Here is a 72089-nt window from a genome sequence, read left to right on the forward strand (position 1 = left end):
ATATTGTGCAGCACTTACTTAGCAAATCATTGTGGCTCTGTTAGTTATTTAGGCCGACGCCTTAGGTTACCGTTACAAACCGAAGGTTTATATGAACCTTAGATTTTCATAATTCCACTTCCTCAAGTTTCCATTGTGCAAAGACAAACATTCAGATCTTAACACCATCCTTCCCTTTTTCATATCTCATTCAGGATTTGTTGTAATGGCGCCCTCCAGTTGTGCCACTTTCGTCTCTCAAACATATCATGACAAAACCTTGTGATTTGAGGTGGTTTGGTCACTTCACATATTAAACTTTACTTAAAGCTGTATCCATCAAGTTAAGGAAATTACCAAAACTCTTGTCTCTGGCACATTATTTGAAAAGAGGAAAGTTTGCTCTTATGTATTTAGTTTTGCGGAAAGTAATTAAAAGCATCCCTCGAGCATTAAGGTGGTGCACATTTACTGAAATATTTACCATTCTCTGCTACTTCATACTTCTGCACCACCACATTTCAGGGAGGATTTTAGAGTTACGCATCCCCAGTGGGGACTCAGTTGGCTTTTTTCGGTTACTTCATCCCGCAGACCCGAAGGGAATGCAGGTGAAATAAAAAAGAAATCCAATGTTTGCTTTTTCTTTGGGTTATTGTTCATCCACGCTGGAGCTTTCTCGTTATCATCGCCTACAGTGTGTACACGACAGGCGGACTCTTTTCCTCCCAGTTCATTCATCATGCGCCGTGTGCGCGCTACGTAACTGCGGCCGTGCCTTAAAAAGCGGCTCACTGCGGAGGAGCGCAGTCTTCAGCTGCACACATCACACAGCGCACATCTGCATCTGCCGGGCTGAGACACCATCAAAACCCCTTTTCCCCACAACACGGTTTGCAAAAAAAAAAAAAAAACCTTCGGACTCGATTGAAAGGATTATTTTGTCCCTGAGAATTAAACTCAAGAGATTCCACTTTTCTGGGTTCAGTTAATCGGTATTTCATTGGTTTGTGGTCTCCGGGCCACCAGCACAGAGCATTAGAGAGAATGTAAGTGGCATCTTCTTGTAATATTTCATTATTGTGTGTTAGATTTACAATTTATTTATTTTTTTCCACGATGCTCGTCCTCCTCTGGTTGAATCTGTGCCAAGTGAAGGCTTCGTGTCCGCGCAGCAGACGCGCAAACTTCAAACTCTTGAAGTCAAGATTTTAACTTGCTCTGAATGTTTCTTGAAATTAGATGGGCAAGATTTTAATGAGGATTGTGGGCTGGGATTAACTACAACAAGCAGGGATGAAGATTAGACTAATGAGCCGTTGAAGCAATGTGGGAGAAATGTGATTTTGCAGCCAAAAGTTTCAAGGTGATGCTGTGGTGATCTTATGAAGGTACTTTAATAGTAGGTGGAGGTAAAAAAAAAAAAAAGAAAAGAAAAAAAGAAGATCCTGCTGGTTTGTTTTAAGATGTGGCTCCTCGGATGTGACTTGAAGGTGTTCAGCCTGGTTCAGTGTTCAGTGTTGGGTGGGATTCACTTTGTTAGTTAGTGCTTATGGAGGAAAAGCTCTCCTACAAAGATGGAGGGGGCCCACATGGGAGTGTCTCTGGGGTTGTGAGGGTGACGACATGATGGAAATATGAGAATATTTTTTACTTTCCAGGGGGTTACTTCACTTTCAATGTACATTCCACGTGTTCTTCCAGAAGTGACACAGGTTAAGATATACAAAGACAAGTGCTGCTTTGGCTTTTTGTGGTCCTGTTGCAACGACATATCTCTGCTGCCTGTAACTTGTTTTAAAATAACGCTACAACACACTGGGAGGGAACATTTACATTTTTAGATTTGATCGTCTGATTCACATGCAGCACGTTGTATGGCGTCGATTCAAAACCCTGCTGCAGATAAAGGACACAGTGTAGTGACGACCGCCCCTCAGGTTATTCTTTGCTTCACTTGCTATACAAGAAACAGCTTGTTATATATTCTTCTGTTGCTAATGTAAAGATGCAGTTTAACCTCTAGGGTATCATACATTTCGATGTATTTTCGCCCATCTGTTTATATTTCTAAATCTGGAAGTGAGGCACTAAAAAAAGAAATACTTGGGGGTTTTATTTGGTGTGTTATTCTCACTCCTAATTCAATGACAATTGAATTTGTTGGGGGTTAAAAGCAGAACACATCATCCCATGTTTCAGTTTCTGGAATATCATTTTTAAGGTTATTGTTTGACACTCAGTGACTTGAAGGACCTCTCATTAGTCTTTGATGTATGTGATCTTGATCAAAACACTCCAACATGATATAAATACAATTCAATATTTAGCTTTCTATTTAGCTATTTGGGTCAGATAATTTTGCCCAAACTGATTGGCATCTGTGATCTTTGTCTTCACCCAGGATGAACAACAGAGATCGCTGGAAGGTCTACAAGAGGGTGAGTGTCATGTTTTTCTTGGCTGTGCTGGCGCTGACTGTTGTCCAGAGAGGGAACATCAACATGGGAGCTCCCTTCGAACTCGAGAGGCAGGCTCGCATGGACGCCTCCGACGGAGCTGAGCCCGGAGCAGCTCTGGATGTGAAGACTGGCTCTTACCTGGGGATAAAAGGTTTCTGGAAGACTGGCAAACACCACCCGGTGCCCAAAGCTCGGGCCACCACTCATGAGCCCAGAATCACTGAGGACGGCAGCCCCAGAACCTGGGATGTAACTAAGTCCAACTGCAGCGCCAACCTCAACCTCTCAAATCAGGAGTGGTTCAGGAGCCTGGAGCAAAACTTCAAGCAGTTCCTGCTTTATCGACACTGCCGTTACTTTCCCATGATTCTCAACCACCCTGAGAAGTGCACAGGGGACATATATTTGCTCATGGTAATAAAATCTGTGGCCACACAGCATGACCGCAGGGAGGTCATCAGAAAAACCTGGGGCAAAGAACAAGCGGTCGACGGCAAAAGGATAAAGACCCTCTTCCTTCTTGGTAAACCCTCCAATGAAGCAGAGAAAGCGAACCACCAGAAGCTAGTGGAGTACGAGAACTTCATCTACAGGGATATCCTACAGTGGGACTTCCATGACAGCTTCTTCAATCTCACACTTAAGGAGACGCACTTCCTCAAGTGGTTCCACACATACTGCCCCGGTGTACGCTACGTCTTCAAGGGGGACGATGACGTGTTTGTCAGCGTGGGGAACATCTTTGAGTTTCTGGAAAGCAGCAGTCATGCAAAGAACCTGTTTGTTGGGGATGTGATTTTCAAGGCTAAGCCCATTCGTAAAAAGGAAAACAAATACTACATCCCCCAGGCTCTGTATAATAAGACGCACTACCCTCCATATGCAGGCGGAGGGGGCTTTCTGATGGACGGGACCCTGGCGAGGAGGCTTCACTGGGTGGCAGACACCCTGGAGCTCTACCCCATCGATGATGTCTTCTTGGGCATGTGTCTGGAGGTGCTTCAGGTCACCCCCGTAAAACATAACGCCTTTAAGACGTTTGGCTTGGTGAAAAATAAGAACAGTAAGTTGAATAGAGAACCCTGTTTCTTTAAGAGCATGATTGTGGTGCACAAGCTGCTCCCGTCGGACCTCATGCACATGTGGAATCTGGTCAACAGTGACCTGGTCTGCTCACAGAAAGTGGAGATCCTATAGCTTGATGGGAACACCAGGTAAGGACTGCACCAACGAGCAGAGCTGCACCTCGGTGGATATTTCTAGAATGATGCATGAGACTAGAAGGCAAACTTCCCACTAAACTCTCCTTTATGTGGAGAGGAACCACGGACAATTTTGAATTTACTGTTTCTGTGCAGTAGTGCAATTTTTGGAGAATTTCCTCCAAAAGTAAAGTAAATTATGCAGAGTTTTTAAAAGTTGCCATAGAATTGTGTGATTAAATTGGCATTTTTTGAAGGACTCCGACTTTCTGAGATTCTGAGACGACAACCAAAGTTGAGATGCTGCATCAGTGGGCACACTAAGGAAGACAGTTAATCGCTCTACCATCACAGGCTTTTTATACTGTTGCATAATATTCTGCTGTGGAACCTGGTGCAAAGTGTTTGACGAGTCGCCACCCCATCACAGGTGAACCATGTGACAATGTGAACACACTTCTGAGATGTAATTGCGAGGACAACTGGTGAACAACGCCATGAATATGTTTCATATGCTTGTAGCATATTGTGCTTTCAGATCAGGTCGGAGGGAAATGATGTTGATCTTGAAAACAGAGGGGCACTTGGTATTAGCAGGTGCCCTGGAGGCTTGGGCTTGAGAGCCATTGCACACTATGTGTTATGCATTGCCTTCACTTATATGACCAATATGGCATATGGCATATGCAGTGGCTTCAAATAGCATTGAGTGTGAGAAAAAAAAACAACTCTCTCTACCTCAGAGATTCAAAAAAACGAATTCATCATCGATCGATCCTTTTCTGCTCTAAGTGTAACCATGATAACATTATCTTCACATGCAGTAACATGTCCCTAAAGTATGATTTTAATCAATTTTTGTATAGTAGAGGTCCTTGCACTCATTTGTTTGGAATGTGACAGACTTGATCTGGACGTCTACTACTCCTATACTACTGGAAACTTGGAAAAATGTCTAAACTTGTTACTTGTATGCTGTCTGTGGATTTGAATGTGCTGATATACTTGACATGACTTTGGTAGAGGGTTTACAATGACACTGTGAACTAAAACTATTGCTGGTACGAGTTTCTGACGTGCTAATTTAATCGCCCCCCCAATAAAAGGGGGCAAACGTGGGGTTCTTTTATTTAATTTAAAGCATCAGACGAGGATATTAATGGAATGTTGATGATTATAAAGCTGAATGTTGTGGGCGTAGTGGTGATGATTATGTCTAGGTGATGTAAATATATGTAAAAAAAAAAAATTAAAATGTATATAGAAAAGTCTTGTGTAAATAAACGTCTTTACAATACTGTAGTGTTTGAAAATCTGTCCTAGATTGGCTGCTTTTGTGTTCGGCCTTATCGGCATCGAACATCGATGTGAAAATCCATATCAAGTCACCCAACAATAGTGTCCAGTGTTGACATGTGGGTGTCAGTTACACACCTAAACAGTAAAGAAAACATGTGTGTTCCAGCAGCCATGTAAGGGATAATGGTGTGCTCTGAACAATATGTAAAGCTTTCACTTTGATGGGTATTAATTTTGAGCAATTAAACCCTAAGAATGTATTCTGTTTCCTCCACAACAGTATCTGCCGGTGATCACAAGTCAGAGACCTGTCTTTTGCGCAATGCATGTCCCATTTGGGTACAAGAAAAGAAGCTCAAAAGAAATATGACACAACTTTCTCCAGTAATCTCTTTATTATTTGGCAAAGAAAACGTTCCCACAGTCTATTCAGTCTATGTAATCGTTTTCAAAAAGCAGCAGCACATGCTCCCGGCTGCTGTGGTGGTGTGACATTTCACGCTGTTTATGTTAAGTGTCCCCGTCAAATATTATGTGACTTTTCAGTGAGCAAAACTGCTGAGACCGATACTGCCAGCTAACAGTAAGGATATTGTTTAGAGCCTTAAGTTCGCCCACAAAGACAAAGAAGGCACGGCAGAACAAAACAAATACCTTCCTGTTGTTCTTCGCAATCTCTTTCAGGACAATCACAAGAAGGCCGTACAGAAACTAGATCTTCTCTATATTGTGTTTCACGACGCGTACGCTCGCCTGTACAGAAGCATGGCTTAAGAGGATTTATCAACTTTCAACTGTCCTCTTTGTTAAACACAATGTACACGATATAGAGTGAACCTATAAACATAATGAGGTGAATTACCTCTTTTATTGTATATTCATCAGTGTGGTTAATTCACTATAACCTGACGATGTTGATAATTTGGATGATTTCTTCAATTTTTTAAGGGCTAACATTGCAGAGACTTAAAAAAAATAGAACATGGGAAAGAAGCAGTAGTAAGCTGTTATGTACTTACAGCTCTAAGCTCATTGATTAAATGCTCTGTATTGTTTGGGTCCCTGGTTTGCTGATTTTGGCAAAATGGGGGTGTGAATCAGGGGCGACAAGCAACTTATTGCCGAAAATGAATTCTCATCCTACAGCTCGAAAGAAATACAAGCTACACGAGGTTGTTACTGTGTGACACTCACAGCTGTAAGGAAGTACAGTCTACTCCAACTTGACCTAAACTGATCTCTTCACAGGGCTTTATTTCACTTTTAAGTTTTAATTCTTACCAAATGTCTGCGCCCTACCTAATATTACCAGTTCAGCCTGTTGGACTCAAAAGTTACATTCATGGATCAGTTCAAATTGCTAAATTCAAAGCAGATAAGTTGAATCTTCTAAACTATTATTAAAATATTCAGAATAAACAAGGGCACATTAAAAAACTTTTACCATCTATTTGAGCATAAATAATATTACCTCGGAGAGATTGCTGTAAAACCAATTCACCAATCATTATCAAATCACCGTTTTGAGATGTCTTTGCAGTGAAAATAAACGTCAAAATGTGCACTGTACTTGAGTAAGTACATTAGGATGCACTAGGTCTACTGCGGTGGTGTATTGTGTGAGACACAAAAGGGGGGTTAACAGAGAGAGAAAAAGATGATTCATTTCTCACCCACTTCCTCAACGCCCTGGCTGCAACAGTTAGTGGAGAGAAACCTCAAACTCACAACCGAAACATGTGCTAGTAAAAGCATGTGCCTTCACTGGTGCATCATGTAGCTGTGCTTCACTTTCAAGTAAACTGGGAATTTTTCCCGGTCATAAAGAGACTGACAACAAACTGACTTATCAACCACCAGGCAAAATTTACTGCCATTCAGTCTGAATCTTACACTTCGGTGATGATAGTTGACTGTATGCGAATACACACCCTGCTTTCCAGCCCGTCTGCAGACCTGGAGCTGCCTATTTGTTGACACTAATTGGAGGAAGCTTTTGATGTCAGCGTGGTCAATGGGTCTGCTGGGGGGGGGGGTGGGCTTTCACACTAGTCCTCTATTTTCTTCAAAGGCCTCTGGAGAACCATCATTGGCATGGCCGAAGATGGGAATGTTGTTGCTGAGGCTAAAATTAAAAGGAACATTCCTTAACCTACAGGCCGCTGACTGTAACCTCTTAATCAGCTCAGGCATCACAGGGCATCTCATGCAACCTGCCAGTGCCAGCTAATACGAATCATGTTCACCGCAGATTACATTACTGCTGATCACTCGAGTGTCACCAGATCACCAGATTTTAAATCTAATAGTTTAGTGTAGATTATGCAAGGATTCAATGATATGCAAAATGTAACATAGTGCTTAACCATTACCACCCCCATTCTACATTCTCATATAAAGCACATAAGTGACTTGCAATTAATTAACAGCTGCTGTTATTGCTGTGCTCAATTATTACTGCACTCAACAAAAAACAGGAATGGAGAAAAACGTTATAAATCTCCAGAAGCAGGAACACCGAACAGTAAGATAAAAAAGAAGTCACTGAAAGGTTTAGAGAACAAGATCAAATGATGAAATAATAAAAGAGAAGATTCAAGATTCAAGATTCAAGATGTTTATTTGTCATGTGCACAGTAAGAACACGATGGTGACACTGAGCAATGAAATTCTTACTTTGTTCGTTTCCCTCCACATAGAAGACGTAGTAAACATGTTCGCCACGCAGGGCGCCATGTTGGAAAGCTTTTGCTAAAGCAGTGAAACAGACTAGAAAACATATATGAACAGAGAAATAGATAAATAAGGTTTAATTAAAAGCCAGACTAATAAGGTGGGTCTTGAGTTCGCTTTTGAAAATGTCTGCTGCCCTCAGGTCTTCAGGAAGGCTGTTCCAGGGATGTGAACCATGGTCATAAAAGGTTGTTTTCAGCGTGGGCTTCTGTTCTGACTTTGGGGATAATTAAAAGGCCACTACCAGAAGACCTCAGAGTTCTACGGGTTCATGGGCAAAAAGCAAACCAGAAAATGAAGCAGGACCAAGGCCATTACAAGCTTTATAAATCAATTAAAGAAAATTTCAAGCATTTCAAAGTTGACCTTTGTTCCGTACGACAACCTAATGATGACAAACAACAGAATCCATCTGTATTGCACACCTGAAGCTCACTGATTATCTGTGTTAAAAAAAGATAAAAGATATGACATGTTCACCCACACATGTAAATTTGTGTTACTCAGACCGACGCTATCCATGAACGGATTACATCTCTCGACACGCAAACAACATGAATATCATCGTACGTCCAACTCATTCCAGGCTTATAAAACCGGGAACGACTGGCGTGTTTGTATAAGGCTGTAAGAGCAATAGATTCAATACACGCGTTGCACTGATGAAGCCGAGCACAGTGCGTTCTCCTCTGTTACAAACTTCCAAGAAATGTAAGGAACGTAAATTCTTATTCATAAGACCACACATTAGCATAAAGACAGTGACTTCCTGTGTCACGCTGAAAAACAGGCCAACGGCAATGCCACTTCATAGTACATCTGTGCTATAGGACACCATGTACTTGACAAAGATCCATTGTGAGGAGGACTGAGCAGTATACTCCCATTTAAAGAGGGCCCTATTTAGACCAGCTCTAAACAAATGAGATAAAGTATCTCTGTCCTCTCTCCTCTTAACAATGCCCTATTGCCTCGTGCTTCAAAGCGGTTTCATACTTACATTTTGGCATTTATTAGTCAAAAATATGAAATTAGAGGGTGGAATCCCAGCACCCTCACTTCCCTGTACTATACTCCTATTACTTTTCATAAACCATCTTCCTTACATGATCAGACTGAGATAACAAAGTATAGCTAGGCAGCTTTTGACTTGATCAGCTAGATACTGAAGCTCATGTATCCGTGAGGACGACTGTGTTGAAAAAGGAAAAAAAAAAAAAACAGCAGGACAGCCCTCAAAGGTGAACTCAGAAACAGAAAAGAAAGCACACTTGTCATTCTAGACGGCTGACATAACGCCACAGAGAAAAGCTAGCATGACCTCTGTCACTGATCAAGGCGGGGGGCAACAAATCTCTAAATGGAGGTATTCAGTGGTGCCATCATCAGTGCCTCCCGCCCAGGCACCTCCAGGAACAAAGATCCCTGTTCAGCCACAGGGGCCTTGGGATGACAGCATACTGCTGTCCCCTGTCTGGTGCTGTCACTGTCAGGAGAGACCTGTGCTGCAGCTCAGGGTCACATGAAGTCCTGTTGCTAGCGAGAGCTCAGGGGCAATATTACCATTCTGAGTGTCCCCCTGTCTGCACATTTCACAGTTTGGCCTGTATATTCTGTGTAAATGTAGCTTTTGTTTTTTCCATCTACTTGCTTGTGCATCATTGCTACGTGTGTACTGAGCTTTGTTGTCTTTGTTTGAGCTGCTCGTGTCTTCCTGTACACTTGCCCTCGGCACTGTGCAAGTACGTCGACAACAACTGGAAACACCTGATCAATAACGCTGATTAAGAGGCTGACATTTTAAAGCGCCGATAGGATTGTTTGTCAGTACGAAGAACCTTAAAGACCTTATCAGCATGTGGTGAGATTTGCCTTTTAAGTCTGTATTGTTGCAAGACAAGAAAGCATCACTTACTGGAGATAGATCACAGACAACAGCACAAGAATTATACAGTCGAGCTTCTAAAGCAGGGGTGTCAAACTCATTTTAGTTCAGGGACCAGTATAATCATCAGCATAACCTATAAATAACAAATGTTTCCCTTTGTTTTAGTGCAAAAAAGTACAAGTACATTCTGAAAATGTTCACCTTTAATGAACTGTCTTTTTACAAAACATTAATAACAATCTGAAATGTGTTTTCTCTGTTATTTCTACACTTTACAAAGTCATCCCGCCGTTTGACACCCCTGTTCTAAAGTCTCTCCATTTCCATCAAGGAGGTTCACATCCCCATAATCTCTTCACCTTTGCAGTGGGCACTTACAAGGTACAAACCAACTGAATTTGCAGGAACAATATATGAAGAGCTTTTAATGTCTGTGGGAGCCCCTTGCATGTTTGCTGATTCTGGAGCGACTTCGACTCTGAGGGGAAATGCAGGTTCACATCACCAGAAGTACTCCGCATGCGGATCCTTACGTAAAGAAGACTGCCTATTACCCGAGGCACCATGACACCAAAAGACTACCTGGCTGAGACTGCCACCTGGTGGAAAAAGCGGTTTGCCACCCATCAGTTATTTTCAGCTGTCTTAACAGTAATAAGGCATTTGTAAGGGTGCAACAAAGGTTACATAATGTTTAATCCAAGATGTGAATGTTTGGGTTGGACAACACTTTTTAGCTTGAGCTTACAATTTTGACCATCTTCCATCCAACTCCAGAGTTTATTATTTGCCCATTCCCTTTAATGTCAGCTGGGTTAGACACCATTCTAAACACATTTCACCATAACGTGGTAAAATTCAACAGCGCCACAAATCACAGCCTCCGTAATTACTGGAGAGAAAAATTAACTGACAGTTTGAAAAGAATTTAATAAGCTCTACAACAGGGAGAAGTCATTGCAGGGCTCTTGTAACGCATTCGATGCAGTTTGCGGCATTAAACAAATGAGCAAATCTGTAAGTGTGCCATACTTGGCAGCTGTGTTCAACAGGGACCAGCAGTTCCATATTCAGGAATGATACTTATTCAGCATTTCAGACAGACATGTGTGCAAAGAGGACAGTTTTAAAAATCACCACCTACAAGATTTTATTTAATCGTGTGAAAATCTTGAGATTCTCAGATGGGAAAAAATTAGTCAATGCACTACAAATATTTTATGTTACATAGATAAGAGGTCACTCATCCTCTGTGACTCTCGACACACACTGTGCCCCTCCAAACAAACATGACACAACATCTTTGCCATATTCTTAACACCCACCTCTGACCGCACTGACCGAAATCTTCTATCAAAATATGCTTTGCACATTACAGTAAAACTTGGCACCTAAAGCAAACTAAATGACAAATAAAATAAAAACAAAACATATGGATACAAGTGTATTTGTTTTTACAAAAGGTAAAATTAAATCATACAAACTGTTTAAATTTACACGATGTATCTGACAAAAGACGAGCATATTTTTCACAGCAAACTTGTTTGCCAGACCCATTCCATTTTACTCCTTCGGAAAAGCAAGTAAGCTAATGAGGGCAAGAGGTGCAGGTTTGCATTAGGGACATTCAGTGCTATCATGTAGCACTTTATCTGAGAAGGTCGAAAGTACCAGTCTGGCACAGAAGGGCGGGAAAAGGTTTGAGGGGTCTAAATAAAGGGCTAAAATGCCCGTTAACAGTTAAATATATATCAATGACGCTTTCTGGAATGTCCAAAAGCTCTGAAAAGTGATGAAACCAGAGTCCATTCAAAAAGTAAAACAGACTAAAGGATTTAGTCATCAAACTTGATTTTCTTCCCCTGGGGTTTGGCTCCAAATCCACCGCCACCTCTTCCGCCTAAAAAGGAGAACAAGAGCAATTTAAGTTCACTGGCCGGTTCCACTTCAACTCAGCCCCCCCCCCCATTTAGGCCAAACAAATGTGCATGTCTTTTACCTCCAAAGCCACCACGTCCGCGTCCACCTCCGCGAGGGCCTCCCCTTCCGCCCCCTCTGCCGCCACCGCCGCGGCCGCCGAAGCCTCCAAAACCGCCGCGGCCTCCTCTACCGCCGCCGCGGCCGCCAAATCCTCCACCGAATCCTCCGCCACCGCGACCTCCACGGAAGCCGCCCTCCCCTTTGGGCTTGGCGTAGTCCAGGGTCACCTTGCTGCCATCGATTTCGCCATCATCCATGGCCTCCTTTGCTGCCTTGCAGTCCTCCTCGCTGTCGAAGTCCACAAAGCCAAAGCTGAGGGGGAAAGCAGACAGAGGAGCTTAGTTTTACATCCCTGAAAAGCAACTTGGAAACACTGAGGTGTTGGTTGAAATAATCTAAATCAAATTAGAAAAGTGTTTTAGCATTTAACCTATGAAAGTATGGCTGCATTTCACAATACTGTATGTTCCATCCACCCGAATTGTGTTGAAGGTAGCTGCCTGTTTAACTGCAAGTTTGCTTTACTTCTCATGCGAATCCGCTCACTGTCACTACTGGACAGAGTGGTGCTCACGAGAAGAGTAGAGAATAGCCAGAGAGAATAGTTAATATTCAAAACGTACCCTTTTGATGAGCCTGTGTCTCTGTCTGTGACTATCCTGGCTGCTGCGGCGCCCTCGAATGCATCCTTGAGGGTCTGATCTGTTGTGTCCTCTGAAAGACCCTTGACGAAGAGGGTTTTGGTCGGACCTTGTAGCAGAGAGATGTCATTATTAAAACCTTGAGATTTTGAGACCAGGAATAACAGATACTTCAGGCACGATGCACAGACTAGATCAGGACTTGACTATCTTGGATTCCTCACAGAGTTTCAGGAGATCAAGTTTTCATCACATCTGGCCTTGCTGACAAACTGAGGGCATTTCGTTAAGTCTGAAGACCTACCCGAGTTTCCTCTGCCGCCATCTCTGCCGCCGCTGTTCTGGCTGTACTCCAGTCGGATCGACCGGCCTTCGATGTCTGTGTTGTTGAGGTTTTCCAGGGCGTCTTTAGCGTCGTCCGTGCTCTCAAACTCAACAAAGGCAAAACTATGGAAAGAAGCATAACATTAGTAAAGGGGGAAAAAAAAAAATAGATAGAAAGACATGGGTAAACCTTTTCTACATTTCTACTTGTTGCACAACAGACATAAGCAACACCCATATGAAAGAAGAGTGAGCCTGTTCTAACTGTGCATTGGCTCTGCTTCTCGTGCGAATCCATGCAGAATCAAGGGTAAGATTAAGAGGAGCTCATGAGAAGGTGGAGCAGTTTGAGCTAAACGCTAGAGTTTTGGGGTTTAGAAAAATCCTCCTAGACCCATCAATGTAGTTATCCTGTGCCACACACACACACTTACCCTTTAGGTCTGCCATCTCTCTGTGGAATCCTTATGGAGACGGCCTTCTCAAATGTGGATTGCAGGACTTCCTCTGTTGCACTGAAGGCCAGATTATTCACTACCAGTGTTTTACAGGCTGCTGCCGTGCCTACAGGAGAGAAGAGGAAAGGAGACAGGTGAGATATAAACATTTTTGCTACAATCAAGAAGAAATTATTTCACACCTGCTAAAGTCACATCATAGCTTTACAAAATGCTCAAAAGAGGTGCTTTACCTGCCACCTTGGCCCCTTTCTGGCTCTTTTCTCCCACATAGTCGACCATGATGGACCTCCCCTGTACGTCGGCGCCCTGGGCCTCCTCCAGCATCTTCTCTGCTTCAGCCTCAGTTTTGAACTCGATGTAAGCAATGCTGTCAAAAGGGAAAAGGGATTGGTGATCTATGTCATCCGGACGAAAAATAAGAAGTTACTTCACGATTAAGTGCTGGCTGGTCCTTACCCTCTGTTTGAACCATTCTGGCCTTGAGGTAACCTCACGTCAACTGCGTCTTCAAAGACTTCCTTCAGGTCATCAGCCGTTGCAGAGAAGGGAAGGTTTTTTACAAACAGAGTCCGTGCATCCCGCTCTGTGGGAAAAATGTCAAGATCAGTATGGGTATCAGGACTGTTTTTCAGTCTCAACCTGTCAAAGTTTACTGCCTGGCAATGTCCCTGTAGCTCCCCTCTTCTTCATAGATGAACACATTGAGAAAATCTGTCAAGGCAAAACCTCAGACTCCACCAAATCCATAAAATGCAAGAATGTCACAGCGATTGAGGATAGAACCGGCAGACAACAATACACACCGGTACCGAAGACATAGCACTGCATTTAGTTTTCCTCCGTACATTACACACATGAGTACTAAACAACATCATGTATGCCAAGAAATGGAGGGTGTGTGTTTTTTTTTTGTTTTTTTTAAACTTTCCTAGACATGCACCCTGATGGAGGCATCCGTTACCTTTCTTGCCCTCCTGTGAGCTGTCTTTGCTTCGGGCCTTGTCCAACTTCAGCTCCTGACCCATGACCTTCTTGCCATTGAGCTCCAGTGCCTTCTGCATGTCCTCCTCAGATGCAAAGTCCACATACCCAAATTTCCTGTGGAGGCGAGTTGTGCAAGAACCATTAGACATTCCTATAAGTTTTTAGTTTTTATAATCTAAAAACCCCCATGTTCAGGTATTGGAAATTGTACATTTAAAAAAATGGTACATTACAGAGTAGTGACTGTCAGTATATACAGGTGAGTGAAGTAAGGTTGCTTACTTGGATCCTCCTAACCGGACATCTGCAACTTCAAGGCTGTTCTTGGAGAAGAATTTCCGCAAGGCTGCTTTGATTTCTTCAAAGTCTTTGTTTGCGTTCAAGTTTCCAACAAACAGGCAGAATCCTGGTAAATGGGATAGTAAATTTCCATTGAGTTTTTTTGGGGGGGTAAAAACATGAATCCTATCAGTTATACCAGACCATTCAGAATAATAGAAGGTGACATCACACATCAGTATTAAGTCCCTTGTTGATCATCATAACAATGTTAAAATGTGATTGATGACTCAGTGCATTTGCTCCTACCATCGCCTTCTGACTTTGCTTTCTTGGCAGGAGGTGCGTCCTTGCTCTCTGCCTTCCTTTTTGCAGGAGTCACGGGGGCTTCTGTTGAGACAGGAGTGTTGCATCATCTTTAAGTCAGACATCAGTTCAGCCATGACAGACAAAAAGTAGTCTAGAACAGGCAGATTAACTAAATGCATAGTATACTGAATCTGCATTCATTAAAAGGGCTTTAATAGACAATATCTAAAACCATTAATTTACCAGTGCTTGGCCAAATGTATTTAACAACCATGAAACTGACACCCTCAATTACCGCCACAAATAAAACCTTCAACTATAAGAACTGACCGACCCAGTCCCATTTTACAATGGATTATGAGAATGTCCATATTGAAATGTAACAGTTTTTTATTGACCCATTCATTTGAATCAGGTGTGTTGGAGCAGGGAAGCATCTAAAACATGCAGGGCAGAGGCCTGGACTGAGAAACACAGCTCTCTGCAAATGTATTTTATGTAGAGGAAATGGTGGCACGGCATTATGCTGACTGCATATAGCAGGCAAGTAAACAGGCATGGCGGTAAGAACAAAATTGGCCAGTGCACCGATGTAATGAATCGACAACAATTTTGCGTGTGCCAAGTTACATTTCTATGGACATTAGTGAATAGTCCAATTAGTTATAATCATTCAAGTCGGCCATTTTAACGTGCCCTTTGACAGGTGGTTGGAAAAAAGTACACACTGACACGGAGGAGTGACATGCATCCTTGAACATGTGTAATAAATTAGCTTGATTGAATATGTTTTGGTAGATGAACCATACATTATCCCCCATCAATAAAACTCACCCTCTTCGTCATCATCATCATCCTCGTCGTCATCATCCTCTTCGTCGTCGTCGTCATCCTCCTCCTCTGACTCTTCCTTGGCCTTGACCATGCCTGCTTTCTTTGCTTTTGCGGCAACTGGAGCAGGAGTGGTGTCCATCTCCTCTTCAGAGTCTGGGGAGCCACAAACATTGTTTAGTTATCAGCGTCATGGTGACCAAATTCAAACCACTGATTGTCTGCTATTGACCTGCATCAGATTCATACAAAGGTGACATCATACGGAATCAGTATTAAGTCCCTTGTTGATCATCATATACTCTTATCTTTGGTGATAAGTCTGTGTGTAGTCACCGACTTGGGGGCTACAGTCACAGAACACACAGTCTAAAAAAAATAAACGCAATGAAAGATTGTAGCTAACCATCTTCATCGTCGTCATCCTCATCCTCAGACTCCTCTTTGGCAACCTTGGCCTTAGCAGCTGTTTTGGCAGCTGGTTTGGCAGGAGTAGCCTTCTTGGGAGGGGGGGCCTCTTCTTCTGATTCGTCGTCGTCCTCTTCAGAGGACTCCTTTGCAGGTGGAGCCTTCACTGGGGGCTTAGCAGCAGGCTTGGCTGCTTTCTTGGGTGGTGGAGTCTCCTCTTCAGATTCATCTAGACAATGCAAAGATAATCATCATTACTTTTGCTAGTAATCTGAGGTAATCTGCAAAACCCTCGGCAGACTCTGCCAAAAAGGCATGAAATGCGAGAATGTCACAGTGATTGAGGATAGAACCGGCAGACAACAATACACACCGGTACCGAAGACATAGCACTGCATTTAGTTTTCCTCCGTACATTACACACATGAGTACTAAACAACATCATGTATGCCAAGAAATGGAGGGTGAGTTGAAACTCTTTAACCAATTGTTATGACTTTAAGGCTAGCACAAGTACAATCTTGCAAGCCTTTAAAGGTAATCAAGTTTCAAATTAAACATGGATTCTATCCTCTGCGATGCCAAGCTGTGTCTTACCATCATCCTCATCGTCATCATCCTCCGACTCCTCAGCCTTTGCAGGGGCTGCCTTGGGTTTAGCCGGTGTTGCTTTGGCAGGGGTCTTTTTTGGTGGGGGGGCCTCCTCCTCAGACTCCTCCTCTATAGGTTGAGTGACAAAGTACAAAATTTCATCACACAATATTTGAAGGTGGTGTAGGATGCAGCCATGTTTACAGTAAATGATTATCAACCTGTTACCCGGCCTGCCTTTATATACCTACAAAGTCTCCACGTTTCTGTAGGATTTACGATATTGCACTGCTACAATTAAGGATTCAAAGAAAATTCACTTTGTATCCGGTCATGTCTGACCAATGCTTAATTCATTTAAAGGCCAGGATCAGTGCGTCACCATTTCCTTGCATTTTTTTTTTTTAATATATATTTCGGTCTTTACAGACTGGGAAACTGCAATCTTCAACACAAGCTACCTCATGAATGCAATGTCAGACACTCACAGATGTGGTAGTATTGAGCACAAATCCTATTGGTTCAGTTCCATGATATGAAACTCATGAGTCACGTGACATGTTAAATTTCCACAGATGTTAGTGATGCATTTCATTGCAGTCTGATCTAATCTATACCAAATCTAAAGGCAGAAGCAGGTCGGTTTCCTTTTTAATCCAACTCACAGGTAGGCTATATTTCATTGCTTACCAGAATCATCATCATCGTCGTCGTCATCCTCCTCACTCTCTGCTTTTTTAGCAACAGTGCCATTTTTCACTTTGGCTGGTGTGGCTTTAGCCGGTGTGGCTTTCTTCACCACTTTAGGTGGAGGAGTCTTAAAAGAAAAAACACACAACTTAAAATCTACATATTTAGATTACTTTTAATTTGCAGAAATACCCTATAATACTTAAAAACTAGGGCAAACTCAAATATACTGTACCGCTTCCTCCTCATCGCTGCTGTCCTCTTCACTAGATTCCTCCTCCACTTCTTTGGGGGGTGGAGGGGCTTTCTTTTTCTGGGTTGTTTGCTTGTTTGCTGCCTGAGAGGAAAAGAACACAAAGCAAATTTAGAATTGATTTAAAAAAAATATATGTTTGCTGGGACTAGTTAAAGCGCATGTTTAGCTGCAGAATCAGATCTAAAAGGGTATGGTGCTCCGTGTTAGCCGAGATGGGGGTTTACACCATGCGGTGCTCCAAAGGCAAAAACACAAGAACCCTTATCTACCAAAACTGGTGATTTAATCAATATAACAGTGGTCTAGGTGGGTTAAACTTGAGTCGGGTCTAATTATAGCCGTGTCTGAGCGGTAATCTGGTCTGCCTTTTCACCTCGTGTGTCACTCAGAGCAGGCGCACAACCCACGTGGAGCTCAGGAGGTCGGGCTGCTAGCATGTTGGCTAATTTTGCCGTTTGCACACAAGCATTTAAACCCACCACGAAGGACGACCAATGAAGGAGGCGCAATCTGTTGTACATCAAACTGGTATCGCCAGTTAGAAGGGAAACACTGAATAATTACAATGCAAACACTTAGAAGGAACGATCTGTATTTAAACTGGCTAACGCTAACAATTACCCAAATACACGACAGCTAAGGAAGAACACACATTTCACCTCTTATTATATCTTAATTGCTCGTATTATTCGTCAAGCTTGTGTGATATGCAATTTGAACCCATCTGCTCTTCCGTGCACATATAAACTCAATGCTTAAGTCGAGAACGCGCACGAATGCCATTTTGAGTTAGCTGTTAGCATTAGCTTTTAGCAGGCCAGGCCACAAACCCAACAGTAAGGAACAAACATGGCCGATCTAACCCGAGAATAACGTCTCGAACAAGGGCAACGATACTATGATTTTTTCGACCAAGCGGGCTCTTCCGTAAACGGTGTAATTAATGGACACAACGCATCAACCGTGAGGCACCACCAGGCATTTCCCGTTTCGTTTTTCTCACAAACGCAGCAACTTCTTCCTACAGGCCTCGTGCGTAAACACAGCGTTCAGCCGCAAACGCTTTAACAAACCCCCCCAAAAAATAAACGAACGTAACTTAATCTTACCTTTGCTAACTTCACCATGGTTGGTTGTAGTGTGTTTCTAACGAAACACAAAGACCTGGACGTTTGAAGACAAGTGACTAAAGCGCTAATGCGTACACACGTGGCTCAGCCTGCTCGGTGGGACATTGGACAGAAAAGACAGATGAGAGGAAGCCGCGCTCGGTACTCTCCTGCTCTGCGCGTTCACGTCCCCCAGCCCACGTGACTGTTTTCCACCAATCACGAGTTGGAACATTTGCCTCGTGCCCGCGCCTCGCCTACACATACAGGCCATGAGAAACGTATTAGTCTGCAGAAACAAGAGGGTTTTTTTTTTTTTTGTCGAAAGTGCTTATAAATAAACATATGTAGTGAATATGAATATACAGTTAGGTGTGTGGTAGTGTTATTCTCACAGCTTCTATTAAATAATGCTTTAGCGGTTAAAGTTTTTGTTCATATTGTGTTTAGTCATTTAATTGTACATGTTTAGAGAAATATATGTCAAATAATTACTAGACTTGAATTAGTTCTTTGGCCACACGGCACAAAGCATCTTTATGTCCCCTGCACGTGCAGGCTGTATGGACCCACGCAGCTGTTTATATTAAACACGTGGTTTGGGCCAGTTGCCATTACCCATCAGCCACATGCCGCTCACCACGCGGAACACAACCAACTGTGCAAGGAAGCAGCGCGCAACTGCGTTTACTGAGGTACTTTATGGCTTTGATTTACTGCTTGTCTTTACTGCCTTCAGTTTACGCTGCTGCGTACCGACTGTCCACAATATTTAAGAGGAAATAATCTCTTTACTCCAACTGGTAACAATTACTTTGCAGATTAAGGTTTCACATATCCTCTTATGACCGAATAAAGCTACTTAACAGTCGATGAAATGGTTCCCTGTCAGCCACCTACAACAATAAAACCCACGTCAACACAAATGCATCAGTAATAGAAACATTGTGGTATAAGAGCACAATGCTGTCACTGGCCCTTTGTACTTTTACTTTGGGTAATTTAAAGGCAGGGTCTGCAACTTATCCTGGAGGCAGTTTGTGTTATGTTGGCTGAACTGCTCACAACAGCCTGACGGCAATCACTAAACGAAAAAAAATTGATAAAAAGAAAAAAAATTCCGGTGTCTGTGGCCGTCTCTGGAGCGTAATAACCAAATCGGTCGTCCGATCATTGCATTTGGACCCATTTTTAATGGCTGGGCGGCCGATCCGCCTGTCTTCCTGTGTGCCTTCCTACCTGCGCACACACTGCAAGTGCACAGACTTCACATGACTAGAGTCTTCCACAAAGCTTAAGCTTGTGAGAGATAGTCGCACGAGAGTGGCAGACAAAGTGCGGCAAAATTGTCACGAGCGGAAGAACGAGCGAGAGCTGCTGCAGGCTGCGACAGACTGTCGTTTAGTGAGCTCAACAACAGCTCAAAGCACAGCCTCTGAGCCCGGTGAGCGGCATCTGTGAGCTCAAGGTGACTGTTTTGGTTGTGTTGTAATGATTGTGGTGTTTAACGGAGTTGTTTTATTTGTTTGACTGATAACTAAGAGAGGTCAGTCAGCGGTTGTGTACAGAGCAAACGATGGACTCGGTGGAGATGGCCGGTCGTCGCGGACTCGTCCTCCCGGCAGCAACATCAGTCAGTCAGCGTGTTGTGTTGTGAGGGAGTGGATTTGGAGGAAAACCTGAGGGGAGAGGTGGGATATTTTCAGTTGGATACTTTTAAACAATCTCTGTACTCTTACTAGTTTCTCCAGTGTTGCAGCATTATGCATTTGTGCTTAGGTAAAGTTAAGCTATAGGACTTTTAATTTGTGTTATTAGCCTACTTTTTATTCTTTCATAACATCTTAGTTTCATCCTTCCAGTGGCGGGCCATTCATTTTACACAGGCCTTCAGTGGCATCCTACCTGAATCAAACCACCTCTTAATACCATCATTATGACGCCACGGCTATAGAAACCATCAATATTATACAGAAAGGCAGTATAACAGGACGTTGCATCGCAGACAGGTATCTCATGCTGGAGAATGAATGTCATCACTAAAGCAAGAAACCCAACTGCTACAAGTCTCCTTTCACTGCAGCCACACCTGCTCCATATACATCAAACACTCTAACCACCGACTCGGCTCCAAACACAGAGTCGTTCAGTTGCCAATACCAGGCATTCTCAGCAATACAATTTGAACCTCTGAGCCTGTAAGCCAAAGGTATCGCTCGTAGTTGCTGACCTGAAAGTGGCGGACGAACCCTTTTCCCGGCTGGGACAGGTTTGCTAGCTTCGGGGTGGGCCGGCATTTCCTCAAAATGTCCAGCTTTTCTTGGAAAGTCCGCCTTGAAAATGGATTTCTAAGTAGATCTGCGACCAAATTAACATCTTCTCCTCCGTCAGCCATTGTGGGTTAAAAAAAACTGCTATTAATACTTACGATTATGATAAAGTTTTAGCTTGTGCAGGTCGCTACAGATAAGAATCGCTAGCTTTGGCTAAGCTCTCTGACCAGCCAATCAGAGGACGTGAAAATACTAATGTCATCGTACGCCTGCTAGAAGGCCCTGGGGTCACCAACTCGAAATCTGATTGGTTAAAGCAACAGTTTCATTGCGATGTATTTTAAGCTACGGGCGCCTGCACTTTTGATTCTAAAGGCCTCAGGGCAGATTTCATGATGGCTGAAATATGATTGGATAAAAGCTCTAATATAGACATACACTGCTGGAAGCACCCCAGCCCAGAGACACAGAGACACAGAGACACGCTATGAAATGAAGAGCATAGACTATTAGGAATAATCTAAAAAGATTAATGGGAAAATATTAAAACGTAAATCAGTGATTCTGAGTTTAGGCCAGCAGAGAAGGTCTTGCTGGCCCTTCGTTAATAAAAAGAAACAAACGCAACAAATATGGGCCACAGAATGGATAGCCGCTGCGGCAGGAAGAATATTGAAATGACTGACAAAACAATCTCCTTATAAGATCCACTTGGTCGCTGTTCCATACGTGTGGGTGTGTGTGTGTGCGCACACACACACAAAGTGTACAGTACATCATTCAAGACTCAGTTGATTCCCAGGAGACACCAACAGCACATTTGAGTAATTAACCCTAAACACCACACAGAGGCAGCATTGCATTTTACATCCCTCCACTTATTTCACAGGGAAGAGGAAACCGATCAACCAGCTAAATGTCTCTGTCACTGTGTCCATTACTGGAGTCTCACGGTGAGGCAGGGCTACCCATAATGTTATGTAATATAACTACCTTGTTTTGCTTTTTTGAAGTCGCTCATTAGTTTACTTCTTTTTTTTTTTTTTTTTTTTAACTGAAAGGACATTTGAACGAATATTTTTTAGGCCGAAATCACCTGTTACATTGTCTTTTTTCACGGTCGTTTCTTTGTGTCTTCTCTACAGAACACTTCACATGGATCACTTGTCACTGATCCTGATGATGTCTTCTGACCTTAACCTTAAAAGCTGGCTGTCACCTTATCTGTCTTGCAATACTTTGAATATTTTTGGATAGCACCACATTCATGTGTTGTAACGCGCAACATGAATGTATGTGACAACTTGTGATAGGATATTATACTGTTCTCTCTTTACAAGCATGTACAATGTCATGTTTTTTTTCTAAGTAAAATAGTTACCGGAATGAAGCAATCCCTGTTTTATGGTAGATCAGCGGAGTTTAAAGCTGATCCCAAGGGGGGGGGGGGAATGTGATCAGTCGAAGCAGGCAGTAATGTGAAGTGTATGAATGAAATATTTCAGGATTTACAGCAAGCGTGATTTGGAACCACGTAGTCAACATCAGCCGTGCGTTTCAGTGTTCATCCGATGTAAAGATGATTACCTGTTTTCGGTGTTTGGTTTGTATTCCACCTGGCAATTTAATGCATCTGGTTGCGAGTCCAGTCACCGTCACGCGCCTAATTATTGTCTTCTTGCCGAATTCACAGATTGCACAAAGAAATTCTCCTGCTCTATTGCACCCACCCTGTCTGCACCTGTCACTCGCTGCTGTTTTGCAGCGATGGATTAAATTGACTGTATCCAACAAATCGAAGGAGCAGGGAGGGAAATAGATGCATCCTGGGATTTTAGACCAGAAGGGATTTCCTTTATCACAGGGAAATGCACATTTATTTCTGGGCACCCGCCCAAAAGAGACGAGAGTGAGATTTATATTTGACTGTAAATTGTTAGTAAAAGCACACAGTGGTAAATCTTTGGTTTCTTAGAATGTCAGTATTTTTCGCCAGGGTTTTCTACATTGCAAAGAGAGTTCAGTATTAGAAACTCCCGTCTGCTGCTGTGAATCATTGACTCCAGCAGTTCTACAAATTCGTGTCACCATATGTAGCTGACGCATAGGGTGGACAAAATAACAGAAACACGTAATATACTGACATCCCGCATAAACCCGAATACATTTCATCAGAACCGCATCTATTACTGATGCATGATGTGGTTCATCCTGCTATTGCTTGTTTTTTTTTAATTGTCATCATGGAATATGGGAACACTATAAGGGAACTGTGTTTTAGCCATAGAGAGAAGTGAATCCTTTAATTATGTATCTCCTATATACCTTCACTGTCATACAGTTATGCACAGCAATTGTCAGACTTTATGGCCTCTATGCGACTCTCACATGAGGTTTTTCATCTTTGCACGCTGGCCTTTGACACATTTTTCAAGATGGAGCATTGAGTTTTAGGATACTTTTAGCTGCTATCCTGCTCATTGCTGTCCTTCCCTGGCGGTGGGGTTCAGCTCGTGCAAAGCTGGTATCCATGTTCGGCAGGTGTCATTGTGTTTTGCACACTGCTCTCTTTCCTTTCTCAGGTTTTTGTGTGTCTGCAATGTGGAGACCAACTACTGTATGTGAGGGGTGTGTGTGTTTGTGTTTTTCATTATAAATGTAGCACTTACCCTCTAATGTCACAGTTGGTGACTATTATTTTTGTTCTTTTCAGATTATATCTCATCACGTGTTTGTATATATGAGAGAGATGTCTTTCATACTAAAATACATTTTCATGAGCAAACCCTTTTATATAAAATCTCTCTGCTGTAAAACCACCAGGGACAAAAAAAAAAAAAAACTCTCTGTAGTTTTCGGAAGGATCACCCATTGAATTACTTAACCTCTCCAAATGTAATATTTTTCATAGATTGGTAAATAATGGCTGCCTGTATGTGTGTTGTATTACAACCTTAGTGTGTGCGACAGGTGTCATCTTTGTTTCCCTCAGCTCCATGCTGCCCTCTAGTGTCAGAGTATATTAGTACAAGGTCTCAGTGTGAAGCCACTAGTTGAGCATTTTTATTGTCTGTAAACATTTTGTTTACATCATTTATTTAATTTTTTTCAGAATTATTTGGATTTAAGTATATAAGTTTACCATGGACATATCTACCGCAGTTCTTTTAACAATGACTTGGCTTGTGCTAATATAAATTTTTAGATCTACAGGTGACCACAGCTTACACCAGTCATAAATGGTGGTCTGTAACAAATTTATACAACATATTAAATGCCAAGTTCAGAGTGTGAATATAAGATCTAATGGTACAATGTCATATTTCCATGTTTTTTTTTCATTTACCATTTCAAGCTTTGTATGGGGCGTTATATTGATTTAAAGAAACTTTAAAGCCAGTTGCTCACCACTAACTTTTAAAGTACCACCTAATAAGAGCATGATGCCATTAATACATATCCAACTCTGCAGGTCAATGGAGGAAAATGAAATCCATCGTAGCCTTATCCAGAATAATTAAGTCTGAGTGTGATGTATGAGCACTTCCATTACATACAGTAGTTTCCGTTCCTCAGGTTGGTGGTTTAGCTGTTACATTTACCCCCAATTGATGTAGAAAGTTTTGTTTACACTCGCTGCTAAAAAAAAATAAAAAAATAAAAAACCTTCTCAAAATCTGAACTCCATAGAAGTTAATGTTGGTCAAGCTGACAACAAGACAGCTTTTTTCCTTGCCCCAATATGTCCACAACTCCTGCAAGCCAATGCCGAACGCGTTCAATGCGTAGAGTTTACCAAACTTTGTTGAAACATAAAAGCCTTAGAGGACATGTAAGTGCACATGGAATGTTCTTTTTATCATTTTTGAAAACATTTACAACTATTTGAGACAAAAGAAAAAAGTTACAAACAGAATTGACCTGCAGTTTGCATCCATTTTCAAAATGTTACATAAATAAAACTCATATTTATAAATATCTCTTTTTTATAAACATATAAATAGTTTTTTCTAAACATAAATACATTTATGCAGGGGAAGATGAAGTACATGAATGTACAGCAGCAGCAGCAGCAACAATATACAGCTTTGCGGTTTTGTAGTTTTTACACCATTGTCCGCCATCTTGTAGTATGCATCTGTGTTTGTATCTGACCTTTCTATGGTATACACATATGTCTATATGTATATATGCCTGCATATTTATATAATATATTTATATGAGGGTTTGTAGAATTGTCATCTCAGTCTTTGTTTATGCTGGTCGTGGTGACTTTCGTACCAAAAATCCGTCTGTTGGTGAAGTTTTTCTTTCCCTCAGGTGAGAACAAACTAAACCTTCGTCATCCAAACCCATCGTCCAAAGATCTGGAGAAAGAGAGGAAAGAGGGGAAGGAAGGTTAGACTGAGCATTCAGAAACGGCTCTTTTCACACGAGTTCTTTTATTCAGTAGTTTAGCAGCTCATATTCTATGTGTACTCATCAGCATATCCCTCTATCATTCTGTTGATCTCCAAATTCCAAGTTCCCATCCTTTGCTGAAGTGTTGCTCTGGCTCTTCACCATTAGGAGCACATGTCTAACACCCATATGAGGACAGACACACGCACACACACGCTCACTCAACTTAGTCACAACACCCCCCATCAGGATTTCACAGTTTGCCACAACCACAAAAAGTCCTTAAGCCTGAGGACTAAATGTGCGTCACCTAGCTTCCTCATTACTTCATTCACTGCCACAGCCCCTTTGTTGTTTTTTGTTGAAATCACTTGGGTAAAGAGTGCGGGCTTCCCAGAAACATCCTGGCCACCGCAGGGTGCTGTGTGTTTATAACGTGCGTGGGTTAGCCTGTCTGCGCCCCCTCTTCCCTCCTCCATCTCTCCCTGTCATCCTTTTTTCTTTTTTTTTTTCTTAAACTTGACATATGCTACTTGTTTCTAGATGGAGCAGATGGAATCATTCATAATTATGTGCATGAATACAAGAGTGGACTTCATAAGTACCCTCTGGATTGTTTCCCATGCATCAGTTTAAGTGGGCTTTCCTGCTGTCTTAAGTGGTGCTCCCTCCTAGAGCAGGAATCCCCTTGAGTATAGGTCGAGGTTTGATGATATCACATGTTTGATGAATCATGTCCTCAGGGCTCAATGTCAAGTAAAATATCAACTTTTCTCAGAAATGGAGACTCAGTCAGGCAGCTGAGGTTCATGTCATGTAGCTGAATGTGTTGTGCTCAGTGTGATTTCTTACATCAAGCTGACCTTTGACCCAGACTGTGAATTCATCACCTGACAGAATACAGACCATGCATGGTGCCACTAAGACTTGCTTTTTTCCCCTAAACTGGCCAAACTGTGGATTCAGAACAAACCCAGTCAATCGATGATCTTACTTGATCATCTTTTCTTAATTTGTTCTATCTTTTGCTGCTGGCTTGTGTTCTCGCTTTCTTCCCTCTGTCCTCTGCAGCTATACACAAGACCCATTAAGGACCTAATTTCCTCCCATCTGTCACCTGCATGGCATCCTCAGATGACCATCAAAAGAGAAAATGTAAATTGTGTCCCTCTTCCATCCCCCCCCCCCCCCTTTCCTTTCCCTGTCTCCCTGTTAAAGTAGATCCTTCTCTTTGCTCTCTGGATTGTTTCCCCCCTCCTCCTTATCTCTTTAAATCCTCCCCATCAATCACTCTTCCTTTTCTGCGCAGTTTTTTTACTCATTCTGGCTCTGTTTCTATGTCGGTGTGTCAGGTCACAGCGGATCTAAGTGTGAAGTGGAACTGTGGCTTTGAAGAAAACTCACCATCACAGCGCTTCTCCAACCCTAGCAACCCATGCCGCTGATGGTTCCTATCCTGTCCATCTTGTGTCCGAAGCAGCCACTCCGCGTCGTTGAACCCCCTTTCTTGTTTCCGGATTTGTGTTTCCTGGGTGCGGGTTGGTCGTTAAGGAGACGAGCCCACATCCCTCTGGCGCGGGTGTCCATGCGTAAATCTCGCAGTAACCGTATCCGAGAGCGCACAGCGTCTAGCCGCCTCTCCCTCTCCTCCGACTCCAGAAACTCCGCCAGCTCCTCGCCCAGCAAGCTTCTAAGAGACTGAAACACACATTTGAAAAAAAAAATACATTTAAAAAAAATGTCTCCCGCTGATAGATCCGTGGCACAGAGAGATGCTTCTGGTAAAATCTGAATACGTGCATGGTGCGTCTTTGAGCAGATCCTCCGTTTGCATAATACATGATTTTAGAATGGGGGAAACCTCAGCTTCGTGCCTATCTAAGCACTTTCAAACACTGTGTTTTCGGAGGGAAAACGTAATAATGTTTGCCACTGTTTTACGCACGGCGCTTCATTAACTGAGATGAACAATGGTCCTGTCTGACCAAAGAAAAAAATCATCTTTCGAATAGATCTATAACGTGCTGCAGTTATTTGACTGAAACCTCATAGGAAAGTGGTCACGTCATTAATTTCCCGTGAGGGTTCTGCACGTTCATTTTCACTATGTGAAAATCTGACGCTCCAGAGCTCGCTGTCGCCTTCAGTGAAAAGTCATGGCAGGCAGGTGTCTGTAGCCCGCTCCTCTGGCATCCACTCGCAGGAATCCAAAAGCCAATAACTAAAAGTCGTCTTTTCAAATGCTTATTTCCGAATATTCGCTGTTGTTACGTTGATTTTACAAGCAAAATGTATGCGTAAAGGTGATTTTACGCACAAACGCGTTTAGGGTGTTGTACCAAAATTTTGGCACACAACTGAAAAAGAAGCATTGCAAGTTAGACATCTTCATCGTTTAAAGTCGTTTCGTGTATTGCTGAAACCCCATTTTAATTGTAATGGTTTCCGGCTTAAGGCTTTGGTTTCTTTTTCTTGTCAAGACTTGACTTCATTGGGCGCTCAAATGCTAAAACTGACAAAAAAAAAAAGCAAAATACGGTAGTTATTATGTCTACATGAGTTAGACATCACTCAATGTACAACATGCTGTGTCTTTAAAATAAAGTGATAGAAAAAGCATTTGCTGGGATGTTTTGGATTCATAGTGTGGAAAAACTGTCCTCCCTAAATTGCTAAGCATGACTGAAATGATGAAACATGATGCGTAAAACAACAGTCTTGAGCGCCTGGACCACAGAACAGCTGTTCACTCCTGTGGTAACACTCAGCTCCCAACGTTTAATAGTTGGGAAATAAAAGCAAGTACACTGCTTTAGCTCTCCTAAATAAGGATTTTTTTTTGTGTGTGTGTGTGATTTGTCCTTACCTTCTGCTGCGCCTGCGATAAAGGTTTTGCCCCCATCCTTACTGAAAGCAGGGTGACCATAAGTCCACACGCTACCAAGTACGACAAGTTCATTTTGACAAGTCTTGTATTCTTTTAAGGGGATTCCTGATGCGCCGAAGTTCAGAAAGAGGGACGGAAGCAGCAGCCAATCAGCTGTTAAACATAAGAGGCTTCAGTCCGTCCTTTACTCCAAAGCTCCTCAAGTGCTCCTCTAACTCTGTGTATTAGTCCTCACCGCTTTATAGCCAGCCCATGGTGATGTCATGACAACCTGCGTAATGGTCCTCCTTCCTCGCCAACTCCCTGTTTTCTCTACCTGCCTCTGAGCACGTCATGCCAAGGATTAATTAAATGATACAAGCTCCGGTCATCGGGGCTTTGGAGGAAATGAGATAGGCTGCGAGCTATCAAAATGTCCAACTTTTTTAACTTTTAGACCTCTGGCTGAGACGCGGCTGCTGAAATCGAAGGTGGTTTCAAAGGCTGCGAGCGGAGAGCTGAAGAGCGACTTTGGCAGGGGAATGACATCAAAGATGCCAGCCGCCTGCCCTGTGAAACATCTTAACAAGTCATACATTCTACTGCTAGAATGTGAATGACATGTTTTCTTTCAAGGAGGATTGAAAATTCAAATTCTGCGGCTGGATTTAAAGAATTTAACTTATTTTCAGAGAAGTTGGAGGAATTGTCTGTGATCAAGCGTCATTTTGGTAATAAACACTTCCTCGAACACATTTTAATCAAGTGAAATGATACTAGAAATAAGGGGATGTGACTTAACCTCATGAAGCTCTTGTTATTATGAATGGAAGGAATGGTTAATGGTTGCAGTCTTTTTGCGGTGTGATGCAAAAAAAACCGGATGCGTTTGGTGTTCACATTTAAGAATCTGCGCGCAAAGTGGATACTGGAAAAATGGTTTTTACGCAGAGCGGCCACACCTGCCACCGTGGTCCAGTCAAAGTTAAGTGGATCTGATGGTTCAAACGACAGAAGCGGTTCACATTAAGCAGACAGTCTCATTATAGGAAATGTTGTTGTGTCTGGCTGAGAGTGACGTGCGCAAAATCGCATACATCATTCGGTCATATGTGGATTTGTTTTGTGGATCTTGGAGATACTTTACGGTGTGGGTCTTATTCAGACCTGTCGCATCGTACCAGCTACTCAGAGGGGAACCACAGACCAAAACAGACACATGCTGAGGCTACTCTGAGGCACAGCCTCACATGATGAGTGTTCAGGCGTGTGCGTGTGCGCCTCTGTCCAGGCAGCCACCTGCCCACAATATTAATGATAATTACCACCACAATGTCGATCCAGAATACATGTTGCTGTGTTGGTCTTAAAACTGACATGTCACATTATGGATTTGGATCATTTCCAACTGTCTTTATTGCACAGTTAAAGCCTGGAACAGAACATTTTTAAGCCTCCTGGTACAAAAATCTTTCTTGAATATTTCAGTGTTGCATGTGTTTGAAAGAATCTTAACTTTTTATAGCATCACAGAGGACTGATTTAGAGTGAAATGAACCTTTTCAGGGGAAAAAAAACCCTGTTTGGTACCAAAGAGGCTTTGTTAAGGAACAAACCGACTTAAAACAAAGATGTTTCACCACAGCAGAACCAAGAGGATACAACATTTAAAAAACCATCTTCTGATACAGTATTTAGCCATTTAGACATTGATGCTTGAGTATTTGATGGTGTTTAATAGCCTTTAATATTACAATGTATTCTAATCTGATTAGATGTAACTGCAAATTAATTTTATTTTATAAACTGTGATGAATATGATCATTCTGGGTTTTTTTTTCTCTCCAATTTCTAAAGCTTGACTGATGAATGCAGGAATATTCTAGAAACACCATTTGTTAAAATAAGCTACATTTTACACATTAGACCACTCAATCAATGTCAAATCAATGTCACTGACTGACAGAATATTGAAATAACTTCAGTCATTACGCCCACAGACTGTAAGGAAACTTGTGTATTTAAGGTGAAATAAAATTTTTAAAAAAAGTCAGTAAAAGCGGATACTTCTTGCAGTGTGGAGGGGATTCTGGAGCAATCTGGGTCCTGCAGAGCCGAGCTGCAATCTCAGGCAGCACCGTCTGTTTTGGAACACAGAGTGGCAGTATTTGCTGTGCCGAGAAGTGAATGCCCCTCGCAGTCACATGTTTACTGGATCAATACCATCCTGTAAAAATAAGTCATTATTCAGAGCAGATCTTGAGTACATTCAAATCCCAATACGGCTGTGAGGACATATGCAATGTGATCAGCAATCAGTAAATCCCCAATTTTCTGTGTGCTATATCATGTTTATCTGACTATTCCAGTTCTACCAGCCTTAACAAGTGCATCCAGAAAACGTGTTGGCTTTGTATTAAATTGTGTAGCTGTGCGTTATTATTATTATTATTATCATTATTATATGACATAGTCTTTTTTCTGCAGTGATTCCTGGATCGTTTAAAAAATCGGCCAATACCTGATACTTACTGTACTAACAGGGTAACATCAAAACCAGGTGAACACATTGCTCTCATCCTGACACACACACACAATAACACACTCAAAACAAAGAATGGAGTCCGTCCTTTAGCCACCTGTACAGTAAGAGCCATCCCCAGTAGTCAGAAGGTCCTACAGTACTCTATTATTAAGGGAAAATCATCAATTTGCAAATGCTCATTTTCTCATTATGGATCGGATCATGTTTTATTGTCCCACACCCACATGTGACATTTTCTTCTTTAATTTTTGCTCTCACGATTTTCTGAATAAAACGGTGAGGTGCCTTCCTCGTAATTCTTTGATAAAATTTGAGTTTTTGCTCGTTGGCACTCTGTTCCTCTGCTTCTGCACTGCCACGGTAATTATCATAGCTCATACCGCCTACCCAGTTCTTCCTCTGTTCATTCCTATATGCCCGGGACTAAATTGAAGAATTGCTGGGCAGAATTTTCCCAGGAAAGAGCAACCAGACACTTCGACCAGACTCAAAAACCTTGTGTGAACTGGGAAAAGCTATTGTGTTGTATCAATCAGCCACAGTATGTAGCAAACCAGGCGTTTACTGATATGAAAATATTGCAGAACTTGACTATAAATGATTGTGTAAGGAAAATTCAACTTCCAAAACTGCCTATACGTGTTTGCTCACTAACTGGGTCTGTGAGGACAAAAAGGGCCCACGTCAAACAGCAGATTAGAGGTGAATTTATTAATTCAGAGAATGTTTACTGAACATGCATACTCTATTTTTTTTTTTTTTATTATTCTTTGTCCTCTTTAACACCGGACAGAGGCACAGTTTCACACATTAACCTGCCTGGTATGAGCTGTCCTCCACCAGGGAAGTTTCTGGCTAATGTGCCATGATCGAGGGTATTTTTGACACTTTCACTCATTCCTTGCTCTGATTTTCTCACTGATCTGGAATTCTAACCAGAAGTTATTGAGCTTACTGATCTAAGTGGCCCTGATTTTGATTTTCAGCTTAAACAGTCTGTAATCAAATGAAGGCTGCTGCAGTAAACACGTGGTACCCACAGATAGCGCTTTGCTTTCTGAAAAAATACACATAAAAAGTTATTAAAAGACGACTGTTTCCACCAGCAACATGCAGTTGTCTGACATGAGTCACACTGTATGTCCTTCCGTGACACAACACCACAATGCCACTACTGTCACTGACTCATATTTGTTGTCACGGACACATAAGCAGTGTACGTTGCATGAAACATAGCGGCGTCATTTAACTGGAAGAGCAGATGAGAGTTTTAGTATCTTCCACGAGCTGATATTTTTTTGTTAACGGTCTACTTGCAATGCATGCTGAAGCCTGTTGCTCTTTCGTGCAACAATATGCTGTGAAAGTAGAGAGCACGTCAGTCACCACATCATATCCCTGTACATTTAATGTACTAACTGATGCTAATACTGTATGTTTGTGGTGAGCTGGGAAAGTTGGATGCAAAGGCGCATGAAGAATTCTGATATGTGCAAGTGCAAGTTTCCAGACCTGGGCTTGCCCTGTCATCAAGATTTTGTCCAAAGATGACAGACTCCACGCTCTATTGCAGCTTTTTGTGGCAGCGGGGTGCCGCAATGCCAGCTATCATCAGGAGAGATGCTTTTGTTTCCCATACTTATGACGAAAGGAAGTCTCATTGAGTTCTTTCTATGAACTAATTGAGGGTTTGCCCCTTTCAGCAACGGCAAGTGGAAAATCGCGCTCACACTCTGAGGTACCTGTAGCGAGAGGGAGCAGAGGATGCTACTTCATATCATAACTGAAGCTGCAGTCAACTTCACTTTCACAGCAGCAACACGGTGAACTCTGCCGACCTCGTGTCCGTGACGACGTCTCTGGTTATTGCAGAACATTTTTCTGCGATTGTTAATTCCTTTTTATTTTGAATTTTAACAAGTGAGTGACACATTCTTCCTCAATGCCGCAAGTGTTGTGTCACAAGTTTGTCTTTTTTTTTTTTTTTTTTTGGATAGTTTAACAATGTTACACACTTTTCCCGATGACATCACATGGGTTACTGAGAGCACCTATTTTGCTCTGTCCCTTTGTGCCCTCTCCTTTCTCGCTCTGCCTTTGCCGCAATTTCTTATCTGCTTAGTTTTCAATAAATCCTTTAGCTTTCATGTGGCTGGAAAAAAAAAATTAAGCAACTTGTTTGCATCAGGAGGCTATACAGACCAGCCGAGGGGCCATGTGTTGCAGTAGCCTTCGCAGTGAGTGTCTATGGGAGGATTGAGTGTCTTGGTTCCTCCTCTGGGGTTTGTGTAAGACAAACTACAAGGCTGTTACGGTCCTATAAATAACGGTTTTATTGCGTGGGGAATTTTAATGCTTTTTACACAAGTGCTCTGAAGGCTTTCGCATGTGCCAACAACAGGCTTGCCTTAAATGGCAAGTGATGGATATTTAAGACTCGTGTATTCACACATACCAGGGTCAACAATTAGCTTTTTTTTTCAGGAGGTTGATTAAGCTTTCTTACTCTGATGTTTTGAGTCATTGTGTTTAGGTGGCAGATTTAATGAACCAAGAGATCTTTCATGTGCTTGGAATGCATTTGCTTGTTATGGAGTAAAAAAAAAAAGAAAACGTTTTTTAAATCTAAAGGAGACTAAAAAAGATTTACATGAACAAAGTTGGTGCCGTGAGTACTAATCTTCATTTGACGATCATGTCAGATCTCACATACAGACATGGATATATCTTTTTTTATGATTTTCCATGGGAAAATGATTCTAAAGTGAACCAGTTCATCCACTCCTCAACCACTGAGTCTTCCATAATAATATTTTATTATTATTATTATTGGTAATATAACTTTTTGCTAAGCTCATGGTTTGTGCGAGGTATGAATTTTTTAACAGCCTGCTGCATTCTTTATTGGTACAACAAATGAATTTACTTGCTCTTCAGTCAAAAATCAATTCATTTCTTCTCAACAGGATAATAAACCGGAGGAAACTCTTAAAGAGGTCACTATCATAGCACAAATGTGATTTCCAGGCACCCCTAACGAACAAGCAAGGATGCCTGGAGATCTTTGGACCCGACTTTGGGAGCTACTGCGCTTTGTATAACAGAGGAATCCCTGTTATAAAACCACATTAGCACATATGTGGTTTGATGGATCTTAAGAATACCAGTCAGTATATGTCACAGACCCAGTAATGCAGGTGTAACAATATGACATGAATTTCTCAGAACGATGGAATCCCTTCAAAATATTGTTCAGTGTTGGTCATGCATGAAGCCAAACACAAAGGAAGAAGAAGCCACAAGTGGAATATAGTCATATGAACAATGGACTTTTATTGCCCGTTCCAAAACATGCACTTGTGTTTTTACTTTATTGTAATTCCATAACCAAAATATACTCATGATTTTTGAGCAGACATTGAGATGACTAAGAAGCGGAAAAAGTTCAGTCATCTACAAACAATTTAAATTGTCTGTGAGATCCAACATCCCATGATATCATCAAACAATCGTGGCATTGCACTCAGCTGCCACTTAACTAAATTCAAAGCATGCCAAACGACATCAAAAAAAGGTGAGGTGAACAACAGTGCCTGATTCCTATAAAGATTTTATTTTAGAAAATGCATGGCATGACACTGCTAACTACGTAGCCTATTCAGCCTCATATGGTTAACTCTTCTGCTAAACATACTCCACATATTGTTTCCCGTGTTTTAATTTTTTTTTTCTCTCATGGCACATTGCGTCAGCCTGAATAACATTCCAATCTGGAGGCAAAAGGAAAGAACATATGAAAAACCCTCTTAGGTCAAAAGCTATTCTTGCACAGATATTTTGTTTTCTGGACCACAAGGGATGCTGTCTGGCTTTTATTTTACTGGGTTTGTGTTTAGCAGTTGAAATGACAATAACTGCAAATGCACACATTACTAACATCCGCAAATGCTGAGCCAATGATATCAGTGTGACAGCATGTTTGTCCTCATGGCATCATTTAAAAAAGGAAAAAAAGCTACAATCATCATGATAATTATTCAGATTTTGAAAATCACCCCTAGTGTTATTGTTGTCATTGCCAATGTTACCATCACTATTAAAATAGTAAAAGTGAATATTATCCAGACTGTTTAAAGAGCATTTTCTCCAACATTGCCACACATACTTGGTGGCAGAAATGGTTTTCTAAGCCACTCTAAAACTGGTGTGTCACATGTGGAAAAACACGTGTTTGGGGTTTGGGTGGCACAAGCTGCGACAAAACCACATGGAAACATGGACATTTCATCGCAGATATATAATCTTGGATCAGGGGCCTAAATAATTTGCTTGACTGTAAATTAAGTGTCCTAGTGCTAGACAAATGCCACTGCACAAAGTTGTTTCCCTAATTATTTTTTTTATTTGAGAACAGTATTTCCCCAATGTCTTATTTATGAATAATTGCTTTTAAAACTCACGGTGAGTCATGAGGATGTAAAATATGTCATTCATGGTTTCACAAATATTAACAGCCTTTTTATCTGTTCTCAACAGAATGACATGTACTGCTGCTGTACTCAGTTGCACATCATTCCACTGAAACACAATCCTATAATCAGTGGTGCAGAGCAGGGTACATACAAGTATACTCATAGACAACTACATAGTATAGGTTGGACTATTCCCTTGAACAGTTTGTGCTCAACATCATTTGATTTGGGTTAATTGTATCCATTGCTGAGTACTCACAGAGGTTTAAATTAAAGATGGTATTTTTTTCACTGGAGGGTCACACCCTTACAAAAGGACCCCAACTTCTGTGGTACACAAGTGAGTGTATTCACTGCTCAGGTACCATTGACACACATTTCCACACAAGGCAATGTCATTAAAGAAGAAAACATAGAGCCAGCCAAGACACAGAGGTGTGATACAAGTGCTTGACATACCACTTACAAAACAACTTCTTCTTCTGTGAGACCAAATATTTTAATTCACTTTTGTCGTAATGTCTGAGGACAAACTGAACTGCATTCAGGGAGTGATGTAACCCAACATCAGCTGAACTACAAATCCAGAGCTGCAGACGCTTCACGTGAGGTCACTACTTTGCTCTACTTGAAAAACAACATGGAATGTGTGTCAGGACGACCACAAAGGAAATTCAAAGGCTCGGTAAAAGGTTTTAGGACATCTAGCTGACGTTTCTACCCAGGAGCTGCTTCAAATGACTCACAAGCAAAGGCTCTTGGACATTTTACCAATGTTTCAAAACCAGGTATTAAAAGTGTCAAGAACCAATGTGAAAATTATCAAGAATGTGAGCCTCCATGTATTTGGTTATTGTACCAATGCAGCGGTCCCATGAAAATGAGGTGGCTTTGATTTTTCACACAGTTGTTGTCTGTCTGAACATGGACCTAAACTGATCTACAAATATCTCCGACACCTGCGACACTGACTTTAGGGTCAAAACTTACTCTTCATGTTTTATCACACACCCTTCACATGTGGTGACACAATGACTACTGTGGTGTCTACGAATTCCTTTTTTTTTTTTTTAAATCCTACATTCCCAAATCCCCAAAATCTTCACTTATCTATCATACGTGAGAAAGAAAAGCTGGAAATCCTCACATTTGAGAAACTGGAACAAGAGAAACTTTGGCACTTTTACTTGAAAAATAACAGAAATTACTTGTTACTGTAATTACAGATACATTTTTTCATCACCTAGACAAACAATCGCCGTATCATATCAAAGCGGAAGAAGAAGACGAAGAATTTCGATTATTCTCCATGTGTCCACTATTTCTGACAATATGTTCACTGTACAGTCATGTTAAAATACACCTATTATAATCAGTCAGTGAGAGCAGTGGGTTTTGTTTGTTAATAATACGACTGAAAGATTTTTCTGAAGATTTTTCACCATAACCTACATTGCCAGATTGCCAGATTCTCTACGTTAGACAAGTAAGAGAGTGTTCTGGCTGACTGGAAATGAGGTGCCATTATGACTTTGCCTTTCACTGAAACCTGCATTTAAGAGTCTAGCTGCCAGATTTGATGGCCACTTGCACACCACAGCATTTTCAAACCAGATGAAACATTTGACAAGTGGCGTGGTGACCATGTGAGGTCCAATCAAAATCAGACAAACCAGGCCAGTCTGGCAATGGGGTTTTCAAAATAACCTTCACTCCTAACTCCCATGTGCCTCCTATTTAGTGGGTGATTTCTGACGTCAAGTTAGGTAGACCTGCGCAAATGCCACACAGGTCTATAATGAGCGAGTTAGCATGGAGTAAAAGACAGACTCTTTATATTTACAGTATGTGTGTGATTAGCATATTCTGTAATTTTTGTGTTCTTTGGTGGAGGTAGTGTTTGTGTTAGTGAATACAACACGTTCAAATTGTTTTGGAGTCAGGATTTGGCTCAAACTCATTTAGCCTCAGGTTTCATTTAATATGTATGGTTTTAATCTTGCAGGACCTCACAGATGTAATATTGTTTAATGTTGTTTATTGTATTTAATTGTATGATTTACCAGAATGAATGCCTCATTTACCTGTGTATGGCTGCACTGAAAGGCACTGCACAGTGACGAGGCAGAGGTCTGGGATCCTTATGCTTCAAGAGAAACCTGTTGGCCTAAGACCTGAGAAAAAGTCCCTAGCTTGATGGCAGTTAACTTTACAGTCAGGAGCTAATTCAATAAAGATCTTTTTTCACCCAGTACGCCTCTACAGCTGAGCGTAAAATGAGAGAGGATGGAAGACAGTAACTCAAGCGCTATGAAAGGGAGTCTAACTTGCCACATTAAAGGCAAACTCAGGCTGCTGTCAAGTAGCATTAAGCACAGCTCTCATAAACTCCTGTCACATATTATTGACTGGCTGTGAATGAACTGCACCATAACCTCTGGGTGACCTCTGCCTCTGTATTATAATTCAGAGGTCAAAGACAGTTCCACACACAATGGCCACTGTTCTTCCACAGACGTTTTGTTATTTCCTCTGACTGGCATATACTGAATAACACATTTTCCCAATCCAAATTAATTGTAACCATTATATAGATTAGTAACCACAAACATGCCATCAACCAGCAAGTGAGTTCATCTAGGATTGCAGTAAAGGATCATGGCCAGTGTGACAAATTGGGTGGGGTTTTGACTGCGAGTGGCTCAATGAACAACTAGGCGGTATGTATTAATAACTCTACATAAAGTCACACTCACAACTATGGGATAATCCTTACTAAAGATGTATGCTTCTTACCTGCAAATCCATGGTACCCTCAAAGCAATTTTTTTTTGTCTTTGCACAATATGACATTGAATATGATTAGTGTTGTTAGTCGAATCTCGGAAGATTTCAAGCTGCTGTTGGAGTGGCATGACATTGTTTATGTTTGATGACAGCTGGCAGGCTAAGCCCCAGCAGGGGAGCGACAGACAAAGCACACAAATGTTACTGTAGCTTGCAAGCCGTTAGCAGACTGTTTTGTTAGCACGGTTATTGAGGAGTATCATCGGACCAATTTATCATTTGCTTGTAGGCTGTTTAATGTGCTGCAACTGAGCAGCTAAGCTTTAGCCTTGAAATGTTTCTTACCTGTGCACCACACCACACTGTCAGCCCATCAGAAATGACAGGGAAGAATGTCCCTGTAATGTTTTCTCTAAGGTTGGCATTGACAGTACAAAAACGTACTGAAACGTGGATTGAAATTGAAACGGCTGAAGTCACAGGTGAGGCTCGCAGTTATAACTAGCTGCACTGTAAATAAACTAATGGCGCCGAGTGAAAAGTAAGCACAACAAACCACATTCTTACTTTGCTGTCAGAATGAGTTATCTATCCACATAGTGTATACTGCAAGTTCAGCCATTTTTATTCCTTTTAACGGAGCTGAACAAACAGTAGGAAGTACTGTTGAGACATCAGCAGTGTTCTGCCATTAAAACTGGGTTCAAAACATTAGTATTTACTCCAGCTTTAGTATCAGATTGGAGGTACAACATTTGGTCAGGGAGGGGCAGAGGCCTGTCTCTGCCTAGCCAGGCCTGACGCCTTAACCAGGCTTTTACAGTAGGAAGGAGTGAAGCACACCGAGGTTTACCGCCATGCTGGGATCACCAGCTTAATGGAGGCTCGCCCTAGCCCACATTCAAACCCTGCATCTCTTGGCTCCCTTCCGGCAGCTGGGGTATACTGGGGAGCGTTCCCATGGAAAAGCTGTTAAACTGGCCACGGTAGTGAGGATGAGGAACAAGTTTCCATCATGTTCTAACTAGCTACAAGGAGATTGCACTGCCTTATAGACTTCTCTACTGTGAGATAGTTCTATTATTGTGATATAGTGGGTTTTAGTGGGCAGTTTGAGGGTTTGTCTGCATTTTTTTTCCTGCCATTTTCCATTGTAGTGGCATCAGGTGTGTGCACTGTCAGGTCTGTTTCCTCCTGACGTTTCAGCTGACCTATGAGGGGTCTGAGCGAGGTTGTTTTTGCATCGTCTCCATGTTGCTATGCAGACTGACTTTTCCGTTGGCTGGGTTTTACCAGTCATCCTTAAAGACAAGCCTGGTCCTGATTGTTCCGGATCGTACGGCGGAATCAAATTAGGGACTGGTAATGGCCATAAAGTCCATGTCTGAGGCATTATACTCAAGGGCGTGGGCCCACCTCACATTTCCCATCCGCATTTCCTTTCGTCCCCATTTCTGAGCGGGATTGTCAGCTTTTTTTCATTACCAGCTAATCTGGAGGATTTGTAACTAAAACAACAAACAGATAAAAAAGCACAAATCAATGGGAGAGAGTGATGTTCCACAAATCAACTGTATGTTCATAATTGGCCAACTCATACATCATGCTTGTTCTTCCATGAGTGGGCCCCATGCTTTGCAGTTGTTTATAAAATCCAATAATGTCCTAATGTCCTGGTCTTTTATTTATTTCTTTGTTTTTGCTGGGAGGGGGGGGTGGACGGTACAGGAATACTATAGCATTTACCCACTTCAAAGCATTAGTAACTCAAACTCTAGTATCTGTATTAACTTTTTCCCTATAATAACCGTGGGCACTTAACAGATGATCTGTATCATAATGTGGGACTACTTAAATATGTAAACAGTAGTCACCATACACTAATTACTTATTGCTGACTGTGGCTGTTGCTTAGTTAATTTTATCCTCATTTACCCTCTCCTGTGGGCATGTGAACACTGAATTATTGTTTGCTTTAAATATGAATTATTAAAAAAAAAGCAACCATTTTTGAAATGTTTCCAGACTCCTATTTGTGAAATACTGGAAGCACTCTTGTTATCATTACTTTTCATTTAATTTTTTCCTTCTCTGTAGTACCCTCAGGCTCTGAAATTATATTGTGGCATTTTGCTGGCACAGTGGTAACAGGTAGATATCAATCTTGCCGTTCTAAAAATGTATTCCACACTCCTTTGCTTGGCTTTTGATGTGTAAGATCAGCACCGTAATGATTACCTTGTTGCTCAACACCTGTCAATCTAGTTTAAGGTTCTCACATATTCTGACTTGCAGAATTCTCCTGGAAATAAAACCAGATATCATCTCTGTTTATTTTGCCATAGCTGAGTCAGTATCTCTGCTCTGATTGCCCAGTTTACATGCCTTCCTAAAGGCATTACAGCAACCCTGCCAACACCTATGCTGTAATCAAACATTCATTCTTCCAGATTCTTCAAGGACAAAAAGCTTATCTCTCAGTAAGAAATTCAAACACAATGGAGATGGATCTCTTTAGTATCATTGTTCAATGATTCAATTAGTCTACTTGAGGACGACCATAGTTTGACCATACGACCAATAATGGACAACCATAGTCCATTTTAGGGATCTGGGATCTTGTAAACAAAATATTTGCATGAAAGAGATTAATGTATTTTGATTACCATTACATAAGTAATTGAAAAGTGTGGTCAGACTATGGTGCAGTGGTTACATCGTTACCCAAAAATGTCGTTGATTTATGTCTGATCCAGCTGGTCACGTTCTTTCTCTCAGTGTGGACTTTGCATGTCCTCCCACATGCTGGTTCCCTCCTACAACCCTGGACTCTTCCGATTAGATCAATTAGTGAAAACTGGATGTAGTTGTAGAAATGTGATCTGTCAGTATGTTTTGACCAATAACAGACAGTATGTCACCCCAGAAAGATATTGCCCAGTAAGATACAAGATATATATATATATGTATATATGTATGTGTGTGTGTATATATATATATATATATATGGCATACCTGCTTCTCCTGTAACATTCACTATTCTACATAGCAAAAGTCATCAACAAAACATGTAATTCTACTGTTTCAGTTCTGATACATACATCATAACCTGCATGTAACATTGAGGAAAACCGTAAATTGAGTTGTCATGACTGATAGCAAATAGGGTGGACATCAATTGATGAGAAAAGTGATGTCAGTATTGTGTAAAATTGTCCTACTCAGTGCTCTCTGACGAAAGTTTCATTTTGCCACATATATTAGGACAGTTTACATAAAGTGTAAGGCAAGACTATGTCTGCTTTTATTATTTTTGTTCCATTGTGACATTGAGCTATTTGACATATTATAAAAACATTATCTTCTTCCATCCAAACACACATGCCTACACTATTTTTCTTATTCCTTCACCTAGTTCACATTTGAACACTAATTCCACAAAGTGTGTCTTTCTCATCAATGAGATGTGGTATTAATGCTCAGTGACCGCACGCGTTGTGATAAATTCTTTTTGCATGTTTATCTGCTCGATGAGTCACAATGTTTTTTTAGGGTCTGACATTCTAGATTTAATATGAAAATTTGAAAAACACACCACTTCATTCAGAGCATGTTAACATGTGGCAAGCAGTCATATCCAGAGTGACTTCCAGTGACTGAGTGAGTGGTTATGCGCTTTGCTGAAGAGCTTTTGGCCAGGACGTGCAACTGTTACTGCAATTGAACCCTTGTCCTTTACATGATGGGACGGTAACTGCAACCACAAGGCCACCTTGCCACCCTAATAATAATTCTTATTAGGTTCTCCAAATAAGTAATGTACTTGTGGAACGGAAGGGAAACCTTTCGGTGGATGCTGAGTGGGTGGTTGTAAAAGCAAGACTTTTTCACTTTATGAGACCTGAAACTGCCCTCACATCTGGGAGGAGCTTTTTCCCAAATTATTGCCATCATTTGTCGCTGAACTCGCAGCTGGCAGCAAGAATTGGAAGTGGACGTTTGTTTCCTAAAACAGTGCAGCACCGGATGGTGGTGTCAAGCACTGGAGCGGTCAGGTTCTTTTGGCATGTAATTAGCCATGAAGCAGTTTGGTGACAACATTGCTCCTTTGTCACTCTGAGCTAATATTAGCTTACCTTACCTCAGTGGCAAACTAGCCATGTCACCATTTACTGAGTTCATGTTAGCATAAAGCTAGTCTGTGGCCATTGTTGACTATATGTCCTACAAGGTTATCCCATTAGCAGGATGCCGAGTCCCAACCTATTGAGGACAAATTCCATCAAAAAAAAAAACTGACCTCTATTTAATCAAACAGCTTGGCCACCTAAAGTAAGTAACCCAATCTCAAACAACTCTGCTGCAGAGAACCCGTAGCTTCTGCCCTGCAGCTATAAAAGTTGCAATTAAGAAACAGGTAATGAAAATATTATCTTCCACAGGCTAAGGAAAACATATTTGGAGACATCGGATGTGTTTTTTACAGCTCATTTAAAACTAATGTCAGCATTGTCACCTCAGTGATTGATTATGTTAAACTTGAAGTGTTGACGCTAAACTTTCCTTAAAATGTGGAGGCTGATTCAGTCAAGTGGGTTCAATGATTTTAAAGTAAATATTTGGATAATATGAGAACTCATCCTTGCTGTGTTCGTCACAACGTGTGCACAGCTAAGGTGAGCTCAGGTCACAGCACAGCAATTATTCCTTGGAACCCTTGTAAATGTACCTGTTATCCACTTGCAGCACAGGAAATATTACTGTAATCCATATTTCTTATTGACAGGCTGCCGGCTGTGTAGTTTCAACACAGTACGGTACGGATACTTGACCCCATTTAGAGACACATACAGTATTAAACTGTCAGGCTTCAAACAGTGTTTTTTATACACTACTTATATAATCTGTTTATCTTGTCTTGTCATGCTCATTGAAGAGAGATAGCTGCAAGCGCTGCAGTTGTTTTTCTAGTTGATGATACACTGTACATGCACTGTGTAGCACGTATTAAAAATGTGAGTCTAAAGGAGAAGCTGTTTAGGCCAAAATTAATGCAAACTTGGCTTGCTCGGGATCCTCTCGGGAAATCAGACCTCCTGCAGCTCGTTTGTCACACTAGAGGGCGGCTTTGGTTCAGGTAGAGTGACTCGTCCACTAATCACAGGGTTGGTGGTTTGACTTTGATGGTCGTGCCTGGGAGCTTGTTGCCCTCAGTGTGAATGTGAATGGGCCCAATTCCGATCTGTGCCCTTCACTGTCTGGTGACAAAATCAATTATCCAAAATTCATTTGATGTTCTTTATTTCCCCAAAATGGCATTGTATAACTGCAATCTGGCCATTAGGATGGGGAAATCTCAAAACTGACCATCACAACCTGTCAAAATGAGCTTTGATGATAGGGTGTCTTAATTGTTGAAGTAGCTTGAGGTAAAATTGCTACTCTTCAGTGAAAGCAGCTAGTTGAGGTGGCTCATTGAAATAATGATAATAACAGCTTAGATTTACATAGCGCCTTTCAAGAAACCCAAATACACTTTACATAGTACAGCAAATAAAAAAGAAAGTAAGAGCAGGAGCAGAGTCAGGAGAGGTTGTAGGCTGTGGTGAACAGGTGGAGGATTCTCTTAGACATGTCCAAAAATGTATCGTTGCGAATGTCAGCATGGAGAGCGCTCCCGAAGGTCGGAGCGTCGACACTGAAAAGGGTCGGTTCTGCGACACTGAAAGCTTTTCTCCACAAAGGTACGGAGATGGGTTTGAGGGATGGGCAGCAGGGCAGAGAAGTACTGGGGAGTGAGGGCATGGAGGCATTTGTAGGTGAGTAGGAGGATTTTGTAATTTATTTGTTGGAGGCCAGTGTAGGTGGATGCGTGTTTGGTTGATGTGCAACCAGGGCTTACCCCAGACAGGACCACATTGCAGTAATCTAGATGGGAGGTTATGAATGCGTGGATAAGGGTTTCTGCTGGGTTGAGTCTGAGAGTGATGACCAGTGCCTGGAGATGTTTGTAAGGTGAAAGAAGGCAGACTTGGTGGCGAATTTGATGTGGGATAGGAAACAGAGGGTGGAATCGAGAATGACGCCATGGCTGCGGACCTTGGGGGATGGGCAGATGGAGCATCCGTCGATATCCAGAAGGAGATCTCCAACCTTCCAAAGCAGCGTCTTGGGGGCCACAACCATGAGCTCTGTGTTGTTGCTCTTGGGTTTGAGTAGGTTGGTTGTCATCCAGGCTTTGATGTCTTGCAGGATATATATTCAGGATATTTCCCAGATACATACATGTTCATGGTATCCTGACATGTCCAGCTAGCAAGAGATCCCTAAACATACCCAGGACATGCTGTAGAAGGATTATTTATTATACAAGTTTACAGCACCTGGGGCTATCTTGGGATCCCCCAGGAAGAGCTTGAGGACATGATCCGCTACTGGCTGGCCAGCCAGCTGGATGGCTTCAAATGACAGCAAATTATCACCTGTGACTTTTTTTTGACTGATTTCTCTAGTACATGGAAATGTGTGTGTTTCTCAAATGTGTCGTAATACCAGTACATTACAGGAGTACTCACTCATACTCACTTCAGTTTTAGTTTTAGAGTTAAGGTACAGATTGTGGTTAGGTATATTAGAGACAGAGATTAGAGTTTGCATAGCGAATGCATCACATGAAAGTCCTGACATGATCGCAAGTTTGGGTGTGCACTGCGTGTTTTTGTGTGGTTTGTCTAATACTGTCTGTTCTGGCATGGATTTTGTTCATATGGCAGCATGCCCTGTGTTTGCACGATGCTTTACCACCTTAATACAGATCTCTCAAGTGTGCACATATTGATTTTGTAAGCATATTGTGGTGTCTGACTGCATCTGATCTTGATGTGTTTTCACTGTTTACATGCATGAGGCAGAAGGAGCTTGTTTCAGTGCAAAGCCCTGTAAGCCTAAACCAATGAGAGCCTGTGTGGTTGCTGTAGTGAAGTGCTGTGTCAGTCGAGGTCCGCCAAACTATTCTTGGCAGTCGGCCATGCTCTTCGAGTGTTCCTGCTGCCTTTGCCATGTTGTCTCCTGCCCTGCTGTATCCTCCCTGAGGGAGATTCTCCTCCTCCTCCCCAGTCTTCCTCATCTCTCTCTTCGCCTGTGATTGACAAGCCCGTTGGGCTGCACATTTATGCACAATCACCGTTGTTCAGATACAAGTTGTAGTTATAAAATACATACGTTTTGAAATAATCTTATCGGTCGAGTCAAACCCCCGTGGGCTAGCCATGAAACCTTAAATTTTCTGGCTAAGTAATGTCAGACTGGTGTCTAGGGAGAAATGTACGAAGAAGGAGAGGGTGCGAACATGAAGCCTGAGGCTAAAAAAATAAAGAAAAAAACAACCTATAATACGTTACATGACCTACTTAGCCAACAGTATAAGTCTTTCAAGATCACAAATTAGAGATAAAATAAATGCCAGTCACATGTTCAGCTCACTAGCTGACTGTGCTTCTTTATATCCACCTGCTGTGGTTTTGAGGTTTAACTCAAGCTCCAGTTTTGTTTCAGAGAAATGTTTGTATAATCTCTCTTTATCCCCTTCAAAATCTCAGTATAATTCAACATCTTTAAATGATATTGAGTGCTAATAAATGGATACGAGCTAGGAGATATGATGCCACTTATATGATTACTACTACTAGTATTACCCTTATTAGTGATACTGAATGGTAGTTTAGGATCTTAACCTGTGTAATCACTGATCAGCCTCCCATATTCTTGTGCCCGCCACAATATTATTGTGAATTCATCATTTTCACTCATTTTGAGTTGAAGTCATTTGGTCAACTGACTGGACAGGAAACACACAGCAAAGAAAAACATCACATCTTTTGATCTGCCTTTGATCTACTAAAACACTTGACGAGGAAAGGCTCCTTAGAGGGCTTTCAAAGGTTATAGGAAACACGGTTGGAGACCTGGGCTCATCCTGTGTGATCTGTTTTGAGAGTCATCTGAGGTAGACCGTTTGTTCTGGGTGGGGATGTTGATTTGAACTAAATTAAGGGCTGGAAACCCAATAGTGGTGCCTTCGAGCAGGAAGAAACACCCGAAAGGCGTCTGATTAGTGCAATTTGGCACAAAATAAAAGGATTGGTGTCATTAAAAGCAAGACTATTAGTTTAGATAATGCATTTCTGGAGTGTTCTGTGCAAGCATCAATCTGAAGAGCATTGTTAAAGAGGAAATTGTTATCTTTGCCAGAGTTTGGATTGATATATAATGGGTGATGGAGTTTGCTGCACAGTTAGTCTCTGTGTAATGTTGTGCTTTGACAGATGAATAGGTGCATTGTGTGATGCACCGACGTGCCACAAAAATTTGACTTGTTATAGAGTTGAAAGCCAGTCAGATCAGCTACCATAGTTTCAGGCCATTCATCAAGAAATGAAAGGATCAGTTAATGGACGGGGGGTGTAAATTCAAAGTGAAAAAGGACGAAGGAAGAAACTTAAAAAGTCATCATCACCATGTCGCCCTGAAATGATTGAGAGAAAAAGCAACAAAAAGGCACATGCGGGGAAAAGGTTGATATTTAAAGGTCTTTGAAGGAAACATTTTTAAAGTTCATCCCAAAAATATTGAAACTACTGTCAGTCTGTGTATTATTTTTGTAAACTAAAGACTTAAGCGACTATCTTGTAAAGCACATCATTCCTTCATTCACTTAAGAGTAAATGAAAAAGAGGAGAAGAAGTCATTTGAAGTTCAGATGGTTCTTATCTAATTTTGGAACAAATTTTCTCATTTGTTCTTTAAATGTGAAAATGGAAATTCGATCAATGTCATTTTCCACAAAAACAAAATTAAACAAACAAGTTATGGATGGGGAGTCTGAAGGCATGGTGGCATTTTTTTTTTGCGGCACGAGGAGTCGGAGCATGAGTCAACACAACAATTAAGACCACAAAGCATCAAAGCAAACTTTCTGTTTTACCAGCTGACACTGTTTGGAAGTTTGTGGAAGGGAGCTAAAAGATTGACTACGGGAAACATGCCACATCTCCAAGTAATAACCAAGCAACTTCCCTCTCTGTGGTTTGTTCTGTAGTCAGTTTCTAGGTTTAATCGCAATTAACTCTTCCTTATCCATTGCTTTTTTGTTTTTTTATTAAGAGGAGAATGTGTTTTTCTGTTAAGCACTTTGGCACTCAGCTCCTGTTGTTTTGAAATGAGTCACTGTAAATCTGTCTTTAATGAGGGTCACACCTTTTCCTGTTTGTATTATTTACTCTTCTGTCTCCATACTGTAGTGATTTGGTAATTTTCCGCACTCGTTTGAATGAGGAGAAACAACAACAGCAATTTCAGGCATGAAAAAATGTCCAAGCTGGGTTTGGCTATGATCAAACAATATTATAATGCCCAGAGATGCAGACACATTAGAAGATATTTACAACACCAAAAGTATAATACATAATCAATTGGCTGATAAATATTGGCCCTCCAAATAAGTTCAGTTGCACTCATCTTGGCTCCATTCTCATAGCATAATTTGGAATTTCCTGGCATTTCCAGGTAATTAAGAGACCATGATGGTGGAAACTTTAAACCCAACTCCAGTCATCCAAAAGTCCCTTACCTATGTGTGATATCATAGATGTGATATCACAGTTTTTCTACAGTTTGGGGCTGTGGTTCCCAAACTTTTTGGCATGTAACCTGTAAAACAAAAACAATATCTACTTGCAACCCCTTGTCACAGGTTGCATTATGTCTGTGAATTGCAGTTTAACAGTTTAACCAAAGGGTGATGTTTACTTATTGAATAGCTCAGAGGACTGAAGAGGCAAAACTGTAACTGTCTTCATACTAAAACATATAGGGTAGAAAAGTACACAGACATACAGTATGTAAACACATGGCCATTCAACACGATGTATTCTGTAGCAGAGGACCAGCTCTGTGTGAAGAAATGAAGAAATCCAATAGTTTTGATGAGCTGAGATGGATATATGCGGGTTAACTTGTGGATTTTTGACTGAAATTAACATGAGCATTGAAAGCAATTTCAACTTTGGTTGAACTTTTCTTTAGGTTTAAGTTCTCAAAAGTTGCAGACAGGTCAAAGACTTTTTACACTGGCAGAGTTGTTCAACGTCAAACTCTCAGCTGGTCATCCTTCTGCTAGCTCATGATCGGGAAGAAAGATTATACATTTCTTATTCAAGAGGCAGGCTATTTTAGGAGAGGATATGTTGGTGTGCCTCTGCAAATCAGCACGTATTCAGCCACCGCACTCTTGGATGAATATGCCAAGCTGCATCACTTCAATTGACTCAGTGCCTGTCGCAAAGAAATCGAACTCTCTGGTCCCGCCCTCCTTGGTGAACCACAACCTTTAGGCAGGAAAGCGGACAGCAGGAAAAAGCTCATCAAACATCTTTGGAAACTGTTACTCAGACAATGATATTAGACTAATCTGACTTCAGCATCATCCGGCACATAACCATACAGCTTACCAGACAGCTTCAGCGCTCATTCTGAGAAGACATGGCTGCGTCAGGTTCAAATCATCTGCTGTGACACTAACCACACTTGGCACTATGACTTCAGTGCAACTGGTGTGACTACTACAATGTCTAGCCACAAGAGGCTAGCCTGACTGGCATGAGCTTAATTGCTACCATGTGTGTGTAATCACAAAACGTGTAGCTGCACTCTGGTTTCATGAGCATATGGTTATGGCAGCAATGATGATATAACAAGCTGAAAGAAATGCACTTCATTTGGTTTTTGTGTCTGTTTGTGCTCATCTGGTTAAAAGTTCAAGTGGTAATCCACAGGATCCTTATTTTGTTATTCTGGCAGCATCTTTGGTGTGAAGCGTTCATTGCTGTGGTGTTCACTTGTCAATCAAACAATGTGGCTTGTGCTGTGATGTCTTTTCCTTGGATTTTTTTTTTTTTTGTTGATGCCAATGAAGCATCTGTAGGTGACCATAGGTCTGTGGACTGCAGGACTTTTCTACTGTTTATTCAAAAGAAAAAAATCACCGCTGCCAAAAACAAAAACAGAGTCTGGACAACAGGACAACAAATCAAAATGCACTTATGACCTTAGGTGAACTGTGTTATCATATCAACATCCTAATTTGTGGTGCCATTGTCTGACTCTGGGACAGAGAGATGTCCCCATACCCAGGGGTCACACGCAGTCCAAAATGGATGCAGAAAGCAAGATATGCGTGCAGTTCTGTTAAAACTACAATTCGTATCTGCATACACGGTTGTGCTCATACGTTTGTGGTCCATTCTAACAAGGGCAGATGCTGAAACTTTTGCACAAGAGATTTGGAAAGTGTAAGTACGAGGTTCTTTGGTAAACACAGTGGATTCATTGATACTTATCTGTAACCAGGTAGCGATAATTGCTAAGAATTGCCACACATCTGAATGATGAAATCTAAATGATGAATGTGCACACCGTTCGCTTTCAGGAAACTATTATCACTATCAAAGCATGTCCATCTTCCTTTTAACAACTAGCACCAAATGAAAGTCAAACCAAGCTGATTTACACAGCGACACTCCGAACACCCTCCAGGCAAAGAAAACTAAAAGATCAGTCTGTCACCATCTCTCATGTCTCATCAAAGCTGCTGACTCAAGATGGATCTTTTGTTTTTCTACTAGCATGCTGTAACAATCCCTCAGTGTAGGGCAACACAGAAATCCCGTAGCATACTGGCAGAAGATCAGCTTTTCTTCCCACTGGATTCTGGTGGTCCATTTCGAGGTGGTCCCCGATCATGGTTGGAGACCCCTCCTCCCACCCCCCCCATCCATCGCCCCTCCTTGTTGTTCATTTCAGACGTTTCTGTTTTGTATCAGCTTGGTTTTCCATATACCTGTTTTTGCGCAGCTGTGTTGCCGTCTGTGGAACCTGGTACACTGTGGGCTCTGTGCTAATGTGCTTCAGAGAACTGTGCTCAACTCCAATTATGCTCGTGTTCCACCCCCACACACCCACTCACACAAACAGAAAGCCACACCAACACATGGGTGATGGTGTGGCATACAGGTTGTGTGTGTGTGTGTGTGTGTGTGTGTGTGTGTGCGTGTGTGTGTTGAGAGAGAGTATGCCTGGACAAACTGTGTTTCTGTAATTCACTGGTCACTCTGTTGATAACTTTAGGTTAATGGATACAATTCAAGCAGTGCAAGAGTTTTCAAGGGCGCTTTGTTGACTTTGAATAATTATCCATCAGTTAAAAAGAACTGCAGAATACATTTAATGTTAAATCAAATGATACTTTCTCACTCATTTATATTCATCATACATTTGCCGGTATAAGTAATATCTTGATTCAAAGACATCAAGCAGGTAAAACTGACATCTACTTCACAATTGATGCTCATTGATTGCTGGTGTTAAATTGAACGCATCATAGGTTAATATCTGGCTTATAAAAAGAAGTTTGCTAGATTTATTTGAATGATTTAGAATAGACCATGAGTTGCTTTTGAAAGTGATGGGGAAAATAGGATATGTTTCTGAAATATTGACTTGTTAATGTCTGTTAATGTCTTGTGTTGTTTGTTGTTGTTAAGAAAAAGCATTTAAGCATGAAAGATATTTTTTAGGTCAAACCTTACCAGGACATAACAATCAAAATCAGCTCTAAATGGCAACTTTTGTCAATCAATAGCCAGAGAAGTGTGAGGTAGCAAAACACTGAACTACTTAAAACTACTTAAGATTGTAGTCATTGTAGTTTGTTTGATCACAACCCCTGCGACATGACATGGAATAATGTCTACAAGCTACAGTAGTATGTGAGAGGACATGTGACATCTGGGACAAAAAAAATCATTCTACAATCAGAAAAACTGAAATTCCCACAGTGGAATGCAACAGTACAAATTATATAAACCCTGGAAATGTATTGAAAGATATAGTTCAGCTCTTTGAAGGGAAGAGGCACTGCTACCTCTAGCCAACTCAGCACAAGTTCAGCTCTGATTGATATTTCATGCATATTGAAAGTCTGAATAAATAATTTAATAATAAATGATAACATTTTGATGCGGAAAAATTACGACCATCATCATTGTCTCACAGTTAATCACATCATAATAGGTTGTGGGGAAATTACATGGTGGTCTTTCTGTGCAAAATCCTCAGGAAAAATGACGAGGTAAACATTTGACTCAAAGATAAGTGGGTGCTTTCTCACTGGGAGGGGTGCAGATTTGATTCCAGAAACAAAGGACTTGAGCTGGAGGGTGGGGGGAAATGGTCAGCATGAGCAGCTTCCTTAACAGTAAACTCATATGATCTATCAAGCTCATTCAGTTCAAGGATTTGATTATTTAGTTTTAGAGGAAACAGCTGTGTGTGTGTGTTATTTTTTTTTTTTAAATCATCGCTTTATCTAAGGTCATATAGGCTATTTAAAGTGAGGTGTGAGTTCCAGTTAGCAATGATTATGTTGGTTTCTGTCCCTGATTTAGTAAAAGGCTTGCCAAGATACCAAGGCCCTCTGATATTTTTGGACTTTGCGATCACTTCTGGGACCACAGTTAGAGGCCCTTGAACACAACCTGCTGACCAATGCCTGAGTAACAGCAAACCCTTTGTGTTTCCCTCCTTAAAAGATACAGGACAGGAAAAACCCCACCAAAGCCTTACACATCAGGAACCTCAACAATGTTTAGGAGGTGGAGAACCATGGGCCACTCCGATAACTCTTATCCTCACCCTGCCCCACCTTGTTTTACTTCATTTTCTGCTGCCTTAGATAACCTTGTCTTGAGTAGCACTGCTGATGTGTTATTATACTACATTTCGTTCATCTTTCGCTTACTAGCACACCAGACATGCACTATTTTCAGGTCTCTCTTGTTTAAGATGTTTGATTAAAACATAATCTAGTCTGAAATTCCAGCAGATATATAAACTTTTTTTTTTATCATTAAATCCTGAAAAACCTATAAGACTACAACAGAAACAGAACTTCATGAAGTTCAACTTGCAGTTTGTAAAGGAACCATGAGAATTTGTAACAGTGCTTCACATTTTCCCTCGTGGCCTTGTCAGGTCGGGGTCTGCATTCACAGTCAAGTTAATCCTATCAAAATAAACTTCGGAGAGTGCTCTGACTTCTGCAGCACCTGACACATTGTAGTTATGACTGCTCCACTCATTCCAGATGAGGGTTTAATTGTCTCAAACCAACCACCACCCACGTGCAGTGTACATATTGTTTCATTTTCAGGCTTGCCTGCATGTTTACATGTCAAACCACCAAAAAGGTTATACAAACTGTCATGTGCACAAACCACATTTAAGAAGAAATAAAAATCCATATCAGCACTTTCTCCATTAGAGAATTTTGTATGGAGAAAAGGAAGCTGAACGCTGTTGAACTGGTTAAACCTTGGGGGGAAGAAAGGGACACATCCCCGCAGTATGACACAACATAACAAAAGTTCTATAGGCTTCACAATGCCACCAAACCATAAAAATAAAGCACTTGTCATTAAACAAATGGACTATACAGATGCAGCCTATAAAAATCTGAATAATAATTTTATTGGACACTCAGTCGGAATTCAACCTGTGGGTTTGCATGGTAATAAATGAACGCTATTACTTGTCTGGTTGCCACACGTGGAAATGGGTGCAGGCACTGGACTATTCAAGATAGAGATGAGATATTTTAATGGAATCAGAGGGAGGCTGCAGCTCTAACTAACCTGCCTGTGGTGATTTTGAACTCCATGAGATAAGCCAAGGAGACATAATGTTTTTCCTCCCCTCCCTATGAATGCAGCATAATAGCCAATATTCACTTGGAGGCAATTCTACTTCTGCGGCTTGACACTGAATATTGGAAAAGCAATGAAATGGAGGGTTTGCAAATCACATCATAATGGCTATTATGTGATCTAAGTTGCAGATGCTGCATATGTTTTTCTGCTCTTAAACATTACGTTACACGCTTGTAATCTTGTACTGTATGTGTAACATATTACCTGACTTCTTTAATGAACTTTATCACCTAAACAATCGTTTTATCTGTTACTGTATACAGCAGCCAATGTACTATGACTATGCCATTAAATAGTTAGAAATAATATAGGAAGCAGATATTGTTAGACATAAAAATGTATCCAAAAAAAAAAAATCATATGATCCAAATTTACCCACAATCAAGGGCGGTTGTGATTCTTATTTGAGAAACAATGAAGAAGAGCAAATCAATCAACATGAAAAAGTTAGGAAATTAACTGGAAATCTAGATTTAAGCATTAACATGGCAAACCGCATCTGCGTATATTTGTTAATTGTGATAAATGTGTCTGAAGCAGCAATTAAACACATCTTTGGAACATATCATGCCTTGATATAGGTGTAGGTAGGTAGGTATAGGTAGGTATATATCAGGTGATATTCAAGGACACAAAAGACCCTGACCATCTGAATATGGCTATACAAGTCTTGTTTCACACGAGTAGCATGAAACTGTGATAGGAGCATCTACTGACACACAAAATGTGTATAAAAACACTCAAAATATCCAATTAGGGACATTATCAGAATGTCATATTAGGGACATTGTTTTCATCCTTTTTAAGGGAAAGTGTTGAAAAGTGGGATTGAGAGGGGGGGGGGGCTCAGCAGACTGGTGAATTAGCTGGAAATTTCTATTGCTTTCTTTGGCAGAGGACGACTTCCTCTCGCAGTGTGTGCACTGTGTCCCAGGTGAGCTGTTCTCGACCTCAGAGCTCCATATTAAAACACATGCGGCAGACCACACTGGGCAACAGTCACCAGCCACTTAAAACTTCACTCAGACTCGTTGCATTTTGTTTTTTCCCTTCACTGATTGTGTTCAGAGGGACTATCTCACATCAGTCAGCTGGTGCTGTTGTTAACAGCTGCATTGTTGTTTAAAGCTTCTCATTCAGCTATATAATTATCTTGAAAAAAAAAAAAAAATCACTTGTGTGTGTTTTTGCTCTCTCTTATCAACTTGCATGATTTATATCTCTGTTATTCTAGTTAACCTCTGGTGCCGGTGTTACACTAACATTCAATATTAATTTGGGTTGTCATGACTGTGGTTGTTGCACTTACTGCTCACCACCACCTAATGCTTCAAATGAGTGTTGAACTCATGAATGAATGAATGAATTAATGCCCTGGTTTTTCTAGTTCTGTATTTGGCTGAATGAATGGATAAGAGCATAAGCTAAAACCTAAATTATGTACAGTCTGTGTGTACTTTGTGCGTACCTTGTACATATGCAATTTCATTAGACCCTGTGTGTTTTAGTGCTTATTATGCAACCAATCAAAATTGAGACTTGAGACTTGAGACTTTCTTTATTTGATCCCCCATAGGGGGAAATTTTCTTGTTACAGCAGCAGCAATATAAACAGGGAGAGTGAAAAAAACAAAGCAATAGAAAAGACAAAAATAAATATAAATATAAATATATGGTTGTGATGAAATGAAATAAATATTTACACCATAGGATATTTACACTTTAGACAGGAATGGAATGACATGGATGGTAGGCAGTATATTAACATCAGCCAGTGATGCTGGTGTTATAGAGTCTGATGGCTGATGGGAGAAATGACCTGCGGTAGCGTTCCTTCTTGATGGTCTGATCAGATTTTCCCTTAAGGAAGACATGTGCTTTGGTTCTAGATGTGTGTCTAAACTTGAGAGTTGGAGACTTAGACGCAGGACTTGTGTCGCCAATGGACACTCCTATTTTAATCTCAAATCCAGATTTCAGTTTTACACACAGGAAGTTAATTGGTATTAACCCCGGTCACTCAAAATCAAGATCTGCCCTGCCTGTTGATGTAATGTGCTCCACTGGGAGTGAGCCAAAAGTGGCAGTCTGACAAAGGAAGTCATTCCTTTACTGTAGATTCCACACAAAACAGCAAACGGTGTACCGTATCTTTAGTTATCTATTTGACATTTGTCTTGTCTGATAGCATAAACTTTTTAAGTCTTTCCTGCCTCTGTATCTATTCCTGCAAGTTAATTGTATTTTCCAAACATGGATGACATATTAAAATTGCTCTATTTAGCTGTCTTTGAGGATATGATATGTACAAAATATTTTTCCAATGTTGTCATTGTCTGTTCAATGCATATACATGTGACAAACAAGTCTAAAATGATCATTCAAATAAGGATTGTGTACAATTATTTCGGAACATTGATGAACACAATGACACAACCCAACCCAAACGTCGCGCCTCTGTTTATGGTTACCATTCCTGCCATCCACTGAGTAACTAATGACTCACCAATGTGGCTCAAGCTGTGGCGTACTTCAACAGCAAACGTAAACTTATGAGATAATCAAACCTCCAGCTCACCATGGAACCAGCGGAGGTGTGGCTTTGGGTAGAGCTACTTTGTTTTGGAATCTCAAATTGTTATTTGTCCCATCTTCCCTTGGCTGTTGTCAACTGCCAAAACATGGCAGACATCTGTAATGTAAAACAGACCAAGGCTTTCCCCGTTGGCGACCCTTCCAGGAATTCCCCTTGAAGCTTCCGTTCCTGTCACGTGTTGTTGATGCGATGGGTAGAGGAGAAATGGCCTGCTGCCTGGGTACCACAAGCAAGCTCACTTCATAAGTTCCAGCTTATGAAGTGCTTTGGTTTTTGCATTAGGCTGCAGCAATAAAGTTGAGCTGGGGCTGCTTAAAGTCCTTATCTTGGGATTTAAGGTCTGCTGTTGGCCCAGCCAACAGGAAGGGTATGGTGACACAAATTCCCTGTTCATACTCCCATGACGACAGTCTCTGTGCTTGCCATTAGGTGAACACTGCCCGTTTCCTTCCCCACAAAACTGGAAGAAAGGTTGAAGTACTATTTTTACTTCAAGTCGAGTGGAGCTTTGCACTAAAGGGACCACGTCTTTTAGTGACCCACACTCATTAAAGAAGGAAGTGTGTGTGTGTGTGTGTGTGTGTGAATACGTGGTTTAGGAACACTTTATCACAGCTTATTCAGTGGTATACAGAATGACCAGTAAACCAAGCCCTCAAACTGTAGGGCATTCAGCATTGGATGACTGAGTGACCTCAGATGTCTCTAAAAGTGAGCCAGTTTGAGGGCAATAGCCTTACTGTGTGATCAGCCACCCTGTTGACTGCATGACAGTATAAGCACCTGCTATATTATTAGCAAGGTATTTATTTTAAAAAACTGTCAAATTAGAGTGTGAGATCAGTTTACTGGAAGTATTTGACAACACAAAATCTACATTGTAACTCTGCTTCATTAAGCTTACAAGTTAGGAAGGAACAGACCTGGTAAACCCGGGAAGACAAGCCCATGGTACTCTTTGATTAGCAGTGAGGTAAATGGCAAATGGACCACGCTTATATAGCACTTTTCTACCTTGACTGACAGAGCTGCCATGCACGGTGCTGACCCGTCAATTAGGAGCAACTTGGGATTCAGTGAGTTGCCCAATGGTCACTGAGGTAATCGGTGACCTCTGCAGTAGTAGGTAATGTGACTAGAGGAGATTCATGTTGAACTGCTGAAAACCTCATTGGTGGGTAACCTACAGCATACACCAGGGTTAGCAGCTATTTGTAGATCAGTTGGGATGAGGGTCAGCACCTCATAATCTGACACCAGGATACACCAAAAAAATGGTGGACTACTCCTTTTGCGTTGTTAACTTCTTTTAGCTTCAAGTAATTGATTGATTGGGTTTCTGCCCTGATTTGGGCATGACCGTTATCTATCTTATTTATTGTTATATCTTTGGATTGGCTTGCAAAATGTATCTGTACGAAATTAGGGACAGACATTGAACTTATCTCATGGTTGTGTCGGTCTGTGTTCGCGTGTTCGTTCCTCTAACATATTTGACGTCATATCTAACAGTGTGATTCCAGAATGAAAGAGCGCTTCACAGTATCAGGGATGCATCTTGGTTGGCAGCATCGAAAGGAAAACCCTCAAATTCACCACAAGAACTTCAAATCATGTCAAAACTGAGTGGAACAAACAAACAGAACTACAGTCTAAAGGTCAGAGCTGACTGAAGCAGCTCAGAAAAGAAACATTTGTGAGTCTTAATCTACAATGAAATGTCAAGCGCACACTGTTCATCTTAAATGATAGAAATAAAATAAAATCTTAAAAATAAAATGTTCGCATCTGGGTGTAAATGAAGTAGGGCAGTGTGAAAAAGAGCAAATATTCTCAGTCATCTGTGGATGTAGAAGTCTAATAAGAAATTCACTGACAGTCAAACACAAGGGGAATTACAATCTCCAACCCCCTGACCTCTTAATGATAAAGCCTTTCAAAGTATGGTGATAGTGTGAGAGAGTACTTTGAAATGAAAAAAAAGGCTTAATAATGACTTCCACCCTCCCCTCTTCTCAGTGTTGTCAGCGGGGAGCCGACACTCCAAAAAGGAATAAACTGGCTTTCTTAAAAGGGAACCAATGAGTCCCACAGAATTATTTATCACAAATCTATAATATGTACTGTAGTTCTTTAAAGACAGTTCTGTACCTCCCAAAGAGGCTCTCCAAACATCCCTCTGGAAATCAGAATAATAATCGTTCCTCTTTCTTTGATTTTCAATTTTTTTACAGTGTAGTGACCAGTGCTCTTAAGTACCAAGAGTTCAGAGTAAATTGCAGGGCTGATAAAAAGAGAGAAAGTCTGGCTGGGGTCTTTTCTCACTAGATTATGGTAACGAGACCTCCTGGCTCTGTACTAGCAAGCCCCTTCAGATTGCAGGATGATTACGAGCAAAACTGCACTCTCATAATGATTAGTGAGTTGGCAGCAGGCCCTGTGTTGTTTTCACTTGTGTACACTTCCATGTCTTTGCAAGTGCGAGAGACTTCTTCAGGCTCGTTCGAAAGACTGACTTTATTTCTGTTTTGCCACTGCACTTCTCAGGAAATTAGCATTCAACGGAGGAGAGGACTCCAGGCAGCTGTCACTGAAAAACATGTACACTGCTTAGGGCTGCTCAGTGGGGAAAGGGACCACCATCAGTGAAGTCACTTGAAACCTGCACATATGCTACTTTTAAAAGTTTGTGTGACAACCCTGTAACTTCAAAGCGGCATCAAGGTCTTTATGTATCACCTGTAAAATCTTGACATTTTCATATTCAGCGAAATCAAAAGGAAAACAAGACACATGTCTGAATCTCCTTTACAATGAGACCCTGTAGATCGCCCTGAAATTCTGGTGTGGTTTGTTTACTGGCAGGAAAATGTCATTTTTAAAGCAGAAATAGGAACTATAAGCCAAAGCTCATGAGTAATCTCACTGTGTGAATTTTTTGTCATTTTTGTCACAGTTGTTTGTTTCCATGGATTATAATCTTGTTCAGTGTACATATCCATACATTTTCTGGCCCTCATCTGGGGCAGCAGGCCAAGCATGGTGGTTCAGACATCCCTCTACCCAGCAATGCTCGCTGCTCCTACTAGAGGGATCTTGACGTATTCCCGAGCCAGGTGAGATATATAATCTCTCCAGCATGTCCTTGCTCTTCCCTGCAATCTCCTACCTACCCAGAAAAACCCACAGAAAAAAAAAAGCATCCTGATCACCTCAATCGATCAACTGGCCCCTTTTCAACGCAAAGGAGCAACAGTCCAACTCCCAGCTCCCTCTTGATGTCTGAGCTCCTTATACTGGTGAGCCCAACCACTATACAGAGGGAACTCAATTCATCCGCTTGTATCTGCAATCTCATTCTTTCTGGCATTACCCGAGGCCAGTGACCACAGGTGAGGGCTGGAACGCAATGAACACAATGGTCCACAACAATGCTTTACTACTGAGGCTGCACCAATCTGCATGTCAATCCAATGCTCCATTTTACCCTAATTGTTGAACAAGACCCCAAAATGCTTGAACTCCTATATTTGCAAACCTACAACACCTGGAAAACAAACAAATAATTTCAAAACAGACTGGAAAAGGTAGTGGACAATGATCTGTACGAGGTACTGGAGAGTCACTGGTCTAAGTCATTTTCAACATGACACACAGGAAGGTCACTCATTTAAGGCTGACAGCATGATGTTTGATGACTTCAGCAGTGTAGCTCGAACGTATCAACACTGAGTCACAGAGCAGTCCAAAAATGATATGGTTTACCCACAGATTTTACACAGCCGATGCAAAATGTCAACAGCATATCCAAGTTTTACCACCAGAGGTCCACGTATTGTTGATGCTGAATGATCTGCTTTTCTCTTGAGCCTTTTCCCGTCTGCAAGAAGTTGTGGCTAAATTGAACCTATTTTAGCAGTTGGCTATACAACAATATTTGTATGTTTGCCACTCAAGGAGTGACTGTGATTGTGTTTATGCTGATGAAATGTGCATAGCCATGAACCTGCCAATAGCTGTAATTGTTTACTGTAATTCTATTTGGACACAGATTGGCCAAACTCTGGACAAACAGAGGATATTTTGTAGTTAAAGTCTAGGGATGAGTTATGATTATTACAATTATTTCTGAAATGATTGTGATTTAAGAAAAAAAACAACTATATTGTGGCCCTTTTTTCAGTTGCATGGTTTTATGTTTTGAATTGTAGAGTCTGGTGTTGAGGATTCACGTCATTTACTAGAAAATTCTGAAAAGATTTGAATACTTTTAACTTTTATTTACTGAGTCAATGGATTGGCTGGACATCCTTACTAATGTTCGGTACCAAGCTAGCAAATATTCACAATTTAGGACTTTCCCCTAAGTGCAGTGAGCGCCATAAGATATAATGGCCTTACTGGCTGTTTTTGAGGACCACTCTATCCAGGAATTCACTCTGGTGACCTTTCAGTCACAAGACTATTGCTTTATCCTTTAAGCTACCACTGTCATCCTATCCATCCTGTCCAAACACTTTCCACAGTGTTTGGTGCTTACCGCTTAGTGAACAGGCGAAGAGAGACTGAAAATCTTGCCTGGCATGAATCTCATAGTCTTAGTCAACTGCTCCACAGCAGTGCGACTGGTAAATTAAGTACTGTTTACAACTTATATTTCAACTGGGCAGAACTCTGGCTCTACTGAAGTCTGTATCCCACCTTTTTCCAAGCTTTAACACTCTTAACATGCCACTTCTAATCTGTTCCATTTGGGATGAGAACAATAGACAGATTACCTGTTTGTTTTTGCTGAGAGATGGCAGAAAAACACATATAATAGTTTCCCTATGGATATGAAGACATTTCAACAGCAGTCTTGTTTGTCAGTAGGTCACATTTCTCTCTCCCTTTTCTGCTGCACTATGCCAACTTTTATAGGCAAGATACTAATCCTCGAGCTTTAGCTTGTCTCTTTCGTCACTCATGGAGGCTGTTCATCAATTGAAATGGGCAATGGACAGCAACAAGAATAATCTGTTTGTCTGTATGGGCAATCATTCTTTTACTGTGTCTCACTATGACATTTGAAAGCATACAATAAATCCACCATTGATGGCATTACAAGTTAAGAAGCCTGGCAGAAGTACTTCAAAACCATGAGCACCAAAGTCTGCTGAACAGCTGGCATGCTCTCATTTGTTGGCCTAAACATCGAAGTTGGAGGCTCAGTAAGTAGCTCTATCTTCCCTTAAAGAGTGTTTGTAAGTAATATCATTAGGCTAAACGACAGCAGGTAATTAGGTACAATGTGGCTAATTGCTCTAATTACCTGATTTGAAAAACGATTGTCTCAAAGGGACATGCCAGTGTCTAGCTTTGGAACGAGACACAGCTGTCGGCGACTGTAGCAGTATAAGAGATGGGCCTAATTGCAGAGTAATTCACACAAATTAGTGTCTGTCTAATACACATGCAGCCATGAGAGGAGAGGAAATCTAGGAAAGCAGGGGATGACGCGCTAGAATCCAGCCACGTAAATACTCAAGAAAAATCCTTGCAGCACATTACAGGGCAACATCAAAAGGTTTCTTCTAACCTTAATTTACCTGGGGCAATGCCATGCATCACACCTATTTAGTTACAGAGTGCTTCACGATCACTCAGCTACAGACACAGGTAATCCCCTCTGAGAGCTGCCCATGTTTATTACTGTTGATGGTGGAGGGGAGAGCGCTATTTGCTTATTTGTTGACATGCTTCCCTCCTCACTTCTTTACTGCTTATCCTTACTAAATGCAAAATAATCAAGATATTCATTATTATTATAATATAAAACAAATATGCAATGTGCATGGAAAATATGGCTTTGATTCCAAAACATAGCTTACAGATCGCTTTAATGTAGATGCTGTCTCCATAAATTGCTGGTGGAACTTGTGAACTGTCTGATGCATGATACTGAAAGTTATCTTCTAACTCCGGTCACAGAACTAAATCTCAGTGCTTTCATCTCTCTTTCATCGGCAGCTGTTAAACCTGTGGCCCACAACACTTCTCTGGTCACTTTTTTTACAAAAAAAAACTGTGAAACTGTGTACCATTTTCTGTCACAAGCTTGTAAGTTTGCCTTTGGCGAAGTGAGATCAATGCATTTCAATGTGGAGTTGGGGGTATGAGCCTGCCTTTAATTCCTTTAAGGATGTGACCTCAGACGCCAAACCATTGGAAGCATGTTGAGCCACTTACCACTAGGGAACTTCAGTAAGACCGGACTGTTAGTGGTGAGCACATTATTAGTGCTGATAGGAAAATTAGTGCTGATTCACTGAGATTTCCCTATGGACTCGTGCGATGATGACTCATTTCGAAACTGACTGCCTCTGTTTGTGTGATCTCAATGTGTGTTTGTGTGTCTGGGTGGTGTGTATTCCATTTTTGTGGTTAGTTACCAGAAGTACAAAGGGAACATGCACACCGGTCAGTCCTTCATGCTAGTCTGCGTCATGTGTGTGATCCAAGAACCTCATCAGGGCAAAGAGTCTTAGAATATCTTCGGGATCTGCAGGCATTACAGGGAACAGTAATTTGTTCCATACAACCTTCGAAGTAGGAAATTTCTCGTCAGGCTTCCAATCTGCCTTCACTTAATTCTCAGGTAGTGCTCCCTGTGGCTGCTATCCACTTGAATGCAAACAGGCTTTAAACAGGTCTGATGGATCTGTGCACGTGTGCGTGTGTGTGCGCGTTTGTGTGTGTTTGCACTGGTTTTATTCATTAAGTAAATGAAGATGCACAAGCAATTATTTTTAATTAATTTGATATAATTAATCTAAACAGACTAAATGCACTGAACATGCTGGATATTTTTATCTTTAATACTGTTATATAAGCAAGCATAATTCTAAATATGTATTTATAAATATGCGTGTGTTTTCGCAGAAACCTACATATCTATTCGACACTTCTAATATTGTGAAAATGATTTTTAAAAATGGAATTACAATTTTTCTTTTAAGTAATGGAGTTGCAAAATGGTTGCTGGTATTTTGACCTTTGTAAAGTCCAGTTGTCACTGTTCCACCATCAGTTCTAATTGTCTTAGCTTGAAGAAGTAATATTTTCCTCCTGACAGTTTGGTGGTAGGTCTATGATACTCATAAGCTTCAGCTGACATCACAATGGAGAGGAAGCCAGTCAAAGGTGCAGATCTTAGCTGTAGCCCATTTAGAGCTGCATTGTTGCCGCAACAAGGATCAAAACATCACGCTGTAGTTGCCAAAATCGTCCAATATTGACAGAGAATCTGAGAGTGGTTACTTCAGAAACCCTGAGCACTAAAAACCACCCCTTCCAGGTACAACTCTATCCTGATATTACCACCAGCATGCCTACATTAAGTCAGCCTCCACATGGAGCACTCGCTGTCACTGTTGCTTTGCTTCTGCAGAGCTGTCGAACCTTGTTGCATTCTCTACTTTCAAGTTTTCTGAAATTGGGTGGTTGATGCCAATATTGTGCCAGGAGCTCCTCATACTAACAGTAAAATTAAAAAGAAAAGATGAAAAAAGTCAAATTTGAATGATGTAAAACAATGTCACATTAATAAAAATGTATATTTTACAGTTTATGAGTTTTTTTCCCCCTTTTTCCCCAAAACACAGATTCAACAATATACAGGATTTACATTCTCTGTTTGTATATTATGTTGCTACAATCCAGTCACTGTATTTACATATGACTCTAGACCCTGGAGTAGATTTAGAAGTAGAAGGGAAATACATTAAACTAACATGACACATATGTGAAATCTATTTCCTTCACATATGGAATTAACATATTTCTCAATATATATTTCATTAATTCTCATGTACCGGGTCTTTTTTTTAAGGCTCAGTCATAATCACACCCAGGCTTTCTTTGCATTACCTGCACTCTCTGACATTCAGCTCTTTATCATGAGAAAATATTACCTAACTCATGTGGCAGAAACGACGACAAAGGAAACTAAATTATACCAAATGTGTACTTTAGATATGGATACTAATAGGTGATGACATGTCTAGATGATGTCTAGATATCGGGTTCCTGCTGTGGCAAGATGTAGGATCCAACCCCAGGTTTGACAGTATGTAGGTTACATTTGCTTTCTGTGGTCATGAATAGGCCCTTTATTTAGGTTCTGCATGGCTGTTTTCAACTTCTATTCAAGATGTAACTATTTCGTGGATATTGGGAAGGCCTTTAGTCTTGTGTCGTGATTTTTTTTCTTAATGTACTTTTTTGAAAAGATGTCCCCAATTGATTAGCAACAGTAGGCCCAGATATCTGTCTGCTGAAATGGCATCTTAGGGAGTATTCTCATTCTGAGAGCACCGGGGGATTCCCTCGCCTCACTACACATTTCCAGAAGCACCCCCAAAATATACAGCAACTGCTCTTTGCTCATTATGCGCTCAACAAGGGGTGCCTCCTAGTTGGATTTTCCACTTCTGGCGCCTAAAAACAACCCCTCCTTGCAGCCCCTCCAATACTTTGAAGGAACAGGAGTTCCAGATCTGGTGGCATTTGAGAGGCTCTCACTGCTCTGTGTTTACATGTTCCAGTGGCACTTACATTAGATACGGGAAGGCTGCGGTGAAAGAAGAAGAAAAAACACACACACACACACACTGGTGGTTGTTAAATGTTAGCATTCTTTCCAGGCACCTTCGTGCAGTGTTTGACCCTTACCTGCCATTTGTTTATTACAGACTCAGCAGTTTAGCTCATTTAACAGGGGATTCCGTTTTTCCCCTGCAAATGTTTTTTGTTAAAGTGTGTTTGCTCTTTGGACAGTTGTTGTAATTCACTCCAGCAAGGGGTTGCCCATGATTTGCATGCAAGGAATTTAAATTTGCATGGAAATCAAATTGCCCAGAACTGAATTGTTTTCCTCTCATAGTTACCAGAAAGTGCTCAATACAGTGTTTAAGGAAAGTCACTGACCTTTCTGTAATGATATACAGGCCCACCTAATGATTTTATGTCATAAAGCTATTTAGCACTTGCTCATCAAACTGGCTGGTGAGTAACACGTACAATGCCTTGTCATTCACATTACCCCCCATTCAGCTTTGTAACATGAGTCTGAACGCCCTTGGTAGAGTCAGTAAAGGATTTCCTATATGTCCTTGTCAGCGGTGAATAATACATATGTAATGGCTATCAAACTTGGCAGGCTTTGATAGATCTTTCAGCAGGATTCGACTGGAGGTGCTATGTGCAAAGTGTCTGAATGCCACCAGACTCTGGGTTGCCATGTTGGTTTTATCAGTTTGCTGCCTGCCAGCTGTGGGGGCCTCTTTGTCTCCATCCCTGTCTTTAACGGGCAACAGTGGCACTGAGGAAATAATGATTCATGCCTTTAATTGATGTCTTTTATGGAAGACTTCAGAAATGCATGCTTCTTTATTGGTTCATTGGGTTGCAGCACACGGAAATAGTTGCATCCTGCTGCTGCCTGTGTGGTGAAATGTGTCAGTGTGTATGTGGGCAGAGTTGTCTCGTCACACACACACTACACAGTACATTTTGTGAAAATACGGAGGATACAGTCACTTTCAGGCTTGCGTAGCTTGCTTTAAGTGTGAGATATTTTAACAACATAAAGAATGGGCATGAGTTATGTGATAAGTAGCTACATCAAAGCGCATTCCCCTTGGTGTGAAGTCTGTAGTGCTTTTTAATTGATACCAGCACTTTCTTTCTTAATAACCCATCTGAGAAGCAGCCTTGATGGAATCACCCTTTGGCTTCCAAGGGAAAGAATTTGTTGGGTCGAAATCTGTTTTTGATATTGGAAGACAAATAATCAGGTCATTAAGGGTAACCATAAAGTGTGTCGGAAATTTGAGAAAAACACATGGAAAAAGCTGATTGTTGTGAGACTAAAGGAGGCTGTGTAGCAAAGAAGCACTTTAAAACCAGTGAAGCTTCTATAAATAGTTGGAGGCCGAACTACAGAAAAAGGAAGGCAATATCAAACATACATTTACAAGCCAGAATAAAATAATAAAATTGCTTTTCAAATACAGTTTTCATTGTCAGTGGGCTCATATTCTTGGTTCATAATTGGCAGCCTAACAATATGAAACGGTGTATATTTTAGGCTGCAAAAGCTGCACATTAACTAGAATATCTGTACAGGTTGATGTGTGATGCATCTACTTCTACAACTTTCTCTCCAACCATAGACAGTGCTTATATTTTGGGACCTTTTTAGACTACAAGAGTGATTAACAGACACGGCGTGAAACGGTGTTCGTGTCTCCAGTCCTTTGATAAGTGTATCTTTAAGATTGCAGCATGGCAGGCCACGATAAAGGCAATGAATAAGTTGATCCACCCTCACACTCATTATCCGACCATCCGCAGAACAAAGTCAGAAGGTCCCGGGTGTGACCAGACTGGAGTGGAGGACAAAGCTTTCAGAGCCACATGGCTGTTATCTGCTTGCTCCACTTCCTTGAGACTCACGGGTCCTTTTGTTGTGTAGATTTCAATGCCAGTATCTTAAAGGCAAGGCAAGGCAAGTTTATTTGTATAGCACATTTCCGCAACAAGGCAACTCAAAGTGCTTTACATATTAGCAAATTAAAGGGATACGTTCACTCAGAATTAGCACGTCTTTTGGTGACTAAGGTGCTGTTTCATTTGAGTTGTTGAAGCCAATTTGTTTCTACAATACATCAGCAGTGGTTACTTATTCCCATCCCTTGAAGCACTGGATTTTGTGAATGGAAATTAGATTTTCTTTAAACGAAATATCCACCATTAGGAAAAAGTTGACGTCCGTCATTACAAAGTGATGATTGCAACATACAGCGATTGTAGCGCTTTACCTCATTTTGCAGTCATATCCACTTTATTTTAGAGAAACCACACTCATACATTTCAAGGAAAACATTTTCCAAAATGGATATGAATAGCATTTTGGAATTTATCTCCGCAATATCTTTTGATATTGATTGGATCCAGGGCCTAAAAAAGACAACAACACATATGTCCATTATCAGGATATGATAGCATCAGGGATCTGCTAACTGTGTTACTGAATGGAACTTATTGCTGTCCAAGAAAAAGAGTTCCAGTGATTAACTACGGATTATACAACAGGTAGTTACAGCCAAGCAATCTGTTTTTTCACATAAACATAATCAGACTGTGCACTATAGATACACATAGGAAAATGCAAGCAGAGAAAAACACACTCGGTGATCATTCATTATATCATTATGATAGAAAAAAGACAGCTTGTAACTTTAAAGGTCATGTGTCAGATTCATGGAGCAACACGGAAAATCAAAGTAGGGGACAGGAACATGTGTTTTCCACTCTGTCAGCACTTACTCCTGAGTTGCCCTTGAGCAAGGCATTGTTAACTGATCTAATGAACACTACCGTCACAGCCTTTTTCACAGACCACTGGAATAAACTCGCCAGGATAAATAAGGCTTTAGTGCATGTGCATTGTGTTATTGAGATAGTGAACTACCATTGATTTTTTTTTGTATTCCTCCAAATTCACCACAGGATTCCTGAAGGGGGCTTTAAATACACCCCCTGATCCCCAAAATACGCTCTAAATCTCTGGAATCATCTAGTTTAGTAGTGTGCAAGCCATTTCATTCCTCGTGGGGAGGATTTTAACAGACCTTTATTAAACTGATAAAAGTCAGACACCATTTCATTATCGACACTTTAAGCCTGCTTAGTTTTTCCAGCAGTGAAGTAGACAAGCGCACATTAAGCTGTTAAAATTAATATACCAAAACATTTGAATGTGATCAAGGTTAATTTCCTCTCAAGAAATCGTTCCCCCCATTGTGGGATTTGCCACTTTCCAAATCAAAACCATTGTACCTGTAAAAACCTGAGACCTTTCTGATCGTGTTCTCAACAGTGAGCTACTCAGTGTGCTAACACACACGAGGCGACTGCTTGTGGTGGTGTTTCCCCAGTGAGCCTGTAGTACTGTCAGAGCACTTTGTTTTGTTTTTGTTCTGGATTTTGGAAAGAATGCGTTTCCAACATAGATGAGCCATGCCAAAGACCCCTTGACGATGCCTCGTCCTGCGCAACCACTCCCAGATGCTTAGCAAGTTTTACGACACTTTCCTCATTATTTGGGGCTTTACTTGTTTGGCATCATGCCGGCCGTGTTCACCAAAGCACAGAAATGAGTAGGTTTTTATTATTAAATGTGGGAAAGTCAAAACCTTCAGATATGGGCTCTGCTTCAAAGTCTGCGAGTAGGCAATGTCATGGTAGAGCATATGTGAAATGAGTGATGCCAGGGAAGAAAAAGAAAAACAGATGCACAGCAGGAGCACTGTGTACTGATAATAATTATACAATTTGTTTTCAGTGTTCCCGTCTTGCAGTTGTAAAATTAGACTATTTACTCCTGAATATGAGAAAAAAATGGTCAAAATGAATATCTGAGCTTCACTGAGGAATTTAAAATAATTTCTTTATCATAGATATGTCATTTAGAAGAATTTATTTAAGGAAATTCGTAGGGTTTGGCTTTAAACATTCACATTTACACAACATAAAGCTCATTTTCAGATTTTGAGGCTGGCTAATATACCCTGTAATTCCCTCCTTTCCCAGGAATGTGATGAAATGTACAATTTAGCGCATTCAAAGGCTGAAGATGAGAAATGCTCATTCCCTTTAAAGCCAATCCCTCCAATTCTGTGAACAACACAGCTTTAATCCACGGCTGTACACTTCACACCGTTCCTTCCATGATACAGACAGCCACAAACTACACCTCGGTTGGTGCTCTTTTAATGACGTAACCCTCACAGAGCATGGTTCTGCAGGTTCTTCTTCAGCCAAGTGGGATATCCAAGCCCAATACCTGTGGGTTTTGGGGTAAAAGCAGAAGTGTTTCTTTGCATGCAGCATTAATTTGCACTGTATGAAACACACTGCAGTAATTTGATGGCTCAAAATAGGTTCCCAGTGTGGAATAACTGTGGGAAATGGAATTGTGTTTGGATATAAAATTCAATAGCTTTCTATGTTTTTTTTTCTCATTTCCTTCTTTTTATGCTTGCTTACTTAAAGTGGATACAACTAAATTAAATATATATAAGAGATATTTTCACAGTGAAGATGTAGATTCAGATATCCAGCTTTAATAATTTAAATAACTATCCGGCAATATTTTTTTTAATACTTGTGTTTTAATAGTAAGATGTGTGTTGCATTATGAAACTTACTGTCATCATATGTACTGTATTGCTTTTGCCAGCAATTCTCCAGCTCCTTACTGTCACTGTAATCCTGGAACTACAGACACAGTATAACTTAGTACTGCCTGCAGTGGTGATTTAGGAAAGTAGAGCAAGTTTAGGGCTTTTTTTTTTTTAATTAAATGCCTGTGATAATCTGCCAGATTCTGTGATATCCTCTATCTTTCAGCACTGCATTTCATGGAAATCACCGGTCAGTCAAACAGTATGAATGGCACTGTTATGTCTGTCCTTTGTTTTATTTCAAGCCATTGAGACCTAATATCTACACAAAAGAGTTAGAGGTGAACCGATAATTAATCAATCAGTTCCTGAATAATCTGAATTGCAGACAATATGCAGTGGTAGGTAATGATGAGTTACTAAAGAACAAACTGAGTGATACTATATTAATGACTCATTAGGTAAAGATTTGCTTGGTGAGTCGTTCCTCATAGACTGTGAATGAAAAACTACTAATGACTCAATAAATACTCATCAGTATTCTTGAAGAAAATTCAGATTGAATCACTGCTGCCCTATACTGATGTGAATGCGATGAGTGCACCAAAATGTATGTAATGTAAAATGGATTTATTGTTATTAAACGGTTTTATCAGGTTTTATTTTGTCTGCAAATACAAAAACAAAACATGCTGTGCAGTGCAGTTTCTGCCATTTAGAGAGTATCTTTGTGATCAGTTGGTCAAGAATGAGTCGGTTCAGTTCAAGCAGTCTCCATCGTGGCCCAGCTCATTACGCTGTTTGATCTCAACCCCAAACACAGCGGCACAGTGTCTCCTGACATGTACTATACTGGGAACTGGGACTTTCTCAACAAACAGGTGATTAGCATCGGAGGGGAAACAAATGGCGGACCCGATTTCGGAACCAGCGCCACTGCCTTATGGGGAAGATTACTGACAGGTGGGGCCAATTGGCGAACAATGGCCCAGTCCAGGGTTTGAAGGGTAGATGATTGCTGACAGATGGAAGCCTCCGAGTCCAAGAAGAAAGCAATCAGGTGGGTGAGGAGGACAGGGATGTGGGGGGTCAATGGGAGGAGGCAGCGCCATTGCTACCAGGCAGATGAAAGTCCGGCATGATGTCAGCCTGACTCAGCGTACACATCCACACTTACCATGGCCTTAAGCTAGGCTGATGTAATGCCCCCCCACCCCCTCTATGTGGAGCAGGTTTCACTATGCTATGTTTCGCTGGGTCACAAGGTCCAACTGAACTAGATAACTATAGACAGGTGCCACAAGAGGCTGCCCAGCGTAAACACTAAGCATGCTATCACGTGAAGCCATCATTTAGAACTTCCTTCTGGTGGTGCTTCAACATGTATATCTTTACCTGCTTTTGTCATTTACTTTGTTTGTTGTTTTTTCTAACTCAACTTAGTTTAGCCACTGATGAGCAAGTCAGCTCATGAAAAGGGCTACGTCAGGAAATGTTACTTCATCTCACTCTTGTTTTGTAACGCTATTGGATCAATATATGGGTATTGTAATGGCTTGTCAGTCAGTACCTAGCACTGAGATGTTTGAACCTCCAATCATGACATTCCATGATGGTTAACTATATTTTACATTGGAGACATTACCTAGCTATGGTGGACATCCTTTCTGGACATTCAAGCAACATAAAAATACATAGTTACCATAAACAGGCCTATTCAGCTATTCTACCAAGGTTTATATAGGCCTACATATTGTGCATTCAGCAGCGTTAAACATCCTATATGTCCAGATTAACAGATTTGCTATGTGTTCTGATCTAACCAATGTCCTGTCTGACCCAGACATCTGTTATGGCTTTTAGCAATGTGTAATGTATAACATTATCCTAATTTACACACACTAAACAATCATGTACTGACTCTGTCATTGCATTAATGCATACATGATTATGAACATAGTGCCAAAATGTAAATAAGATAAAATAAATTGTGGTCAGCGGTGAAAATGTATATATAATGATCAGTATTTTCTGATTGTCTGGACCATTATTGGACGTAGACACGACGTCGCTTTCTGGCCGTCCACCTCATAATCACGCTTTTGGCGTCCGACCTGAACCATTTCTGGTCAGGGTATTGATGTCACCATCCGACTAATGTTTGCTGCGTATTGTTCTCCTCTAATAACCTTCACCTTAATAATTTGTAAATGCAATGAGAATGCTTGTTTTTGCAAATTTTATTTATTAGTTGTCTTAGTTACTTGTTATTTTTCCATATGAATGCCCTTTGATTTCATTCTTCTTAGAGTAAAATCCCACCATTCAGACCTTAATGAAAAATAAAAACTCTCTAGTACAAACAAAACTAATAATGTTTTTAGGCAGAGTTATACGTTGGAAAATGTCTGATATTTTAATGAAAAAAAAAAATGAATAAAAAAATTTTCAAGATACTGAAAATTATCATAACTATATATATCTGTATGTATATATGTGTGTGTGTGTGTATATATGTATATATATATGTGTATATGTATATATATATATGTGTGTGTATATGTATATGTATATATACACAGTATATATAAAAAGAATTTTCAGTGCATCTTAACAGCCTTACAAAAATTACTGGTAGACAGTTTTTACCATGTTATAATGATAATTCTGTATTATTCTTGATTTTGTTGTTGCTGCTGTTGGATGATTTCCAACAAACACAGGAAGCGGGTCAAATGTCATTATCCACAGAATAATGACACTCACTGAGGTGCTCGCGGGCCCAAGTGACTGAGGGGAGGATAGAGTTTGCTATGTGTGTCCTCTGATCAAGGCTCCACACACTTGACTCCAGGGTCAGGTCATCTCCAAAGAGGAATTATGGTGGCCAGAGTGAAATTCCAAATGCTAGATGCCTCCACTTCTTCGCTTTCACAGCACATTCTTCAGAAATACTGAAACTGAACTACATATATAATTGTCTGGAGTTCAATTACTTTACTAATTATTTGTATTTTCAATTTGCATAAAAAACTGAACGGAAATTACAAATATCTATACAAACTTTAACTTTAGCTAAAACATTTTCATCCTTTATTGAGATGGAAAAGTTGATAACGTTCGTCAAATTAATAAATGACAAACATAAATGCTACATTTCCATCACGTCCTTTTCCATCGTTTTGAGTTTCAAGAGACACTTTTAATTACATCATCTTGTTGCACCCTCTTCTTCTAACACTGTTTTATAGCACCTGACTGGAGCATTAGCGCCACCAACTGGTTATCTTGATGAACCAACTTTTTTATTCCCAGTATATAACAGTGTCAATGTCAATTTTCTGAATATTCAGAATAGAATTTGTGTTACATTTGGATAAAAACCTGGATGATTACTCAAGATGGAGAACCAAAACATCAATTCAAAGTTTAACTTCCACTCTACAATAAGATCACATGAGTCAGCCTTGTAAGGACCTGTTTATAGCCCCATTCTGATGTGTGAGGAGAACAACTCTACTCACAACCTACGTCTGATGCCCAGTGAACAATGACGAATCAGGGAGCTTCTGGGAAATACAACGTAGAAGAAAATGCAATTACAGATTGAAATGCAGCTATAATTAAACCTTTCCAAGGGAGTGGCGGTACACCTGGAATGCCTCCCGAGTG

At 40.9% G+C, this 72089-nt stretch overlaps 3 protein-coding genes and 4 non-coding genes across 7 annotated transcripts; 1 reads left to right on the forward strand and 6 right to left on the reverse strand.

Annotated features, from left to right (window-relative positions):
• Nucleotides 1–883: 883 nt before the first annotated feature.
• b3gnt7 (UDP-GlcNAc:betaGal beta-1,3-N-acetylglucosaminyltransferase 7) lies at nt 884–3730 on the forward strand. Its single transcript, XM_070832777.1, has 2 exons — nt 884–1028; nt 2384–3730. Coding segments are annotated over exons 1-2 (1257 nt in total). The 5' UTR covers nt 884–1026; the 3' UTR covers nt 3639–3730.
• A 6743-nt stretch (nt 3731–10473) lies between these two features.
• Nucleotides 10474–18572, reverse strand: ncl (nucleolin). The gene is made up of 16 exons (XM_070831872.1): nt 18427–18572; nt 17297–17398; nt 17062–17188; nt 16378–16500; nt 15779–16009; nt 15376–15528; nt 14542–14622; nt 14236–14359; nt 13931–14067; nt 13426–13552; nt 13200–13336; nt 12943–13072; nt 12489–12631; nt 12167–12293; nt 11563–11855; nt 10474–11463 (listed from the first exon to the last, which is right to left on the reverse strand). The coding sequence occupies exons 1-16, from the start codon at nt 18442–18444 to the stop codon at nt 11399–11401; spliced, it is 2118 nt and encodes a 705-aa protein (XP_070687973.1). The 5' UTR covers nt 18445–18572; the 3' UTR covers nt 10474–11398.
• On the reverse strand, nt 12714–12847 carry LOC139203306 (small nucleolar RNA SNORA75). The gene has a single exon (XR_011584392.1). It is a non-coding gene; the product is annotated as a small nucleolar RNA SNORA75 (small nucleolar RNA).
• LOC139203298 (small nucleolar RNA SNORA57) lies at nt 13726–13863 on the reverse strand. Its single transcript, XR_011584385.1, has one exon. It is a non-coding gene; the product is annotated as a small nucleolar RNA SNORA57 (small nucleolar RNA).
• Nucleotides 14435–14503, reverse strand: LOC139203310 (small nucleolar RNA SNORD82). Its single transcript, XR_011584396.1, has one exon. It is a non-coding gene; the product is annotated as a small nucleolar RNA SNORD82 (small nucleolar RNA).
• On the reverse strand, nt 16107–16244 carry LOC139203311 (small nucleolar RNA SNORA57). Its single transcript, XR_011584397.1, has one exon. It is a non-coding gene; the product is annotated as a small nucleolar RNA SNORA57 (small nucleolar RNA).
• Nucleotides 18573–24739: 6167 nt separating the features above from the next.
• nppc (natriuretic peptide C) lies at nt 24740–28167 on the reverse strand. The gene is made up of 3 exons (XM_070832824.1): nt 27967–28167; nt 26505–26798; nt 24740–25066 (listed from the first exon to the last, which is right to left on the reverse strand). The coding sequence occupies exons 1-2, from the start codon at nt 28057–28059 to the stop codon at nt 26526–26528; spliced, it is 366 nt and encodes a 121-aa protein (XP_070688925.1). The 5' UTR covers nt 28060–28167; the 3' UTR covers nt 24740–25066; nt 26505–26525.
• Between the last annotated feature and the right edge of the window lie 43922 nt (nt 28168–72089).

This window comes from Pempheris klunzingeri, chromosome 6 (genome assembly GCF_042242105.1).
Source record: "Pempheris klunzingeri isolate RE-2024b chromosome 6, fPemKlu1.hap1, whole genome shotgun sequence".
Taxonomy (NCBI): Eukaryota; Metazoa; Chordata; class Actinopteri; order Acropomatiformes; family Pempheridae; genus Pempheris; species Pempheris klunzingeri.

Bases quoted from the DNA above. Each gene is read 5' to 3' on its own strand.
- ncl (XM_070831872.1), bottom strand. The intron at 14,068-14,235 runs GTAAGCAACCTT...TCGCCTCCACAG, and splicing joins GTCCGGTTAGGAGGATCCAA to GAAATTTGGGTATGTGGACT. The intron at 13,073-13,199 runs GTAAAGCACCTC...TCTCTCCTGTAG, and splicing joins GAAAGGGGCCAAGGTGGCAG to GCACGGCAGCAGCCTGTAAA.
- nppc (XM_070832824.1), bottom strand. From the start codon at position 28,059: ATGAACTTGTCGTACTTGGTAGCGTGTGGACTTATGGTCACCCTGCTT. The intron at 26,799-27,966 runs GTAAGGACAAAT...TGTGTGTTTCAG, and splicing joins TATCGCAGGCGCAGCAGAAG to TCTCTTAGAAGCTTGCTGGG.